Here is a 51172-nt window from a genome sequence, read left to right on the forward strand (position 1 = left end):
TCGATGATCCATGTTCCTCAGAATGGCCTCCACCTTCTTCATTGTGCGTCTCTCCACCTCATCCTCCAATGAGTTAAGCTTGATTCCGACCACAGAGACAGGTTTTTTCACCAGTTTGTCCAGACGCCTTGCATCCTTGTGTTTTACACTGCCTCCCCAGCAGACTGTAGCATAAAACAGAACACTTGCCATCACAGACTGATAAAATATCTGCAGCATCTTACTGCAGACGTCTATTGATCGGAGTCTTCTCAGGCAAAAGAGGCGGCTCTGCCCCTTTTCGTAGATAAGGTCTACGTTTTTAGACCAGTCCAACTTATTCCAGGAAAATTATCGTGTCCCTAGGGTCAAACCAGCCCTGAACCAGACGCCATATGAATCTCACCCGGACTGAGGAGAAAAGAACAAGACTGTTGCTCAGTGGTCCAAAGTCCCGTTTACAGATGAAACTAAATTTTGAATTTCATTTGGAAATCAAGCTCCCAGAGTCTGAAGGAAGATCAGGGAGGCTCAGAATCCTAGCTGCTTGAAGTCCAGTGTTTCCAGTCTCCACAGTCAGTGATGGTTTTGGGCCCATGTCATCTGCTGCTGTTGGTCCACTGAGCTTTCAGGAGATTTTAGAGCACTGGTTCACTGATGTTCCCTTAGACTCAAGGATAAAATGATCAGACTTTGGAGTCAGAGGTCAAAGGTCAGGGTCATTGGATTGGACGTCATATTTCTCTTTTGCTTGTGAAAGCACTATCTTTAAAAACACTTTCTTAAACCATGCACACATTTCTGCTCCAATACCAAGAAAACTGAGGAGATTTGAAAACTAAAGGTTAAAAAGCACCTCAGCCTTTTTTCAACACTGTCAGTGTCGACTAACTGTTAACCTTATGGAGTCATCAAACTACCAGACCCGGGTCTACCGCTGAAAATACTTCTGGAAAGTTAGTAGAACATGGCAGCAAGGAAAGAAAAGAAAATTAGTCCAGTCTCTTTCTGTAAATTTATTTTTGGGTTTCTACAGGCAGGAACTTTCACCACTTTATCTCTATGAAACAGTTAAAGAGTAACAAATGTAAACAAGTTAAACACCTTCATAATAGTTTTATAATAGTCAAGATTATTGCTTCAACTGATTTGTTTCTTAAAAATGTCTGTAAACATCAGCAGTGATTTTACTCCCATTTGCTGCAGGCGTCAATGATCAGTCTATATTTTCAAACAAAGAGAAGAAAGTTTGAAAAATGTTTCTCCATCCTCCAGATTTTATTCACTGTCCAGCTGCACCAATATTTCTGTGTTCTCATTGGCCTTCAGCCTCGCAAGCTCCTCCTCCAGCATGCTGATTCGCTGCAGTAGCTCCTTTCTGTCCTCCTCAGACCGGAGCGCCGTCTGCTGCTCCACCTCCACGATCTTCCTCTCATACCAACGTTCCAGCTGGATGGACACCGTCTCAAAGAAACGCTGAGTCACCTAAAAAGATGAAAACAACATGTTAAAGTGGTAAGTGTCAAAATAAACCTGTGTACAATTCTTATTTTATGGAATCCACACAACTTTTTTTTTGAACCTTGCAAATATGCATTCTGCAAGCTGTTTATTCCCAGGTGGTGTTTGCTTACAAACATAGACTGTAAAGAAACATGGATATAGTCTAAGTGATGTCTTCTCCTTCTGTCTGGAGAGAAGATTTCAAGCCAAACAAGGTTATTTACCTGGTTTACTATCAATCTGGTAAAACACAAAGATGTGGAGCCAAGGGCCTCTGACAAACCACTACAACACCTGTCGCAGATTTATGCAGATTTATGCAGAACACTGCATCAATATTATCAAAATTAACAAGTTATACATCAAAAACCCTCAGCCCTGTACAGTTTTTTTACAGATGAATAAATGAGCCATAGAGACTGAATGCACCAGGCTAGGAACATGTTTAAGGTATTCCAGTACGTGACCTAATGGGATTCGTTTGCTGGTGCTTAAAAATAGTTCCACCAATAATAATGATAAAAAAGTGTATTTTCAACATGAAATGATATAATGTGGTGCAATATAATATAATACGATAAGTTACAATACAACATAACACGACAAATCATGACCTGATAGTATAGGATACAATATGATATAACAAGATACGATACCTTATGGTACATAACTTTGTCAAAATAACAGCAACCATTGTTCTAAATAAAATTTTAAATACTTGACTCTCTGAAGATGAACAGTTTCATACAAATAAGAACTCAATGAACATCTTTCAAGATTTATACTCTCAGGTCTGAAGTAATTTCAGTGACTACCATGGACTTACAGTGTCGTGAAAAAGTTTTTCCCCCCTTTCTCATTCCTGAGTTTTTTTTACATATTTATCACACTTAAATGTTTCGGATCATCAAACCAATTTTTATATTTCACAAAGACAACCGAATTAATTACAAAATGCAGTGTCTGAATGATTGTTTAATTTTTTAAGGGGGGGAAAAATCAAAACCTATCTGGCCCTGTGTGAAAAAGTAATTTTCCCCTGAACCTAATACCTGGTTGTTCCATCCTTGGCAGCAATAACTGAAATCAAGCATTTGTGATAACTGGTGATGAGTCTTTCTCACCACTGTGGAGGACTGTTGACCCACTCTTCTTCACAGAATTGTTTTAACTCAGCCATACTGGAGGGTTTTCCAGCATGAACTGCCCATTTAAGGTCACACCACAGCATCTCAGTTGGATTTAAGTCTAGACTTTGACTTGGCCACTCCAAAACCTTAATTTAGTTTATTTTGAGCCATTCAGAGGTGGATTTGCTGGTATGTTTCTGGTCATTGTCCTGCTGCATAACCCAAGAGCTCTTGAGCTTGAGGTCATTAACTGATGGCTGGATGTTGGCCTTCAGGATTTTCCGGTCGACAGCAAATTCATTGTTCTATCAATCATAGTAAGTGGTCCAGATCCTGAAGCAGCAAAGCAGCCCCAGACCCATCACACTGCCACTACCATGTTTGACTGTTGGCATGATGTTCTTTTTATCAAATGCTCTGTTATTTTTACTCCAGACGTAACAGGACGCACACCTTCCAAAAAGTTCTACTTTTGTCTCATCAGTCCACAGAATATTTCTCCAGAAGTCTTGGGGATCATCAAGATGTTTCTTTGCAAATGTGAGACGAGCCTTTGTGTTCTTTTATGTCAGCAGTGGTTTTGGCCTTGGAACTCTCCCATGATGCCGTTGTTGCTCAGTGTCCTTCTTATGGTTCAGTCATGAACTCTGACCTTAACTGAGGCCAGTGAGGCCTGCTGATCTCTGGATGTGGTTCTGGGTTCTTCTGGGACCTCCTGGATGAGTCGTTGTTGCGCTCTTGGAGTAATTTTGGTTGGCCAACCACTCCTGGGAAGGTTCACCACTGTTCCTAGTTTTCTCCATTTGTGGATAATGGCTCTGACCGTAGTTGGCTAGAGTCCCAAAGCCTTAAAAAGGTCTTTGTAACCTTTTCCAGACTGATAGATTTCAATCACTTTGTTTCTCATTTGTTCTTGAATTCCTTTGGATGGTGGCATGATGCATTTCTTTCTGAGATCTTGTAGCCTACTTCACTTTGTCTGACAGCTTCTATTTAAGGGATTTCATCATTCAACAAATCTGGTCACAATCAGGCCTGGGTGTGGCCAGTGAAATTGAACTCAGCGTTCCAAAAACTGTGGTTAATCACAGTTAACTCATGATTTAACAAGGGGGGCAATTACTTTTTCACACAGGGCCAGACAGGTTTCGATTTTTTTCTCCCTTTATTAAATTAAATAATCATTCAGACACTGCATTTTGTATTTAATTGGGTTGTCTTTGTGAAATATAAAAAATGGTTTGATGATCTGAAACATTTAAGTGTGATAAATATGCAAAAAAAAGTCAGGAATGAGAAAGGGGGCAAATACTTTTTCACTGCACTGTATTTGTTGCTCTAGATCTCCTTAAGTCTTGGGTACATCTAAATTATAATTCTGCCATTCTCAGTAAATTTTCAGTGTTCAGCTTTGATTATTTTTTGTCTTGATTGAGGCAACAGCTCATCTAACAGCCGACTGAGACTTGGCTCAAGGCCCACCGGCGTGCCTTGCCACACCATTTGAGAACCATGCTATCATCCTAGAGGACACAATAGGATTTGATAGGACACAAAATAGTACAAAAGCATCATGTAATATGCTACCATATAATACACACTGCCTTATTTAAACTGTAAAATTCTGTTTATACTTTTAAAAATAACGTTACAAACTTGTTTATTTATCTTTAAATTTAGTGTAGGACTATCTCCTTTGCCCTCTGATTTTTAGACATATCATCAGTGATTAAATATTTTAAAATTTAACTATAACTGATAGAAAACATCAGCTTAGATCAGGATATAAGTCTCCAAAGTCAGTGATTGATTTGAGCTGAAGGCAATATGAACATCTTTGAAACCTGTTTCCTTGCTTGGTGGGCCATCATTTGGAATTTCCCCTTGTAGGACTAATAATGTTACAATGTTACAATGTCATTTAGCAGACGCTTTTCTCCAAAGCGACGTACATTTGAGAGCAAGAACAACACAAGCAATGATCTAGACAAGAAGAAACAACATCAGTAAGTGCCATCAAGTGCTTCAGGTTCAATTGGACGCAAGTGCTGCCGTGTAGAGTTTAAGGCAGAGTACCAAAATATACGTTGTTTATGTAGTTTTTTTTTTTGTTTTGTTTTGTTTTTTGTTTTTTTTGGTTTTTTTTTTGGGGTTTTTTTTTTTGTTTTTTTGTTTTGGTTTTTTTTTTTTTTTTTGTTTGTTGTTTTTTTTTTTGTTTGTTTGTTTTTAGACAGCAACAATGAATCAAGGAAAATGTGGGATCACTAATTGCCATTCATTAGGCTTCACAACAACTATTTACCAAGTACCAAGTGCTGGATCATTCCCAAAGAGCTGGGCAAAGAAATCCCAGAAGTAGAGCAGGACAGTGCGAGCTAACTATAGTTGGGAAACTCATTCAACCACTGGGGACAGCAGTGGAGAATAGTCTGGCTGAGACTCAATCTACTACTGGGGACAACAGTAGAGAATTGCCTAGCTAAGTGCAAAGTGTTCTCTGAAGAGATGGGTCTTTAGCCTTCTCTTGAAAGTAGACAGGAGTCTGTAGATCGAATGTAGTTGGGTAATTCATTCCACCAATTAGGGACAACAGAGGAGAAGAGTCGAGCTAGTGACTTAGGAGCATGATGTGCTGGAAGTACCAGGCGCCTTTCGCTGGCTGAGCGTAGTGGGCGAGAAGGGGTGTAGACCTGGATGAGGACTCCAGGTAAACAGGAGCAGTTTTAGTTACTGCTTTGTAAGCAATGATTAGAGTTTTGAATTTAATGCGAGCTGCAACTGGAAGCCAGTGTAGAGAGATTAAAAGAGGCGTGACATGAGCTCTCTTGGGTTGGTTGAAGACCAGGCGTGCTGCTGCGTTCTGGATCAACTGCAGAGGTATAACTGTGCATGCAGGTAGGCCTGCCAGTAATGAGTTACAGTAGTCAATACGTGATATTATAAGAGCCTGTACTAGGAGTTGTGTAGCATGCTCTGTCAAGTAGGGTCTGATCCTCTTGATGTTGTAGAGGCGGCGGCAGGACCGAGCAATCGAGGCCACATGGAGCTTGAAGGTTAGCTGGTCATCAATCATGACACCCAGATTCGGGCTGACTTAGTGGGCAAGAGATTATTTGATCCAAGCTGGATACTGATCTGCGGTTCAATAGTGGGACTGGCTGGGATGATAATGAGCTCAGTTTTGGGCAGGTTGAGCTGAAGGTGACGTTCCCTCATCCATTTAGAAATATCAGCAAGGCAGGATGAGATCCGAGCTGAGACAGTTGTGTCATCTGGTGGAAAGGACAGGAATAGCTGTGTGTCGTCTGCATAGCAGTGATAAGAAAAGCCATGGGAGCGGATGATTGCACCAAGTGAGGTGGTGTATATTGAGAAAAGTAGGGGACCAAGCACAGACCCTTGAGGCACCCCTGTTGATAAGCCATGCAGTTTAGACACTCCTCCCTTCCATGATACTCTAAAAGATCTCCCTGTGAGGTAGGACTTAAACCACTGTAGGGCAGATCCTGAGATACCAAGTGAAGAGAGTGTGGAGAGGAGGATTTGGTGGTTTACTGTGTCAAAGGCAGCGGACAGATCCAGCAGTAAGAGAACTGAGGACTGACCAGCTGCTCTGGCCAAGCGAAGTGATTCCGTTACCGACTAAAGTGCAGTTTCAGTAGAGTGGCCCCGCCTAAAGCCAGACTGATTCTGATTAAGTAGATCATTGTTCTGCAAGTGTTCTGAGAGCTGTTTGAAGACTGTGCGCTCCAGTATTTTTGATAGGAATGGGAGAAGTGAGACCGGCCTGTAATTTTCAACCAGGGCTGGGTTGAGAGTGGGTTTTTTGAGCAGTGGTGTAACCCGCGCTTGCTTGAAAGCAGCTGGGAAAACACCTGTGGACAGAGAGGAGTTAATGATACAACTCACAGCAGGGCTGATTGTTGGCTCAATCGCCTGCAAGAGATGTGATGGTATCTGATGGAGAGGACAGGTTGTGGGCTTAGAGTCAAGCAGAAGCCTGGTGACTTCGCTCTCAGTCGAGAGAATGAGCTAAGTGAGGCATCACTAGCTGGTGGAAGAAAACTGAGTTGGACAGGCTCAGAGAATTGGTTGCTGATGGTAGAAACCTTGTCAGTGAAGTAGGAGGCGAACATGTCTGGAGTCAACATACTGGAGGGTTGTGGGTTTGAAGGAGAGAGGAGCGAGTTAAAAGCAGAGAAGAGTTTGCGTGCATCAGTGGCAGCACAGATCTTTGATTGATAGAACGCCTTCTTAGCAGATTTTAGAGCAGAGGTAAAACAGGACAGTTTTTGCTGATAAGCACTCAAGTCAGTGGTTTGTTTGGATTTACGCCATTTTCTCTCTGCCGCTCTGAGCCCTGCCCTTTGGGTTCTGATGACCTCAGTGAGCCAGGGACAAGGTGGAGTATTACGAATAGGCTTAGACACCAGAGGGCAGAGTTTGTCCAGAGAGGAGGTCAGTGAGGAGCAGAATGTGTCTGTGGCCTCGTTAACAGTGAGTGTGAAGGACTCGTTACATGAGGCTAGTGCAGCTGAGACCTCGTCAGACAGCTGTGTTGGGTCAAGTGACTGAAGGTTTCTGCGGTATGATCTTAACTGAGTAGTAGATTGTTGAAGTTCAGGTAAGCCAAGTGAGAACTGAATGAAGTAGTGGTCAGAGAGGTGAAGTGGTGTTACACTCAAATTAGCCGTGGAGCAATTGCGAGTTAGAATCAAGAATCAAAAATCAATCACCTTTATTATCAATAATAAAGGATTAAAGCTGCAAGCAGCGATGACGGGCCCTCGCAACCCGTTGCATGTTGCGTTGTTTCGCGACTGCGGATGTATGGCAACAGTTGGGTGCCAGCAACAACGTGTGCTGCACCCATACAGTACGTTGACTTTGCAACACTCACACTTTCACAGAAAAGGAGGGTGATCCTCCTCATTAATATCCAGAGCTTGCCAGTACTTTGGCAGTAAAAAAATGGGCAGGAGGAATGCGCCATGAAAATGTTGAATGCAGCTCCAAATTATAAACAAGCTACTATATTGTCAACTTCACAGCTCCCCTTTCTGCCCCGCGTGGCTCAGCCGCTCTGTCTCTCTCTCTTTCATTCTTGCAGCCTCACTCCCTCTCCCTTGTGTGGGCACTAAGTCCACAGGAGAAAAATGACCAAGTGGCTAAAAGCATTAACTGATTGTCTTCTGAATGTTCCAGTCATTGGATATGAAGATAGATCAGAGGAGCATACAGAGATACAGATGTGTACATGTTTGTTTCATTATTTTTTTTTCGATGTTTTTATATCTCCTCTCAGGTTGTCATTTTCTTTTTATATAGATAAATAGACACTAAACATAAAACACAGGGAATAACCTAAACATGAAGCACAGAGAATTAACTAAACATGGAACACAAGGAGTAAACTAAATACTAACATGATCTAACATAAAGCACAAAATACACAGAAACAAAGGACTACAAGAAACACCTAAGAACTAAACACCAGAAATATACAAACTAGGAAACCTAAATACAAAGTAAAACTAAAAACATGGAAATCACAGAACAAGGAAAACACGAGGGATCAAAAACTAAACTGAACTAAACACTAGAAATATGAAATACACTGAATAAACACAGGAAACACACTAGAAAACGAATAAACATAACAACTCAGAACCTGGATCATGACAGAGCCCCTCCCTCAAGGGATGGATTCCAGACGTCCTAAAAAAAAACCCTCCAAAAACAGGTCAAGACCAGCAGGGTGGGTGGAAAGGGGGGCCTGGAGGAGGGCCTAAGAATTCAGGTGGGCTGTCAGGGGGCAGCCCAGGCGGGCACAAGAGTTCAGGTGGGCGGACCAGAGGCAGCCCAGAGGGGCACGAGAGATCTGGTGGGGAGCCCGGAGGCAGCCCAGAGGGACACGAGAGTTCAGGTGGGCGGCCCGGAGGCAGCCCAGAGGGACACAAGAGTCCAGATGGGCGGCCCGGAGTTGGCCCAGAGGGGCACGAGAGTTCAGGTGGGCGGCCCGGAGGCAGCCCAGATGGACACGAGAGTTCAGATGGGCGGCCCAGAGGCAGCCCAGAGGGACACGAGAGTTCAGGTGGGCGGCCCGGAGGCAGCCCAGAGGGACACGAGGATTCAGGAGGGCAGCCTGGGGGCAGCCTAGATGGGCATGAGGATTAAGGGGGGCGGCCTGGAGGCAGCCCAGAGGGACACAAGAGTCCAGATGGGCGGCCCGGAGTTGGCCCAGAGGGGCACGAGAGTTCAGATGGGCGGCCCGGAGGCAGCCCAGAGGGACACGAGAGTTCAGGTGGGCGGCCCAGAGGCAGCCCAGAGGGGCACGAGAGTTCAGGTGGGCGGCCCGGAGGCAGCCCAGAGGGACACGAGAGTTCAGATGGGCGGCCCGGAGGCAGCCCAGAGGGACACGAGAGTCCAGATGGGCGGCCCGGAGTTGGCCCAGAGGGGCACGAGAGTTCAGATGGGCGGCCCGGAGGCAGCCCAGAGGGACACAAGAGTCCAGATGGGCGGCCCGGAGTTGGCCCAGAGGGGCACGAGAGTTCAGGTGGGCGGCCCGGAGGCAGCCCAGAGGGACACGAGAGTTCAGGTGGGCGGCCCAGAGGCAGCCCAGAGGGACACGAGGATTCAGGAGGGCAGCCTGGGGGCAGCCTAGATGGGCATGAGGATTAAGGGGGGCGGCCTGGAGGCAGCCCAGAGGGACACGAGAGTTCAGGTGGGCGGCCCGGAGGCAGCCCAGAGGGACAAGAGGATTCAGGAGGGCAGCCTGGGGGCAGCCTAGATGGGCACGGGGATTGGGGGCCTGGAGGCAGCCCAGAGGGACACGAGATTTCAGGTGGGCGGCCCGGAGTTGGCCCAGAGGGACATGAGGATTCAGGAGGGCAGCCTGGGGGCAGCCTAGATTGGCACGAGGATCAAGGGGGGCGGCCAGGGGGCAGCCCAGGAGGACACGTAGTTCAGGTGGGCGGCCCTGAGGCAGCCCAGGAGGATATGAATGTTCAGGAGGGTGGCCCAGGGGTAGCCCAGAGGGACACGAGGATTCAGGAGGGCAGCCCAGGGGCAGCCCAGGAGGATATGAGTGTTCAGGAGGGTGGCCCAGGGGTAGCCTTGAGGGACACAAGGGTTCAGGAGGGTGGCCTCCTCAGAACCTGGATCATGACACATAGACAATAAAAGCAAAGACTCTGCTCCACTAGAAACAGTTCCAAAAGGTCTTGGTGAGTTTCCAGAGCTAACACGCACTACAGGGACTTTGCCAGGCAAATACACCATCAAGATAGAGCCAAATGCAAAAGGTGTTGTCCATCCAGTACGCAGACAACCTGCTGCCCAAAGAGAGCAGATTGTGCAGAAACTCCAGGAGATGGTTAAAGATGGCTACCTAGCTAAGGTGGAACAGCCCACTGAATGGGTCAGCTCCATGGTAGCAGTCTTGCGTGGAGGTAAAATCCGGATCTGCATTGATCCCAGTGATCTTAACAAAGTCATAAAAAGGGAACACTACCCCATGCACACTGCTGAAGAAGTTGTGTCCTCTATGCTCAGTGCCAGGATATTCTCTGTCCTTGATGCAAAGTCTGGGTTTCTCCAGATTGAACTGGACGAGGAGTCATCATTTCTCAGCACATTTAACACACCCATTGGTAGATTCAGGTGGCTAAGGCTACCATTTGGACTGAAATGTGCACCAGAGATTTCCCAGCGCATCATGGATGGCATGTTGGAAGGCATAACAGGTGCGGTGGCTATCATGGATGACATCTTGATTGCAGCTCCAGACATAGAGACACGCGACAAAATCCTGCGTGAAGTGATTGAGAGAGCTACGAGCTACAACCTGAAACTCAACTTCAGGAAGTGTCACATTAGGCAAAGCCAAGTGCCATATGTGGGGCACTTACTGACTGCAGACGGTCTAAAGCCAGACCCAACGAAGGTGGAAGCGGTACAGTGCATGGCGCCACCTACAGATAAAGAAGATGCACGTCGCTTTCTGGGGTTTGTCACATACCTCTCTAAGTTCATTCCAAACCTCAGTGAGGAAGATGCACCTCTATGTCAGCTCCTTAAAGGTAATGTGGAGTTTTCATGGCAGTCAGCCCAAGAAGAGGCTTCTAACAGGCTCAAGGACTTGTGCTCACACCCACCAATACTCAAGTAATATGATCCAGCTGAACCTGTGGAGATATTCTGTGATACAAGCAGCAGTGGACTAGGAGCTGTACTCTTACAAGACAGTCATCCTGTTGCCCTTTCCTCCAGGTCTCTAACAGATGCTGAGATGCGCTACGCACAGATAGAGAAGGAGATGCTCTCTATTGTTCATGCATGTGTAAAGTTTCATCATTACATTTTTGGCAAGCAGGTAACAGTCTTTAACGATCACAAACTGCTTGAGGACATCTACAAGAAGCCGCTGCTTTCAACCCCTATGCACATACAAAGAATGCACCTCCGCTTGCAGTGGTATGACTTAACTGTCGGATACAGAAGAGGGAAAGACATGGAGCTACCTGACACACTGTCAAGAGCACAGCTGACCGTCAACACACCTGAGCTGGATGGACTAGAATGTGTGTCAATGCTGAACCACATTGCAGTGAGTGAGGAAAGGTACACAGAGCTACAAGAATGCACTGAGAAAGAGTTGAGCTTGCTTCAGCACATGATACAGTCAGGATGGCCAGAGCACAGATGAGATGTGCCCACTGCTATTCAGCTATACTGGGATTCCAGGAGCCAGCTGACTGTAAGTGATGGAATAGTATACAAAGGACTGCGCATAGTGGTGCCTCCCACCATGAGGCACCACATGCTGGGGCTCATACACCAGTTCCAATTGGGTATTGTAAAAAGTAAGCAGAGGGCACGTGAAGTGCTTTACTGGCCAGGCATGAGTGCTGAGATTGAGAACGTAGTGAGGAACTGCAGTAGCTGTGCAGAGTTCCAAAACAGATTACCCAGGCTGCCACTTCAACCAACAGCTACTCCAGAGCTTCCCTTTGAGCAGGTTGCCTTGGACATCTTTGGGGGGGACGGGAAACACTATGTCGTGTTAGTGGACTACTATTCAAAGTACATAGAAGTAGATCAGCTTAGAGACCAGCATAGTCGAACTGTCATTGATGCACTGAAAAATCAGTTCAGCAGACACGACATTCCCACTGTTTTGCGAACAGATAATGGCCCACAGTATGCTGCAGAAGAGTTCAAAGACTTCTGTGAGAGTTATGGCATCTCACATTACACGTCATCACCACACACCCCTCACTCCAACGGAGAAGCAGAGAGAGCAGTGCAAACAATCAAAAGACTGTGGCACAAAGCTTCAGACAAATATCTTGCATTGCTTGACTACAGAACTACTCCACTCGAGTCTGTAGGTTTATCCCCAGCACAACTACTAATGAGCAGAAGACCCAGAAACAAACTGCCTGCAGCTCAACAACTGCTTATGCCAGGAGCCTACAATCCCCACCAAGTCAAACACCTGTTGGACAAGTGCAAAGCTTCCCAGAAGTCCTACTATGACAAAAGAAGCCCTGCCTTCCACTGACACAAGGAGAAGAGGTCAGGGTGCAGCTACATCCTGGCAACCCTAAATGGTCCCCAGCAGTAGTTGTTCAAAAACATACTGCTCCCAGATCCTACATTGTAGACTGTGGCGGCAAAGAGCTTCGTCGTAACAGCCAGCACCTTCGCCGAAGTACAGCTGTCACAAACAGGTCACGCCACTTCTTAAGTGAGGAGCCTTGGTCAGAGTCAGAAGAGACCGCACAAAGCAAGGAGATGCCTCATCCCACTACAGAGGATGCTTCTGTTTCATCTCCTGTGAAACCCCTGGACTCAGGCCAAGCCCAGACTTATACTACCAAAAGAGGCAGAGTAGTGAAACCCCCCTCAGAGACTTGATTTGTGACTTGATTCTATCTTTAAAGAGGCTTTATCTGACATAGTTATGCTGTAGTTCATGTCTGCATTGTTATGTTTAAATGTCAGTATATAAGTTACAGCTTTATTCAGAAGGTAGAAAATTTTCAGTTAGTAAAGCCAAGCAAGCTGGTAGAATGTTATGACATTTGAAGATGCATTTCAGATTGCATTTATGTTTGATGTATTTTTCTTATTTCAAGATGGGGAGATGTAATGTACTGCTTGAGCAGCAGTGGGCGCTGCTGTGCTATGTTTTAGTTATCTTCCTCCGTTGCCATGCTGACGAGAGAGCACTGTGTTGTGTACAGTATCACAATGGTGGAATAAAGCTACTCAGCAAAACCAAACAAGCCTCATCTTTCAGCCACAGGACATCACACCTCCCATCAGCTGACCCACCTCCTTGGCATGTAGGTTGTTCCTCTCCTGGATGAACGTGGGCTCTGCAGGGTGGTCGATGAAGAATTCCAGCGTCCTGGTTCCCTCGCTGTGGATCCCTGCACGTCTGCGGGCACTCATCAGCTCTGTAAGCTGGTTCCTGTCAAAGCTTTGATCATGGTGCTGGCTCGGTCGGAGCGCCTGGTCGCTGATGCTGGACCAGCTGCTGCTGCTGCTGGATAAACCCTCCCCCCTGCACAGAGCCGCAGGACCGTCCTGCATTCCCGGAGGCTGCCAGAGGGGGTCTGCAGAGCCCAGCAGGAGGCCGGATGCGCTCTGGGCGGGGAGAGGAAACAGCGCTGTGTTCTGATAATCATCTGACAGGAGAGGGTGGGGGGTCAAGAACAAAGAATCAATACGTCATGAACACAGGGCACACTCACAAATCCCAACAGTAAGCATTTTCTATATATGCAAACAAAAATTAATCTTGAAAACTGACTGAAAAACATTAGTGGACTTAAAAAAACTCTAAATATTTAAAGCCCAAAATATGAGGACATATTAGTAATACTGAACAAAGGCAGGGTTTTTTTAAGTTTGTATAAGATTTCAACTTTATTCTCCTGAAAGCCTCTCACCATGGTTGGCAAAGCCTCTGAAACAGCTTTGTAAACCTTTCCAGGCCGATAGGTGTAAATCAATTTGTTTCTCATCTGTGCTTGAATTTCTTTAGATTACAGCATGAAGTGTTGCTCTATGAGATATTTAAACCTACTTACCTTTGTCAGTAAGATATTTCTTAAATACAAAAACAAATACAAAACTAAAACCATACCAACAAATTCCAAGAATGAAGTTATCACAGGGAGAGTAATTATTTTTCACAGACAGGTTTGGATGTCTTTTCCTCAATAAAAATCATCATTTAGAAACTGCATTTTGTATCTACTCAGGTTATCGTTGTCTGATATCTAAATGTGTTTGATGATCTCAAACATTAATAATCATTATTATTGTTATTATCATAGTGATAACAGCCCGAATCATTGCTGAATGATCTAATGAGATGATTTCTGATGACTGTGTTTTCCTTCAACATGCAGTGCTTAACAAATTTATTAGACCACCTGTCATGTTTGTCTCAAAGACCATCCAGCATCATGAAGTGCTTTAATGCAGACTCTTTCATTTTCAGTCAGCTCTCCACGTTTTACCATTTTGAACAGGAATGAGGGATTTCAAACTGAATTCAGCCAAATTTGAGCTGGCTCACTGGACTTCTCTGAGAAGTCAGAAATTATTCAAGCATAACATTAAACCACTAAAACTCAGTTTTCTCTTCAGGAATGCAAGTACATAACTATAATTTTACATATTAATCAAGAAATATTAATGTGCTTTACTAATTTTTCAGTTTTTTTGTAAATCAGTAAATTTGAAAATTCATAGATAACAATAATAATTATATTTTAGCAGTAAAAATATCATTTGGGTTAAAGAGCTTCTATATATTGGTGTATTAAACATTGCAGAAACATAAAAAATTAATTTGGTAATTACCAATGCTGTTAATTTAGGGCAGCTGTGGCATAAACCTTACTTTGGTTAGGGTTAGGGTGGTCTAGTAAATTTGCTAAGCACTGTACCTGGCGACCTTTCCACCTTCATCTCAAAGTACGTCCCGCTGCTGTTCGGCTCATGTTCCAGGACTTCCAGGCTGTGGGAGGATCTGGATGGAAGGATGTTCACATAGGTAGCGAGCGAGGTGCTGCTGTCTCCAGGTATGACAGACAGAAGAGGGAGGGACTCCAGCTCAGCGTCGCCCACACAATGCTCCACAGATGGTGAGGGGAGGAGCTTGTAGTACTTGGTTTTGGCAGGAACATGGACCTCCATGTCCTTTAGCTGGGACAGACACCATCTCTTCAGTTCATGAGACACTGCAGCCTGCTTAGAGGAAAACAGAGCTGTAACATCAGAGGCCTGTACGACGAAGCTAGATTAACAAGTCCAGGATATCTCTCTGTTAGCTAGATTGACTTATCAAGACATTTGCAATCCAGATCAGCTGTACGATGAAGCTGGCTATCAACTCGCTAATTGCAGCCAGGGTTTTCCAAGCTGGATCAGTGCACGCTCACATAAAAGGGGTGGTGTTTGCAGCGTCTGACCAATCACAAACATGAAACCCTGCATTTCTCAATGGAGGAACAGACAATCAATTCTTAAAAAAAAAATGAGGAATTTAAATCAATCATCCAGGCCTGAAGCAACACTGTCGCCGCAGCAAACGCCAGGAAGGAATGTTGGCAGAAAACTGCCATATCTGTTAATGCGTAAATTCATCAGATTATACAATATTAATTCATCGGACAATATAAACGGACAGCACTCTGATCACTGAGTTTCACTTTATTACGGCACAGATGTTTGGGGCAGAGCTTCCTCAGTGAATTTTGTGTTGTAATATTAATTCCTCACCGTGACGGCACAAGTAGTTGTGTGTTCCATTAATCCATGTTTCTGCAGTAAAGGTCTTTACACACTGGGTCCATGATTTTTGGATGCGTTTTTTCGGATTAATCCGAAAAAACATAACGCACTCAGACCTAGCACAATAGGTCTAATATGTTTTTATTTGCCTTCACTGCGAAAATTCGTAAAAAGTGGTAAATAGTTTCGTACTGTGAGCCTACATCTCTTTCACTCCTTTAAAATCCTGCTGGATCCATCCTGACACAAAGCTTCATTCAGCACCCATTCATGCATCATAGCGCTGAGACAAGTCGGAGAGATGGAGAGCAACTTTTTAATTCAGTCTCTGAATAGGCTACAAATGTAGCCTATGCCTTTATCTGTTATATTTCCATAGCTGATATCCACATGACACACCTGTAAACTACGGTGTTTTAAGTGAGGTTTTGGGAGTGGGAGAGAGGGAGGAGCTGGACGAGGGTGAGTGAGCGAGAGAAAGCAACAGGCGCTGACCTGAATCACCTATCACCCAGCTATCAGTTATATTTCCATGGTTTATATCCATATAATAATTGAGCAAACTTTGGTGTTTAAAGTGAGGTTTTGGGGCGAGAGAGGGGGAGGAGGGGTCCGGTACGGTGGCCCTGAAGGCCAATAGGAATAAATATTTCAAAAGTGCAAAATATATTTCACAAAACACAAAAACATTTCACAAAACATAAAAACATTTCACAAACAAAAATAAATTTCACAGAACAAAAATACATTTCACAAAACATAAAAACATTTCACAAAACACAAAAACATTTCACAAAACACAAATACATTTCACCGATCGCAAAATACATATCACGAAACCGGAAAGGGTAGGACCATGGTACTTGTTTGTGATCGGCTTAACCCAAGTCTGTCTGGCATCAGTCATTTATCATTTCCTGTTTACACTTCTTGCCGCAATAGCCGAGCGATAGCGGAATACTTCAACAAGGGAAATACATATAGTGTGATTCTTGATATGCTCTCCTTGTATAATGACATACACATTTCAGTTGGAACCCTAAAATCGCGCTCAAAGTGTCGTGCCGAAAGAAGTACCACCGGTAGGATTTGTATCCCCCTGCTGCCTTTGCAGAAGGTGGAGCTGACTATCGACTATCAGGTGTAGATTTCGCCTCAGTGAATGAAAATGACAATAAAAGAATGTATAAAGCAGAAGATGAGTTTTGATCATCTGTTTTATTCATCATTATCGTGTTTTTGTCAGTGATATTTTTTAAAATAAGATCTTTTAAGTAAACGTTTTGATACTGCAGCTTGGTGCACACTCATTACGCTGAACTGAGAACGCATCTTTTTTCCTCCTGCATCCTGTCATTGTATTTTGGCGGTGTGTTGGTCATCAAATCTGGGTCCACGCTGCTGTACATGAGTAACAGACACATTTTCTTCATAACTTTTATTGTCTTCTCTTAGCGCTGTTTAGCGTCAAGCCGCTGACATGCACTCACTACTTCCCACTTCCGCCTCAAGGTATTTCAAAATAAAGGTCCTGCATAGCCATGTCACTGAATCAAGAATCACACTTTATGTATTTCCCTTGTTGTGTTATTCCCCTATCAACTCAAGTTCCTCTTCCATCCTGGTAGACACTTTAAATTTCATGCTGGCTCAGCTATTGTGGCCACAAGTGTAAACAGGAAATGATAAATGACTGATGCCTGACAGATTAGGGTTTAGCCAATCACAAACAAGTACCATGGTCCTACCCTTTCCGGTTTCATGAAATGTATTTTGTGTTTGGTAAAATATTTTTGTGTTTTATGAAATGTTTTTCTGTTTTGTGAAATGTATTTGTGTTTTGTGAAATGCTTTTGTGTTTTGTGAAATTTATTTTTGTTCTATGAAATTTATTTTTGTTTTGTGAAATGTTTTTATGTTTTGTGAAATGTTTTTGTGTTTTGTGAAATGTATTTGTGTTTTGTGAAATGTATTTTTGTTTTGTGAAATGTTTTTGTGTTTTGTAAAATGTTTTTATATTTTGTGAAATTTATTTTTGTTCTATAAAATTTATTTTTGTTTTGTGAAATGTTTTTATGTTATGTGAAATGTATTTGTGTTTTGTGAAATGTTTTTGTGTTTTGTGAAATGTTTTTCTGTTTTGTGAAATGTATTTGTGTTTTGTGAAATGTTTTTCTGTTTTGTGAAATGTATTTGTGTTTTGTGAAATGTTTTTCTGTTTTGTGAAATGTTTTTGTGTTTTGTGAAATGTATTTGTGTTTTGTGGAATGTTTTTCTGTTTTGTGAAATGTTTTTGTGTTTTGTGAAATGTATTTGTGTTTTGTGGAATGTTTTTGTGTTTTGTTAAATGTATTTGTGTTTTGTGGAATGTTTTTGTGTTTTGTTAAATGTATTTGTGTTTTGTGAAATGTATTTGTGTTTTGTGAAATGTTTTTCTGTTTTGTTAAATGTTTTTGTGTTTTGTGAAATGTATTTGTGTTTTGTGGAATGTTTTTGTGTTTTGTGAAATGTATTTGTGTTTTGTGAAATGTTTTTGTGTTTTGTGAAATGTATTTGTGTTTTGTGGAATGTTTTTGTGTTTTGCGAAATGTATTTGTGTTTTGTGGAATGTTTTTGTGTTTTGTTAAATGTATTTGTGTTTTGTGAAATGTATTTGTGTTTTGTGAAATGTTTTTATGTTTTGCGAAATGCTTTTATGTTTTGTGAAATGTCTTTGTGTTTTGTGAAATATATTTTAATATATAATATAATATTTTTATATACTCTTAAAATATTTTGCACTTTTGAAATATTTATTCCTATTGGCCTTCAGGGCCACCGTAGTCCGGTGAGGGTGAGCACTCGAGGAGGAAGCAGTGGACACTGTTTTGAATCATCACTCACCCATTTAAATAACTTGGACTGATGCAAAATTTCGCATAAAATCGAGCCTGTTCCGCAAAAAAAAAAAAAGACAGATGAAAATTTCAGCGTCATTGTGCAACTTTGATGAGAACTAAATGAGCTTGATTTTCTTTTTTAACATGCGAAAATTCAGATGAAATAATTGGACCCAATGTGCAAAGGCCATTATGTGTGACCACTATTATTAACCCCATTTTTTCAGATGCTACCCTAGTGGAGAAAAAGGACTTGGGAACAAGTGAAGATCAAATATAGAAACATACATCAAAGCAGTGAGTGACAAGGCTTTATTTCTCCACTCTGGCTCTGTTGTATGTATGAAATCACCGGAATTTATCTATCATCTTTCCCTAAATATTCTTTCTCTCTTAAGTGCTCTTCTCTTCTTCCGTGCACCAACCAGGATCTTTTAAGAATGGGCAGGCCATTTTCCAAGGGAACTGATTGGTCAGGAGGAGGTGCTTTTATTCTCGCTGATCTCTTATCCAGAACATAACCTGCTCCGGAGCAGGTTAGCTGTTCAGCACAAGTTACCGCAGTGATTTATCCCGGTAAGAAGTGAGCCAGCTTCGTCGTACAGAAAATCCAGGGTTAATCGTGAAGTTATCTGGATAAGAGAAAATCCAGCTTTGTCGTACAGGCCTCAGATCTGCTCTAAACAACAGCACATTTTTATAAATAGAGCTTAAAACGCTTGTATTTTAAACCTTGATGCTGTTTTCATACATTCAGCATCTCTGAGTGTTCAAAAATGCATTGCCCCCTCTCTTCTCCACCTTTCAGAAAATGTGTGCTGAAACAAGCTGTTTAATAATCATAGCTAGACATTCCAAGAGTGTTTTTTCAGCAACAAACTTCACAGGCATGTTTTGGGGCCCTCTGAGACCGATATAAACTTGTCTTAAAGGGGTAAAATATGTCCCCTTTAAATGATTTCAGTGATGTTAGAAGCTGCACTGATGAAAAATCACATTTGTACCATTACACCGCATTTGAAATTAATATGCAAATGATATTTTGCAAATTAGTCAATGCAAATGACAGTCAGTATAATTTTAAAGTCATCAGCTGTTAGAGCCTAATTCAAATCATATTAAACAAACCACCCAATGATAACTATTTTTTTCTAAATAAAATATCAAAATGCACTGTTCCACATTATTATGCACAACAGAGATTTCTAACATTTTATAGGTTGTAAAGAACTGAAAATGGTCATTTGTTGAATTGCAGCATTAGGAGGTCATATTTACTGAAATCAAAGCTGTTTCAGTCAAAAGCGTCTTAACAAGCCAAGTTCCATGTTAACATAGGAGCCCTTCTCTGATATCACCTTCACAATTCTTGCATCCATTGAACATGTGAGTTTTTTCAGAGAGTTTCTGCTGGAATTTCTTTGCGAAATGTCAGAATATCCTCCCAGAGCTGCTGTTTTGATGTGAGCTGCCCCCCACCCTCATAGATCTTTAGCTGGAGGATGCTCCAAAGGTTCTCAATAGGGTTGAGGTCAGGAGAGGATGGGGGCCACACCATGAGTTTCTCTCCTTTTATGCCCATAGCGTCCTAGCTGTCATTGGGTGAGAGGTGGGGTACACCCTGAACTGGTCGCCAGTCAATCACAGAGCTGACACAGAAAAACAGACAACCAGGCACTCTCACACTCACACCTATGGCCAGTTTAGAGTCATCAATTAACCTAACGAGCATGCACATAGAGAACATGCAAACTCTGCACAGAAAGGCTCTGATCGAAGAGAACCAGGAACCTTCTTACTGTGATCCAACAGCGCTAACCCCTGCACCCCTCTTCATACATGTGGGTTTGAAATTAAATTAAAGTGTCCCTTTGTGGAGGACTGAAAATATGGTCACCTTACTCTGGAACTAAAACCAGGGCATGTACCCCACTAGATTTTTCAAATTTGACAGATATTTAGCTATTAACGTTATATTTTAGCAAACATTTTGAATCACACGTTGTCCAAACTCAGTCTGTTACATTAAAAATGTTAAGAATTTTCTGCCGTATGAATTTCTGGCTTCTCCTGTAAAAGAATGACATCTAGCAATTTTATGCTGAAAGCAAGGAAATGGATGTTGAGCTTTGTATTGACGGTGAGCATTTGAGCTTTGAGCTGAAACGTTGTTTTCTGCTGACACAAGTCAGAAAACAAAACATTTTAAACACAGATGGATCTTCTGGATGCACAACTATCTCCACTTTGTAAAACAAACAAATAAAATTGTGATTATTCCATACCGCATCTCTACCTGAGATTAAGACATGTACCTGTGTCATCAGCGTTTCCTCTCTGCCCTGGGCGACTCTCTGCTCGATCCTGTACATCATGTTCCTCCTGTCTGCTGCGGCCCTCTCCTGATTCAGCATGTCCAACACTTTAATCTGAATACAACACAAAAATATGAGTATGAAATTCAAAATCAAGCAATTGTGTTGTAATTTTATAACTAAACATGTAGCAAATACATATACACTCATTCTAGTGTTTCGTTTGTGCCTATAAATACATTTAGATGACACAGAATCTTTTATCTGCAGCACAGCAGCATTCTTTAGCAGCTTGTGGGTATGTTGGAAATTAAGCTGCATCTTTTTTCACCTTTGAAAGGGTTCACACCAGGAGTGTCAAACTCATATTGGGTTGGGGCCCAGATTTGCTTCAATGAGGGCCTGGGGGCCGGACGATTTTCTAGCAACATCAGTGCGACCAAAGACAGTTAAATCTAAAGTTAGAACAAAAAGTAAGGCAATTTGTGTTTGGTCGATTATTTCTTTGTTGTAACAATGCTTCTTGGTAATAAATCTTATACCGTTGGAAAGCCTGTTTATTACCCTTTTAAATGATGCCACATTTGTAAGGATCAAGCATTTGTGGGATGAACAGCAGAGCTGAGTATATGGGTTTTGCCATGAAAAATGTGCCAAATCTTCTCTGCCAATGCCAAACAGCTGATTCTGCCATTGACTCTTGTTTGGTGTTTGGTGGATTGGATTGTTGAAGTTTGAAGAAACAAGACATATTGACAATTTAACAATTTATTCATTTAACAAACAGGAGCCTGTGTGGAAGAACCATACACAGCCACAATAGCCTGGCTCCCCCTCCTCATGCTGGTCACCAGCCTGGTCACACACTGCTGTTGGATGGCATCCCATTCTTCAACCAGCATTTGTCGCAAGTCAGCCAATATGGTTGTGTTGGTCACTCTGGCACCAACAGCACACCCAAGCTGATCCCACAAGTGTTCAATGGGGTTAAGGTCAGGACTGCTGGCAGGCCATTCCATCCTCTCCACTCCCAAATTCCGGAGGTAGTCTCTGATAAACCCCGCTCTGTGGGGGTGAGGGTTGTCATCTTGGAGGATAGAGTTCTTGCTGACAGGGTGAAAAAGCAGTATTCTTGGGGTGTTGTCTTCTTGGGACGCCCACTTCGCGGCCTTTCTCTGACATTCCCCGTTATAATTGGAACTTGGCCTTCAGTTTGGAGATGGTTCTAGGGTTCACTCCATACAATGCCGCAACTTGGTTTTGCGGAACACCAGCTTGAAGTTGCCCAACCAATGGGCCCTATCCAGATCAGTCAAATGTGGCATGCCAATTCTTGAAGCAGACATCTACTGACCACTGTAGCAGGGCCCATGCTCACAGGTGCACCTGGGGGTACCAGAAGCTCAAAACAAGAGTCAATAGCAAAGCAAAATCAGCTGTTTAGCATTGGCAGAGAAGATTTAGCAAATTTTTCATGGGTGCAACCCACATACTCAGCTCTGTTGCTCATCCCACAAATGCATGATCCTTACAAATGTGGCATAATTTAAAAGGGTAATAAACAGGCTTTCCAACGTTATAAGATTTATTACCACGAAGCACTGTTACAACAAAGAAATAATCTACCAAACACAAATTGCCTTACTTTTTTTCCAAGTTTATATATTCATGATTATAAATGTTTCATTTTAGATGTACGTACCATTTATTGAATGCTGCATGTTCACAAATAAAAATGTTAATGAGCTACTTTAGAGGATTTACCTGCAAGAAACCAAAACAAGTCAGATACAAATATCATGCTGTTCTAGTATTATATTATATTATATTATATTATATTATATTATATTAAATTATATTGTATTATATTATATTTTACTTTATAATATTATATTATATTATATTATTATTTTATTACCACTAATGCCGAATTTACAATATTGGGATATTCATCAAAATATACATGCAGTATGACTGTTAAAGGCTGTAAATTAGCAACCTGTTGTCTACGATATCTGATCGGACACCTAGATTAGTTCACCTGACCTGGGATCAGTTCACAGAGTTCAGAGAGGAGACAAAGAGAGAGAGAGAGAGAGAGAGAGAGAGAGAGAGAGAGTGAGAGGAGGATCCTATGGAGGTTTATCTCTCCCTGTTGTCCTACCTTGCTGCTCATAGAGCTCCGACCTTCTCCTGCTGAGTGAAAACTTGACTTTTAAGCTCGAACAGTCGTTCTTCTACATGTCCGTTCATATGAATCCCCCTGACATCCCTGTATGCACCAATCTTTTTTTGCCTTCTAGCACTGCACCAAGACCAAACATGCCAACCTCTCATGTTATCGGACAACCTGTGTCCAGATTAGGATTAATTGATCAGTAATAGAGTAATTTTTACCTTTATGATAGGACTTTTTTTTACCATTTGATGAGACCTGGAGTTAAATATGCCACAGGATTTATCAACGATTTCTCATTTAAGCAATCAAGACCACAATTTTACTTCCTGATGAAAAAACATAAATAAATTCAGTTGATAGTAGTCTAGCATTATAATTTTATCTTAACGGGAGGTTAAATCAGTGCACCGATTCACTCACCACAGCAAGATTTGATGATTTTTCCTCTAACACTCGTTAAGGCCTGACATGCAGGAAACTGGTCAGAGGCACGGACAGAACTGGACCCCATTAGGATGAGAGAGTAGAGTCCAGCTGTGCACAGTGGTTCTTTATCTTTGATCAAATCTCAAAGCCTGGTCAAAACAAAATTAGACGGAAGAAATTCTCTTTTTTTTTAAGATTTATTTTTGGGCCTTTTCATGCCTTTATTTGCTAGAGTTAGGACAGTGGATAGACTGGAAAGAGGGAAGAGAGTGGGGGAGAGACATGCGGTAAAGGGCCACAGGCCGGATTCGAACACATGCCCGCGTACATGGGTAGCGCCTTAAACCACTCGACCATCTGCGCTCCCGAAATTCTCTTTTTCAGTCTTGAAAAGCATACAGTGTGTATCAAACTCTCTTTTGAACAGTTGCTGAGCTGAGGTGAAACTCCACTGTGCACTTTATTTCAATGTGCCTCCTTGCTATAAAGAGCGTTTAACATGCCACATTTATCGGATCATATTAAGCTCTTCATTTTCTAGGTAGTCCATAATCACAAAGTTAAAATAAGTATTTCAAATACTTAAGTTAGTAACTATTGAAGATTAATATTTTGCAGAAATGTCCCTCTTTTTTCCCCAAAATCTCGCTGGTCGGCTGACACCTGCTAGTGGGCTGGAAGTGGCCCGTGGGCCAGAAGTTTGATATAAATCATTTAATTTTTCCTACAGGTGAAAAGTCAGGAGAAGGGGGAGACCTGGTGCTTATTCTTGCGGTCCATCTGTCCCAGCCTGCAGTTCACTTCCTCCTGGACATTTAAGATGTGCAGCCTCATTTCCTCCTGCGTTGCTTTCAGCTGAACCTCCAGCTTCTGCAGCAGCGGCTGACACTGACATCCATCAGCTGGAGCCTGAAATCAATCACACAGAGCCAGTTTAAAGGAAGGAGGAGACCCAATATCCTGATAAAGGTTCCACTTTTACAACACAAACGGCTTATGGTATGTATCAACACCAAGATTTACTTAATGCAAACTTATTTTAAGGAAAATGTGAACAAACTTTTCTTCTCTTGACTTCTTATCTAAAAATGATCAGTAGTTTAATGGAGAGCGAAGAGAAACCTGTTGGATGTTCCCATCCTTGTCCCGATAAAGAGTGTAGAGCTGGTATGATTTTCTGTTCAGTGCAGGAATCACGTCATCATCATCTTCCCAGAGCAGATCCTTCCCCGCGTGGGAGTCCTTCTTTCTTCTTCTCACATCTTCATCCTTTTTCACTGCCTGCAACAATATTTAGAGTAAACATGAAGTCAGAAGCTCCTTTCAAGAACGCAGTAAGAACCGTGTAGTATGAGAGCTACTGAAGATAAGAGAATGTAAAATGTATCTCTAATGGATAACTAGAGTATTGTTCACACATGCACTCCTAGAATTTCTTGAGTTTTTTCAGGCAGCCTGTAGAATGTTCCTGAGATGTTTGCTCACACATACAACTCACTATTATTGTCAGACAGTGTCATGGGGTCTGACACTACGAAGACAGGATTTTGCCCTTATGTCAAGGCTATCTGTACTCAACCAAAAATGTCAACAGATAAATCATCAATGGTTCAACAGAAAAGAACAACCAGTCGCTCCATACTCGGGGTCTCATTTATTAACGTTTCTTACACACAAAGTCTGTGATGTATAAAAACAGCGTCCACAAGTCAAAACTTGTCCGTTATGCCTTGCCTAAATAAAACTGCTTAAACGTAAGTTAAAGTAAGTGTAAGTAAGTAAGTAAGTAAGTGTGGGCAGTGAGCCTCCAGCTGTGTGACACATAGTTCTGATCTGATGATATCTAATGCATGCATGCATTACAGACATGGTGAAGTAATGAATGCATGCATTACAGACATGGTGAATTAATGAATGTCTGCTCAGAGTTTCTGTAAATAAGAGCGTGTAACAGGAGTGGAAAGGTGTAGGACTTCAGCTTTTACTGAACTTTTCTCATCTGTGAGCTGTTCAAATCAATAAGATTGAACTTTTTATTGTGAATTGTCCATCGGGCTGCTCTCTTTGTAAGGAAACTCAAAACTATTATTGTGAAATGTTTACAGAATCCTCTGTGATAACAGCAACGCAGAAGCATAAATCAGGCTTAAAGGGGACATATAATGCAAAAATCACTTTTTCAGGCTTTTCTAACACAAATATGTGTCCCTGGCCTGTCCACAATCCCCTCAAGTACCAGAAAAATCCATTCCCTCTCCCCATCTCTTTCTCCACCTTTCAGAAAATGTGTGCTGAAACAAGCCGTTCTCAGATTTTACACCGAGTGACCTCACATGGGGCGTAAGCACCCGCCCCCAGGTTTTGTTGGCCCTCCCCTACTTGGAGGGAAGTTCCACCCTCCTTTACTGATCCTCTCAGCCACCAGCTGAGATGCTCGATAGCTCAGTGGGTTACACTGCTGACTACGGTCTGGGAGATTGATGGTTCCACTCCCAATTAGGTCCTAAACTTTGGATAAAAGTGTCTGTAACATCAGAAGTGTTGCATCCATTTCCTGAGAGGGATGTGGTCAGGGGCAGAGTCAGACAGCTCATTAACATTTAAAGCCACAGATACAGAAACGGCTTGTTCTGGGTAGGGTTTAAACAGAGTGGGGTCTGGACATGCAATATCCAATACTAGAGTGTTTTTCAGTAACAAAGTTCTCAGGCATGTTTGGGGATCTCTGAGAACAATATAAACTTGTCTTAAAAGGGTAAAATATATCCCCTTTAAGGTGTGTTTGGGACTCACCTGGACTCTGACTCTCCTCTTCTGTTGCGGGCTGCAGGGGTTGCTGAAGGCGGTCGGCATTTTGTGGTTCAGTTGTTCTCGTTTCTTCTGTGGGTGAGGACTCACCTGGATTGTCATTTGCTCACTGCTGTGAGTTTCCTCCAAAGCAGAGCTGCTGTCCTGCTGAGGATCAAGTAAAGAGGGGTGGGATCAGTGGATCAAACATCACAGCCAATAACCAGGTTTCAGGATTTCATAATAATCTGTTTGGTTCTTACTTTGTTGGGATGAATCTCCCTGGGCTCAGACTGAGTCCTCCTTTCAGTTTTCTGTCTCTCTCTTCTTTTCTTTATCGTTTTTCTCATGAAGCGATGAACCTGAATACAATTATGTGCTTAATAAATATGGATGTAAAACTGCAGCCATTCCTCACACATTGGATTTGCAGCAACAATTTAGACCATTCTTAACCCTTAGGAGTCCACGTGATTTGTCACATGACAGCATAAAAACAAAGCCAAAAAATTGAAATTGATATAAAAATAAATTTTACACCCAGGAGAAAGTGGAGCAGACTGTACAGGACTGGTACAGGTAGATTCTCATCATTTCAGCATTTTTTCATTTCTTTTAAAATGATGATATAAAGTTTAAAAACATTTTAAATCAATTTTGGGGAATTTTTGTTTTTGAAATTTTGAATTTTTAATGTTAAAAATATTTTTTATTTCATAAAGTTGAGTTAGTTTAGAAACAATGACACCAGTCATGAGCATAGTTTACATTCTGAGTGGTTTTGTTCGTCAAAAGAAAAGTATTAAGAAAATGTAAAAAAAAAAAAAAAAAAAAAAAAAAATGCATGGTTTTCTAAGGGTTAACCTGAAAGTAGAGGAATCTTTTGGTTTTAAAACTAAAGCAGAATTTAAACACCATCTTTTTTGCTGTTACCTGAGGAGCTCTGGCCAGGAGATGAGCCACATCTTTGTGGTTGTTATCTCTGGCTTTGTCCAGGGCAGTTTTACCTGCCTGAGAGTGAACACACACTTATCACCACTAGAACATGGGTTTGGAATTCTCATTTTTCTGGACAACTGGCCTGATATTTGCAACTTAAAAATAAAAGAGTAAACTCCATCAGACAGAGAATCCTGCTCATACATGGTACTCACATTGTTCCTGATTTTCCCGTCAATCCCTGCTTCCAGTAAGAGCTCCACTGTCCTCTTGTGGTTTAGAGCTGAAGCCACATGCAGAGCTGTGTCACCCGACTGCAGAGAAACAAACACATTTACAGCCCTCTGTGGATTTACCTGTGCAGTTTATGTTTGAATTCACATTCAACTCACTGATGCACCATAATGAATAGTAAAACACAGCTTATTCTGCCAGTGACTTTTGTTTGGTTTTAGGTTGACTGGATTATTGAAGTCTGAAGAAACAAGATATAGCAGCAGTTTAACAATTAATTCATGAAACAGGAGCCTCAGTAGTTTCTAGAAGAACCATACACTGACACAACAGCCTGGCTCCTCCCCCTCATGCTGCTCACCAGCCTGGCTCCTCCCCCTCATGCTGCTCACCATCCCGGCTCCTCCCCTTCATGCTGGTCACCAGCCTGGCTCCTCCCCCTCATGCTGCTCACCAGCCTGGGTCCTCCCCCTCATGCTGGTCACCAGCCTGGTCACACACTGCTGTTGGATGGCATCCCATTCTTCAACCAACATTTGTCACCAGTGTGGTTGTGTTGGTCACTCTGGCACCAACAGCACGCCCAAGCTGATCCCACAAGAGTTCAATGTGGTTAAGGCTAGGACTGCTGGCAGGCCATTCCATCCTCTCCACTCCCAAATTCTGGAGGTAGTCTCTGATAAACCCCGCTCTGTGGGGGTGAGGGTTGTCATCTTGGAGGATAGAGTTCAGTCCCAGACTGTGGAGATATGGGATTGCCACTGGTTGCAGAATCTCATCTCGATATGTCTCTACATTGAGATTTCCCTTCAGTAAGACAAGCCTTGTTTTACCAGTGTGGGAAATGCCACCAAACACCATCACACTGCCTCCACCTAAAGATGTTACTCTGTCAGTGCAGCAATCAGCGCTGCGCTCTAAGCAGTTTCTCCATACTTTGAACTGATGATCAAACTGTCTAAGGCAGGATCTGGACTCATCACTGAACATAACGTAAACAGGCCTGACGGTGAAGGGCAGTCATGGCAGCTCCTGGCAGCCCTATGCGACCACACATTGGCTGCCTGCAGGCTGTTCCAGATTGTCTGCACAGATAGCTGTCTTTGTCCTTCAGTTTGGACATGGTACTAGGGCTCACACTTAATAATGCCACGACTTGGTTTTGTGGAACACCAGCTTGAAGTTGCCCAGTCCAGCTCAGTCAAACGTGGTATGCTGATTCTTAGAGCGGACACCTACTGACCACTGCAGCAGGGCTCATGCTCACAGGTACCTGGGGGTACCAGAAGCTCTAAACAAGAGTCAATAGCAACAGCAGAATAAGCTGTTTGGCATTGGCAGAGAAGATTTGGCATGTTTCAAACCATATACTCAGCTCTGCTGCTCATCCCACAAAGGCATGTTCCCTATAATTGTGGCTCCATTCAAATACAATACAATAATAATAATACAAAACAATACAATAGCTTTATTTATCCCCGAAGGGAAATTAATTTGTCTGGAGTCTCATCTGTTCATGGTAGAATTATATAGTCTTAATGCTGATGGTATATAAGATCTTCTATATCTTTCTGTTCTGCAAAGAAGAGAGAGGAGCCGTCCACCACCGTTGTTTCTTTGGTCATTTAAGGTGATATGAAGTGGATGATCCATGTTCCTCAGAATGGCCTCCACCTTCTTCATTGTGCATCTCTCACCTCATCCTCCAATGAGTTCCGACCACAGAGCCAGCTTTTTCACCAGTTTGCCCAGACATCTTGCATCCTTGTGTTTTACACTGCCCCCAGGCAGACTGCAGCATAAAACAGAACACTTGCCATCACAGACTGATAACACATCTGCAGGGAAAAAATTAAAGGGAAATAAACAGGCTCTCCAAGGGTATAAGATCTATTGCCAAGAAGCATTGTTATAACAAAGAAATAATCTACCAAACACAAATTCCCAGGCTTTTTGTTTAAGGCTAAGTTAAGAAATATATACAGTGCTTAACAGATTTATTAGACCACCTGTCTCAAAGACCATCCAGCATCATGAAGTGCTTTAATATAGACTCTTCCATTTTCAGTCAGCCCTCCATGTTTTATCATTTTGAACAGGAATGAGGGATTTCAGACTGAATTCACCCAAATTTGAGCCAGCTCACTGGGCTTCTCTGAGAGGTCAGAAATGAATCAAGCATAACATTCAACCACTAAAACTCATTTTTCTGTTCAGGAATGCAAGTAAATAACTATAATTTGACATATTAATCAAGAAATAATAATGTGCTTTACTAATTTTTCAGGTTTTTTTTGTAAATCAGTAAATTTGAAAACTCATGGATTACAATAATAATTATATTTTAGCATCAAAAATATCATTGGGGTTAAAGAGCTTCTACATATTGGTGTATTAACCATTGCAGAAACATCAAAAATGATGTTTGTAATTACCAATGCTGTTAATTTAGGGCAGCTGTGGCATAAACCTTACTTTGGTTAGGGTTAAGGTGGTCTAATAAATTTGTTAAGCACTGTATATATTTATATATTAATATCAAATAAGCAAACATCTGTCAGAACTGGATGACAATCATAAAAACCAAATTAATCAGGTAGAACATCTACAAACCGATGTGTCTGCCTCCAACACATCAAGCATTCTCCTAAAAGCTTCTAATGAGACTAGTCATTAAGATTGAGGTCCTTTTGTAATTGGTTCCAGCCAAAAGGAAGCAGCAGATTTAAAGCCTTTGGGACAGACAAGAAGAAAACATCCTGAGAACAAAGACAGTAGATTCCCAGGCTCTTCTGGCTGATGTAGGACAGAAGGTGGGAATGAAGTAGACCAAGAATTTCCTTGTAGACAAGAATATTCCAGTGTTTTAGTCAATGTGAAAACAGAGAAGACCATCCAACATGTTCATACAACAAACAGTGACAGGTGAGAGCCTTCAAGTTAGTGATAAGCCTCAAAGTTCCATGATACAGCATCATGAGTGTGCAAGCTCTGAAACAAGGCATGCACGTACAAATAATCTCCAAAGTCCTAAACTGACATGAATGTCTCAGCAACCAGCCTCTTTTCAGATTAAAAAAAGCAGGATTAATCCTGAAATAGAAACCAAGTTTCAGTTTAAATCAGCTGCTGAATTTGATGAGTAAAAGACAGAGTTCCATCAGTCAGAATAGCAGCTGACACTCAGAGAAGGACCAGACCAAACAGAATCATCTTAGGCTACAGGCAGCTACAGGAGGCTACAGGTGGCCACTGCCTCCTCCGAAGATGACGTAAACGGTGGTGGCCATTGAAGGGACTGGTGTGAATGCAGATATCGCTGGAGTTCAATCAGAACTGGAAAACATTCCTGTATTAAAAGAAAAGAACCACACTGAAAGCTTTTCTTGGTGGATTAAATGTTTCTGCTTTTTTCCTGATCAGCTTCAACATGAGATTGATTTACCAACTGGCTCCACTGATAGTCAACATCAATAATGAGCTTGCATTATTTCAGTGCACGCCTATGACGTCCCGTTTTGTTGCTCTGAATTGCCGTTAATGAACGTGACAGACAGCACGTTTGTCCAATAATCCTGACAGCTTACTTTGAAATGTTCTGCCCTTCACACGCACCATCTGCAGCAGAGCTTCCCAACCATTTTTCCTTGGAGCGCCCCCTACATGTACCTATGAAAAGCGGAGCAAGACTAGCAACGAAACAAAGCCCTACACTCATACCAGAAGTGATATTCTGTGTATAAGACACTGGGTCTTTTACTACTGCAAAGGAGGTGTGTTTGCATCTTTCCAAACAGAGATTATCCAGAGAACGGGATGCTCTGAGACTGAAAGGAGGAGGACATGGAGGCAACACAGCACCTACAGCCGGGAGGCAGAGACGACGTTGTGCAAGAAGGCTGCACACAAACCTGCTGTATCAAACGTCTTTCTCGTAAATGCCCTCTCCCTCGCCAACAAGATGGATGACATAAGGCTGCTTGGACGACTGTGTCTTGATAATAACAGAGATCTGGCTGCACAAAAACATTCCGGACCTGGCCGAGGAGATGGTAGGCAGCACCACATACAGAGTGGACTGGGCACACGACTCTTGTAAGACTAGAGGGGGTTGTTGGCTCTCCCCTTCCTCCCCTTAAAGACATCTACCAGAGTTGTCTCTACAAGCGGGCCTCCAGGATCCTGATGGACCCCTCCAACCCTGGACACTGTCTGTTCAGCATCATCCACACAAACCTGCCGTACCAAGTGTTGTATCTTCATTCAATACATGAATGAGATGTGTTTCCAAAAAGGCACACTTTATTACGTGCTGCTGCATATCAGGACATTTCCGTCAACCTAGTGTAACTATGTATCCCTGCGCATGCATAGCTCTACTGAGCATTCTGGGAACTGGAGTTCTAGCGTTACTAACACATAACATCACACCGAGCATCTTTCTTATGGGTGTCTGTTCCCTCGCCAATGGGATGGACAACGTGGGGCTGCGTATTTCTAACCACCGCTTGAGGAGACAGAGGAGACTGGCAAACAAGATTTTGTTGTTTTTACTATGCAATGACAATAAACTATCTATCTATCTATCTATCTATCTATCTATCTATCTATCTATCTATCTATCTATCTATCACAATTCTTGTGCATCTTGCCTCTAGTTTTCCATATAACTTTGCCATGCAGACTGTGGAAACAGACTCATCTATAGGATTAAGTTGTAAGTTCTCTTCTTGCCTATTTCCATGTAGACTTTAGGATGTCTCTCGCTGATCTACAGTACCTGGTTCCTCTCGTTCACGGAGCACAGACAACTGAGCAGGATCTTCACCAGAGTCAGGTTGTTGTAGCGAGCAGCAACATGTAAACACGTATCTCCGGCCTGCGACAAAAACACATTTAATCACATAAGGAAAAAGAAAAATCATCATCTGTGTTAGTGAAACTACTCGGAATACCACAACTGTAATGTCAGAAAGTCTACTTTACTGATGCATTGTGGGAAATTTCAGGACTCACCTTGTTCTTGGTGTCTGGTTTGGCTCCTTCCAGCAGCAGGAGACGAGCAGTCTGAGCGTGTGCGTTCTGACACGCCAGGTGGAGAGCCGTGTTTCCTGCCTGAAACAAAATCAGAATGTTACTGCAGGGTTTATGTGGAATGGCTGTTAAATGTTAGTTAAGTAGCATGAGTAGCTGCATACTTTATTCATAGAGTTCTACTCTTCATAAACTAAAGCTGGGCCTTTCTGTCAAACTCAGGTTACTAATGGAGCTGTGCATCATTTTGTCTTGTCCCTCTGATTGGCCGATAATGCATATGACAGACAGAACCTTTATCCAATAATGTTCTGAGAATGTTTTGAAAAGTCCTGCCCTTTCCAAAAGTTTTGATAGGAGGCTTCCCAGATGAGTGTGAAATATATCCCAGGCTCTGGATCAACAGTCTATCTGCTGCACATTAAAGATCACATATTTTATCATTTAGGACAAGTTTATATTGGTCTCAGAGGTCCCCAAAACATGCCTGTGAAGTTTGTTGGTGAAAAAAACCCTCCAGTATTTGATTTTTGCAACCCCTCTGTTTCAGCCCTGCTCAGAACAAGCTGTTTCTGTGGCTTTAAATGTTACTGAGCTGTCTGACACCGCCCCTGACTCCGCCCTTCTCAGGAAATGGATGTGGCTCTCCTGATCCTCCTCTAAACTGCCAGGATCATGTGACCAGTGACGCCTGAACACGCCTTCTGCTTTGGCTGCACACTAAGGAAAGAGCTGTACCTGAGTCTGAGTGACACCTACAGTAGCACTGTCCAAGATGACAAAGTATAAACCAGATAAAACCCACTGAGACCGAGATCTCTTTCACAAGGGTGACCTGGCCAAGAGGTCAGCAGCATACGTCATAATAAATGATACATATTCAAGAGATGGATAATACACAATAAGTTAAAACAACAATTTGAATGAAACACAAGATACTTGAGCCTATGAAGAGGATCAGCGCTCAGTGAAGAAATCCCTAATCCATTACTATCTGCCTCCACAAGTCAACCATGCAGACAGATGGGTAGTAAGAAACTCACACTTCACAGGGGTTGTCAAGTGGGAACCCTCCTTTGTCAGTGTTTCGTCCAGTTAGTCCCACAACACCTCCAGAGGGCTGAACAGTGATTTCCAGCGTCCCAGAGCCACCCCCCTCCATGCCGGCTCCCACCACCCACCATACCAACACGGAGACATCATCTTACCTATCTTACCACTTGGCCCACACAGCCTCAACAGCATGCCACCTTCAACAGACTAAGGCTCCGTACATGCAAGCTCCAGGTAGTGACAATGCCGATGCTACTGTCCTTAACACCATTCATGATTACAGTGCAACAATTATGGTACAAACATTACACATAACTTAGAGTAAAAATGAGGGGAAAATGAGACAGATTAGGGAGAAAGAGAGAGCAAGCTTCGCAATAGGGTGGGGGAGGCAGAGCTAAGGGTGTGGTACCCTGTCGTGGGTAAACACACACAACCCGGCCTGGTGTGGCGTTGTGCGCACCCCCCTGTTAGGGGTGGAGTCAGGGGCAGGGTCAGACAGCTCATTAACATTTAAAGCCACAGACACAGAAACAGCTCGTTCTGAGCAGGGCTGAAACAGAAGAGTTTTTAGACATGCAACAACCCAATGTTGGAATGTTTATTCAGCAACAAACTTCCCAGGCATGTTTTGGGGACCTCTGAGAACAATATAAACTTGTCTTAAAAGGGCAAAATATGTGACCATTGATAATATACATTAAAAAACATTAGGGTTAGGTTCCACATTACTACAAAATTAAAATCCTGCTGTTAAAAGATTAAAATGAGTCATAGAGGTCCAAAAGAAAACAGAATAGCATAAAAGTCATAGTAAAGTTATTTATCTATTCATTTCACTTTTAAGATGTTGACATTATGACTATACATGATGTATTTTTGGAATTTGGGTCCAGCGAGAGAACAAACTTCTCCAGCTGAAAATTGAGGAAGACCTGCTTTAGCCTTTATAACAAAGTGGATCATATAACAGACACGTTTCATAATGTTCACATAAACCACTAGGTGAAAACCTGAAACTATCTGTTTCAGCTCTAGGTTTCTGCCTGTTAAAGGAAGCTTTTCATCACTGTTGTTACTCTGCTAAATGCTGCTTGGTGTTGTGTTCATGGAGCATTCATATTTGCAATGCAGAATATAGGTTTTTTTTTCTGCTGACCTCTGACATACTGTTTCCAACGTCAATCTTAAGGACACAGATACTGACGGTTTAATGCACTATTCTTCTGGAAACTCAACAATGGTGCAGTCATACATCCTGCAGATATGTACAGCTGATCTATATCAGCTGTAGAAGTGTTCATATCTGCTGATACCAATAACTGAATTTAAAGCTAAAAGCTTTAAAGTGTGTGGATGTGCTTTATGAATGAAATTTAAAGCATTTTTGCCCAGGAACCCTATAGATGTCTTAATTCTGCATTTTTAAATGTAATATTGTTGTAGTTGTGTTAGTATATTAAGGATTTATTCCTCCTTCCTTGTTCCTGATGTGGACGTCAGCTCCTGCCTTGGTCAGCAGTTTGACACAGTGGGTGAAGCCATGCCACGAGACCTCATGTAGCGCCGTGTTTCCGTCCTAAGACACAAAATGACCCCAGGATTCTCATCACAAACCAGTAGCATCATTTCTGAAGTGCAGGTGTGCTGCACTTCTAGCTAAACACTGTGTAAATACTCACTCTGTCCTGTAGGTCCACAGCACAGCCTCCATGAATCAGGGCAGCCATTGTGTCGCTGTTTCCCACTGTGGCTGTTCGGTGCAGGGCGGTGAGGTGACCCCGACTAGGGCAGGACGCCGAGGGGACGTGGACCAGAGCCTGCTCACACATCACTATAAACACACACACATGTAGTAGCCTATATCTGCACTATTCATCTGTTTATGCTGCTTATTCTGTTCTAGGAAGGATGGGGCCAAGCCAAGTGGGCATATTTGGTTGCATTTTGTTGTAAAACTCTTAAGCTGCAAGTTCAGAACAAAATGAATCAGAATTATCTGAAAATAAATCTCAATATATTTTAAGCCATCTAACATAATGTTTGTATATAATCAACCATTTGTGGCCTAATATTGACCCTGAGGGACTCACATTCAATATGCATGTATGTTGGCTTATGTGTATTCATACCTTTAAATTGTTTTCTGTTTGGATTTTTGCAAAAGGAAAAAGAAATCTGAGGAATTGTCTGTCACATGTACAGATTGTGAAACCACTGACCTGAATCCTCTGTGTGTTCGTCCTGCTCTTTAATGTTCAGCTGCAAACCTGAGAGACAAAGGATGTCATACAAATGCTGCAGTCTCCAAAGAGAAATATTTCATGTATTCCACATAGAGATTGCAGACCTAAAAGGCCAGATTTCATATAAATGCTGCAGACCTAAAAGAGGAAGATTTCATGAAAACACAGACCTCATAGGGATTTCATGAAAATGCTGTAGACTGAGATGACAGGCAGATTATTGTCCATGCTGAGGGTCAGCCGTTAATCCATGTCAGTGATTATCAGAGGTCATGACCCCGCAGTGTGTGGGCAAACTCTGATCTCCGCAGGGATCACACACAACTCTTTCTATGTTTTTCTACAAGTACATGTACTTCAGACGTTCATCCATGAGTAATTAAACAATTAAGCTGATCTTTTCTTATTACTACTGCCTCTTAGGACATAGATGGGGCATCGGTGTTATTTATTCCATGTTTTATAAGTATGCCTATTCTGTATGTAAAGGACACCCTGTAATGTGAAAAAGTGACCCAAACCAAAGGAGCCTCACACAGAGCTGCTGCTTATCAAGGCAAGGCAGGTAACTGCTTTGGCCAGCAGGGGTCCAAGCTTTGACTCCCACCCTGTTTGCATTAAGCAAACTCCTATTGGTGAGCTGGTGAAGACATAAAAAGGGCAAAATGGAACCGAACCAACCCAGAGGAAAAATCTACTGCTCAAAGCTTGCTCTTCTATTGCTTGTGAGACAAAACTGTGATTCTCATCTCAGCCTCATTTTGGTTTCTATTGTGTCTGAAATGTTTCTCAGCTATTTCTCCTAAAATTCACTAGGAGAAATAGGTGAGACACAATAATTAGAGGGAGTCATTCTTGAGACTTAAGAGAGATCCCTTGCTAATCTCAGTTCAGTGTTTTTATTGGCTCTTTTGTTTCTCATTTGGAAAAGAAATGAGCATTACTGGAGCTACTATGGAGCAATTAGTGAGTCTCACCTATTTCTCCTAAAATTCACTAGGAGAAATAGGTGAGACAGAATAATTAGAGGTTAGAGTGAGTCATACTTGAGTCACCCCCCAACACACACACACACATATAGAAGAATAGATATATGAACGCTCACACACAGCAATGTTGGTACTAGTAAGTCTTTATTAAAGTGCACTAACAACAGTAGTAAATCGACTTTGACAAACAGTTCAATCCCAACTGAGTAACATTAAATGTAGCTACATGATATATGGGGTCCCAATACTTTAGAAAGTACGGACAAATTTAGCTATATGTGGTGATTAATGTGAGGAGAAAGGGCAGAAGACAAAGGGAAAAAACAAACTAGAAATAAAAACTAGAATTACAACAACTTCATTTTTGAAAATAATGCTGCATTTCTTTAGATTGAAAAAGTTGATGGTTAAATGCATGTTAATCAGTGCATGAAGTAGATGAAGCTTTATTGAAAAACAAAAACACTTGGTTAACACAGGTTGATGTTAAAACTGATTCTTTTTAGATTTGCAACTATTAGTTTATTGGTTATCAATTACAATTGATTAAGGGCATTTGAGGGGAATACATGTCTGATACAAGCTTCTTAAAGGCCCAGTATAGAACTCTAGCACAGTCTTGTGTCACAACCCCAAACGTTTGTGTTAGACAACCTGGTGATAAGAAAGTTGCAGTCAACCATTCTCAGAGTTCCATATAGAAAGCCAAAGTCAACCCCTTCTAATGGACCCTATGGGACCTTATTTCTGGAAATAAAATATGTATTTTTCTATCTCAATTTAAATCGGATATAAATAGGAATGACATCATGATCTCGACCTTCAAAATTAAAAGAAGAATCGAGGATTTAGCCTTGCCCCCAGTGTCATGTAAAGCAGGCAGGCCAAGAGGGACAAAAAACACAGTGGTTGTGGCCACTGTACTGCAAGTGAACATTACCTCCTCTAACCTGAAAGTGCCAATTAAGACACCATGGCAACTGCTGATATAGGAACACATGAACCAAACTTCCTCCTGCTTTTCTGAAATCAACATATTGCAGTGTTAATTGTGTCGACTAAAACTATGACTAAAAATGAACGTGGACAGCTTTTATTACACGAGAAAGACTAGACGAAGACTAACAAAAATAGATCTTTGATGACAAAAACTGACTCAAAGTAAGTTTAGTTTTCATTAAGATGACTAAAACTAGAGTAAAATGTAATTAAGTTTTTTTCAGTCAATCAAAATCCACAATATTTCTCCACTGTGGGTAAATCTGTCAAAAAACAATGCATCTGTATTTCTTCTGCCTCTCAGCTGTAGAAAGCAGGTTTGGCAGAGTGCAGAGAACACACTACCATGGTTTGGTTCCAGATTCAGGCAAGAAAATAAATTGCTTGGATTAAAGGTCAAGACTAAAATCTTTATGGACTAAAACTAGACTTAAAGTATAAAATGTTATAAATGTTTAAAAAGTGACTTAAACTAAACAGCATTTAATCTAAAGACTAAGACTGAGACTTAATTAAAAAAAACTGTCAAAATGAACCCTGATTTATTGCCTTCCAAATGAATTGTGCCAACAAAATTAACGTTGCCAACAAGAAAATAGTTTATTTTTCAAATTGTGTTGTTAATAAGTTATCTCAATTTGACAATAAGGCTATAGTGTGGCACATTGTTAACAAATAATGGAGATTATATCAATCATGACACCATGTAAACCATCTTTTAAATGAAGAATCCAAAATTAAATGAGTTATCATTGCATAAAAGCAATTAATCTAGATTAGACAGTCTAAAAGTGGTATTGCCATCTGTGCTAAAGAGAATAAAGATCAAGAATCTAATTAATTGTGACCCTAAAATTGAAAATCCAATCAAATCAAGGATTTGGAAAATCATGACACCCCTAATATGTACAACAGTAAATAACAAAAGACAACTTAATTTCTAATCCCATGAACTGTGAATGAATTAAACATTTTTAATGTATATCACTACAAAATGTTACCTTGCTGTTATTAAAAAAACAAGCATGAAAATAGTTAAGAATTTAGTAGTTTTGTATCAACCCGGACAATAAACTAATACTCTCATCTTGTACAACATACTATACATCATTAGCATGAGGTTAGCTGTTAGACGCACAAATGTATCTTGCCTGATGTGCTTTATCCAGTGACTCATGTTCCTTTTCAGCCAGATAGCCAAAGAACAAGCAAGAGCCAATGTAGCCAATATATGTGTACCTACGTCCCAGCACAAAACACACAGGCATCATGTTAACACTGGATTCAACAGCTCTAGTTAGCATGACGTCACCTGTGCAACTCTTGGGTGTGTTGTCTTTCTAATTACATATTTTCACAGTCTCATACAGTTTTTCAACATCTGTGACTTTATGAGTTGTAATGTTGTATTTTAAATTGGCCAGCATCATATGTGTAAATCATGACACAATTCAAACATGATCAAATGATTAGTTATCTCTTGCTGTTCACTGCCACATATATTTTTCCAAAATAAGGTCCCAAGGGATACACCTTTGGCTCTCTATATTGGGTTCCCACATGTTTTTACCAATTAATTTCCAACAATTTTCCATAACATTTCTTTTTTTAACTACTAAATGATCAGTGTACTTACTTAGAATTCCATTGACTTTGGACTGATCCAGGACTGTCTTTCCATCTGGCACCTTTCCGTGTTTCCCAAATACTACAGCATTTGGCACTCCTCTGCGTTAAAAAAAATCATCGAAAAGAAGATGGAATAAGTGATGCAAGAAACATGCTACTATATCCTATTGGTCTCAATTCTAATCCTCTTAGACCTTAGCACAAACTTTCTCTTTACTTATGCCTATAAATAGCATTAAATTTAGTAGCCTAATTGTGCATTTTCCTGACACTTCTGCACTCACGTGACTCTTTTAAATAGTATTCATTATTTGATTTATGCACTCCGTATTCTATCTTTTCACTTTGTTTTTTATTTTATTTCATGATTATGCATTTTAATTTTTTACACATTTTCTATGACACACCTGATGCTGTAATTCTTTGTTGTACAGCACTTTGAGTTGCAATAATTGTATGATCTGTGTCCAGATGTGCTGTTGGGAGTTTTTTTTAACGTGAGATAATTCATTTTATATCAATTTTTAGCTTTTTACAATGCTGTTGAATGAAAAGATTGTATTTAGCAAACTTTTGTTCTTGATATTCTTCTGTTTTTGTCACCTGGCCTGTCCTCTCTCAAATTACCTTTAGTTAAGGTCAAGCTGCTGAAAATGTTCAGTAAATTGTCAATACATTTTAAACAGTTAAATCCTAAAATCAGCAAACAAGTGGCAACACAATTTCTGCAGTATCAACTTCATACCTATTTGCAATTTCATGCCCTTCCCGGCAAAACAGTATCTATTTTTTCAAATGAGAGATTTAAAAAAGTAACAATAATAACATTTCCAAATCAATCTCCCAGCCCCAAATGTAGTGATAATTTGACCAACCGTGCTGCAAAATTCTTCCACTAAAATACACACAGTTTCAATTGGACTGGAGGATTACTCTTACTTCTCTGTCAGTGTTTGTGCCTGAAGCTGCAGATTAATTGATAATAGTTAATTGATAACAGTTATAGATACTAGAGATTGTCAAACAGATGTAAATTCAAAATAACAGTCACTTTAAAGACAGCTAAGCCATGTAGTAAAACAATAGCTCAGTTACCATCTTGGTCATCTCTAGGTGAGTCAGGGGCTGGTTCATAAAAACGTATCTTCTTCGTTGGGTTTTCTTGCTCTTTTGGGCAGCTCCTTTTTAGTATTTGGTGCTGGGCCATCCATTCTGTTAAATACATACAAGTGCATCACACTTTAATTAGCCAACTTAAAAAGGTGTACTTACTTACTTAATAAAAGGTAAACAAAGGTAACAAAGGTTACTTAATTCATCCTGTCATTATGTCTTGTATTTGGGAACAGAGTACAACACATGTTGATATATTTGGATAAGTAGATCATGTTAATTTTACCATATCGGACCACTCAGGACCTGAAAAACATAATCTAAAATCCACCAGACAAACAACAGTAACACAGAGGGATCTTAAAGGAACATCAGATAAAAATCCAGACTGTGACTGAGTATTTAAATATATATATATATATATATATATATATATATATATATATATATATATATACTGTATATATGTGTACACACATATAAAAAAACATAGTCTTACTAAATAAAAAAGAAAATGATTTTTTCCCCTCAAACTGTATGTTATTTACATAAATTGGGCATACGGGTGATTCTCCCATTATTAAATGTTACTGCAGTAAGTTAACCGTTAGCTAACCTACACAAGTTCCAAACTACATGAGGTTCTGGCTAACAGTCTCAAAAGCTAGCTTTACTTTTTACCACATATGCCGACCAGTTTCTTTAGGAAGTATCAGGACCGACACACTCGAACAAGATACTCTAAAATGTACTTACTTTTATCAAAATTTCGATTGACAAAGATGTGGCTTACCTTCTTTTTCGTCCTGAGACGGTTTCGCGCTCCATTCCGTTACTCCACTACACTACGAACGTTAAACCAGCCCCGTTTTGGATTAACCAATCACGATGCAGTGTAAGTGAGTGATGGCGCTCTCTTCCAATGAATTGACGACGTTGCGGCTGGGTTCACAGTTCAAGATTTGGGCCAAATGCAACTTCTGTGAGTGGTAAGTGGATAAAGCAACACTTCTTCTACTATTACTTTGTTAATAGCTCAATCTAAAGTTATTTATGTTGCATTTTAAGAAAAAGTATCTGCCACTGGGACGTTTTCATCAGTTGAATGATTTTACGTATGCATAGGTGAAAAGCAAATGTAGGGGGTGTTTTGGACCCCCTCAATCCTAGACAATCACTGAATTGCCCCCACCCCCCAAAAAAATCCTCATTTCATTGAAAACATGTAATCATGTATTACCTGGTATGCCTTGAATGCCCTTCTTTGAGTTGCATACGCAAATTAATGTGGTTAAAGATTTTAAAGACCGTCCCTGTCCCCCCTCCAGTGCTAGAAAGTGGTTCGGTCCAACCTCCCTCTCCGCTCCCTGCAGCAGGGTTGCCAGGTCCGCGGTTTTACCGCGGAATTGGGCTACTTTTTACGTACTGCCGCGGGTAGATTTTGTTGTCCGCGGGTTGAGCAGACCTATTTTTTATGTTTTGTCAGTGGCGCAGAAAGTGGGTATGCAGAAAGTGCATACCCACTTTCTGCGCCACTTACTCGAAAATTATTTCGAGTCAGCATTTTCTGTATTTAACAGCTGTTTGTGCATGTGTAAACGATATGATCAATAACAGAGGTAAGTCTCTGATTAGGCGCCCCTCCGCTCCCTCACCTCCCCTCCTCTCGTCCCCCACACGCACACTATAGGCTCCCCAGTGCGCCTTCCCTCGAGCACTCGGGTGCTTTCATTTGAATCGTGGCTCTTATAAGGCTTACTTTACAAAAACAAAATTCTCCCGAAATCCTCTATAAAGGTGAAAACTGTCAGCAGTAGCCTAAAGACTGCAACAAGACATAACAATAAATGTAAGTCTACACAAAGAAGACAGACTTTAACTGCCAAATTCAAATGAAAACTTGGTTATTATTACCGTCGGCTGCGCCCAGGACGGAGGAATGTGCGTAAAAGAGCGCAGAGGACGTCCGCTGACGGCGCGTCTCTTCAGTAAGTCCATAATACCTTCATAAAGGTGTGCTGTCTTGTGTTGAAGCTTCTAATGTCCTCGTTTTAACACATTTCTACAGTCAATTCCTGCCGATGCACTCCCATACTGGTGTTTGATGATGACTTTTGTGACGCGCATCATCATCACCGAGCCAAACACACAAGGATCACATCTTAGAATAATGTAAAATTGAGTAAAACTTGTCCAAACGTGGGTGTTTTATTTGATCTTAAAAGTACCAATGATAAACACTGTCAAAAGGGCAGAAACAGACAAATAAAAGCAACAAACTGGCAGGACAGAACGATTTGTGAGGGGGAGCTGCAAGTGTGAGGCAGGGCCGGTTTACGCCATTTGGAGGTCCAGGGCAAAGACAAAACATGGGGACCCTCCCCCTTTAGCTAAAAGTATCAAAAATTAGAGAAAAAAATAAAAAGCATTCCTTTAAGTTAACAGAGTCACAGAACTACAGTAAATGTCCAAATCTGAAATATAAATACCCAGACATCCATAAATCATCAGCTCTTTGAAAAGCTTCTCATAGCTCTAAGCCAGTGGGGAGCTGTGATGTATTGCATACCCCTCAGAAAGTAGGTAGTTGCACCCCTGTGTCTAGTGTATGAGTATTTAATATCTGTAGCAGAGAAACTACTCTATTTACACTCAAGTACAATTAAAACAACCTTCAAAGAGGCAGGAAAACATGAAACATGGCACAGACATACACACCACCCGCAGAAAAGCAGAATGTCTGCAGGCACTCAAGCAATATATGCAGTATGGCAGAGGTTTAGCTGTATTATTTTGAATTTCAGCATTGGGCTTGTTTTTGGGCTAATTTTATCGGTCACTGGGCTGGTTTTGGGCTAGTTTTTATTGGCCATTGGACTTGTTTTGTCACACAGACCTGGCAACCCTGCCCTGCAGTTGAATTCATCCAGAAGTTGTCGACACTCAAGTACACAGAGACGCTGATGATAGGAGGTAAGGAGTAACTGAAGCGACTTCAGGGCATCAACTCTTTAAAAAACATATAAACATGTAATGTAACATCATTATATACATGGAAAAGACTCTACTTATCCCTAATTTGAGTCAGGTTGCCCTCTGCCTCGCTAGCTATAGTTAATGGTAACTTGCTAAACAACGTCCCCTGTTTACTATGATAAACTTTGATCAGAGCTGAGTAAGGCACCAAATCATTAACTACTGCGTGATAGTTTCATATCGTAATGCTGAGGGAAATATCTTTATCTGAAAACGATAAAATGCAAAAGATCCAGCTATAGAAGTTGACAAACACTGCATACAGTATTTATTTTAAAAGGCAAAAATCAGGCACTCAAAACGTGAAAAAATTGTAAATAAAATTAAATATTAATTAAAGGAGGAAGGAAATACTTCAAATTCTTTATTGTAATGGCCATATCATTTCAAAAGTCTGGCTTTTTAAATCATTACAACTGATTCATACATGTAGCCCAGTTTTATTTATATACCTGGTAAATTTTAAACAGCTGTGTAGCTGGTTGATTGCCCACATGTCTTCAGGTCTTCCTTAATTAAATGTGTGTTGCTTTATTTTGATACAATTGAAAATAAAATTGCTACCATAACATACCTTTTTCGTAATTTCAAAGATAAGAAAGAAATAATTTGTGCAAGTAAAGTTTCTGTCAGGTTTAATTTCATTCTATTTTTTATGCAGAATTACATTGTATGTACAGAAAAAAAATATCTTATTAAACAGATTTTAGTCTTGTTCCAGCTAGTCAGCATTGCTTCTCTCATATTTGTGTAAATAACCTGTAAACTGTGTATGCATGCATTTTTGTGATCATTTGTGTTTTAAAAATAGATAGACATACGGTATTATGAATTTATGTTTAGTTTATGAAATGCTTATTTCCACTTTTGCTTTTTTACAGGCATATTTTAAATATGTTTGAAAATGGTACGATAGTGCGACTCACACTGGAGAAGAAAAGTGAAGAGCCAACAAAGTACTTGCGAAAGACACAGAAGAAAGGTGAGGAAATTTGCATTTTATAATTTTTATATATTGTCACTTTACTAATACTTAATGATATTTCCACTCCACTACATTTTGGAGACACATTTTATTGATTAGTCCACTGCAGTACAATATACTAAACTACACTACACTACAATACACTACACATACTTTAAGACTTCTACTCAAGTACTATTCATATGGGTAACTTTAACTGTTACCAAATTCTTATTTTAACACCTTTACTTTTACTTAAATTGGACTTTTGGTATTTTATTTAAAACTGGCCATCTGTTTTTTTTCTTCTCTCAGCTACATTTCATCAGCTCCATTGCTTTTGACAACATTCTTTAATGGTTTTATACATATAAAAAAATCAATTAAATTTGAAAGGACAGTGTGCTAAGATCACATTTATATGTAGGATTCACAAAATATTAAGAACATGTCTGAGTATAACCTTGTACAGTTTAATAACATCACAAATTACAGCATCCAAAATTTCTGTTTAAGTAAATCAGCACCTCTCTTTAACAGATCCAATAAAACATTCACAGTATAACCTCATGAAAGGGGGATTTATAACAGGATTTGACCTGGTATGACTTATAAATTGGAAAGTTAGTGTCAAATATAGTAACTTTTTACTGTTATACCCTGATTTCATCGGGACACACAAAGAGAGGAGAACGGAGGCAACATAATGAATGTGCAAAAATATAAAGCAACCACCTCGATTTACTCCAGCATGACTCATTGCCAAGCGATAATAAATTGGTACAATATATTCCACCTCTTTTGTTTTTCTCTAGAATCATTAGACTTGAGGCCAAATGACTTCAAGTGACCAGTTCTGGAAGCGTATCTGAAGGCTGATGACTGTACTGATCTGGAATACTGTCTGATCACAAATTTGTGAGACCTACATAACGCCAACCATACATCCCAGTGCTATGGACAAACAAGTGAGATGCATCACTTTGGACTTCATGTTGAATCGGAACCTAACCAGCCATTTCACATTGATACATTTGTTGATCACCTATCAGAATTTTTAGGGAACGTACTTTGGATGATATTTAATGATGTCCTATTGTTTGATGATGACCTGTCATTTGAGGACAGTTCAAAGCTAAAAACCAAGAGGAGGGAACAGAACCCAAAAGCTCTACAAACTCTGGAGATCATCCACGTAAAATGTAATGCTTTTTACAGCATTATATAAACCAAATTTTCTCAATGCAAGGGTCGTAGTGTAGAATTCTGTTTTTTGTTCTGATGAATAATTTCATTCACAAATGTGTCTGTTATTGGAGGCAATGATAGTGGTATTTTTAAATGACATCTGGGGAAATAATAAACAGGACTTTGTGTAAATACTTTGTTGAAATAGACACTTTATAGCCTTCAAGTTACTAATAAATTTAGTTTTTTATTTTACAACATGTGTTACGTCTTTTATGTAGTCTGTGACAAAACTGAATTACATACAGTGCAATACTTAAAAGGATTTATAGAACATATAATTAATATAAAAGCAGAAGATCTTTGCAGCCTACAATCATACATTTTCAACAATTCATTGTGCACAATAATAAATAAAAAATATTGTGTGGATTACAATAAAATCAACAAGATATTAGGTGAATAAAACCCACCAAAATATGTATCTAAGTCTGAGAATTCTGTGAGTGCTTTTGGAGAGCTCTTCATTAGCTCTGTGTGAGCTAAGTGTGAGGTGCATGAACTGAAGCTGGGATGAGAGTAGATTGAGTTCATAAAGAGAGCTCTTTTATTTCTCTGCCATCTTATTGCTCAGGAGAAAAAAATGAGAGACAGGAGAAATACACCTTAGTCTCAGTTTGGTGTCACACAGATCTCACAGTTGTCTAGGAGAAGTAAATGAAAAATTTTTGAGATCTCTTTTTGGATTTTCTTTTCCTCTGGGAAGGTCCATTTGAGATCCTAAAGATCAGCTCTTTTTACTAGGGATGGGTTTCATTTCTGATACTAGGGCTAAATCGATACTTTTAATACGGTGCTGGTGCCTAAATAGTGCCTGAATTGATGGTTTGAGAGGAAAAAAGTGTGCTGAAATTCAGCAGGAGACTAGGAATGCCAGGGGGATTCAGACAGTATTCGGACACACAGAAGAACGACTGTAGGGGCTCATACCAGCTCAAAAGTCAGGGTTTCATTCAGCAGGAGAAGTGCTTGGAATCCTGATCAGGCCCCAGATTACAGTATATGCTGTAGTGAGGGATAGCTCTCTGCTATGAATCTCTCTCCCCCTCTCTCTCTCCTCACTGGGCTCTGTATAGTTAACGTAGCCTACTGATCCCAGGTCAGCTGACATAACCCCTAGTGTCTGATCAGACCCAGTGTCATCAACACGTATAAATTCATCACCAGTGGATTCTTCGTGTGATGACGATGTTGAGCTTCGGTCAACATGTAGCCGTTCGGTACACATCTGTACCAAGAGGCCCGCACCGAACGATTACAGTATGAATACATGTACCTTTACACCCTTATTATATATCAATACTCAGACTTTTAGGTTAGAAATGACTACAATGAGAATAAAATAAAGGGGGCCCTCGCCACTCAGCCTGGGTGTGCTACGAAGCCTTTATTCCTGCAGTTTAAGGCTGGCTGCAACTATTACCAAATTAATACTGATTTCAAACACAGAACACCATAAAAATAAGGATATTTTTAACTGTTTTTATACACATTACAATACTCTGAAAGCAAGCACTTAAATTATGTAGCTAGACTGAAACCACACCTACAGTAAACTGTAAGCAACATCCTGCTGGCACTCACTGGTCATTATTGGTAATCTTTCAGAGGCAGCCCCATCTGAAATCAACTTAGACCAATGATTCTGAGCTGGTCTGGCATCAGAACCAAGATTTTTCAATCATAACGAAATGTGTTTAATGAAAAATGGGGAAGAGATAGAACAAAATTTGTGAGAGGAATACAAATTCTTCAAAATTAAAATGCACATCACAGACGTTTGCTGCATATTTTTTTCCGGACACAAATTGATGATCCACTAAAAATGGCTTTGTGACCCACTTTTGGGTCTTGATCCATCAGTTGAGAAACAATGATATAGATGATTTTTGCAAGCCTGACCAAGAAGGTCAGGATTAATTCTGCTGACACCACACACACTTGAGGATTATGCTCAATATTATTCAGTTATGACGAGCCTTGAATCTAGTTATGCACCCTTTTAAAGTTGTAAATCACCTCCAAGGCTTAGAGTCTGTGAGAGTAAGTTCACCCAAAACGTGCAAAGTTTGCATTGACAGTAGAAAACCTCCCTAAGTGAGCCCTATCTGAAAGCGCCCACTTGTGACTACTAAACTTTGCATGCAGTATTCCTGTGATAATGAAGTTTGTCTGTGACTAATGGAAAAATGTAGAGTTTAGAGAGCAGACATTATTTTTTCACCAATATTTCTGTCACTGTGCAAGAATTTGCCCATCTGCCCATGGACTTTTGTTGCCATGGTATGAAACAAATAACAGCACAGTCTGGTTTTTTCTAGGATTGTATCAAAGTTTAAATTCTGGTAAAATGACAGCTGTATATTTGGTACCTTTTCTTCATGGAGTCTGCAGATTCGTGTCCTGCCCCATCGTAGGAAAAAGGAGCATCCAGTTAAAATCCAAACGAGGCTTTCAAAGAGCTGCTCTCTGTGTTTGTGTGGGTAAGAGGATGATGCTGCTGAAATAACAACAGGATAAATGTTCACAGTGTGTGAAGAGCAGAGAGGATGCCAGCTGTTATAATGCATTACAGCTGAGAGTGAGCGAGCGAGAGGAAGAGAGAGAGAGAGCGAGAGAGAGAGATGACATACATCTACTACAAACCTTTAACCCCCCATCTGCACACTCATGCTCATATGAAAAGGTTTAATCATGCCTACGACCCTGTTTTACAGACATCTAAAGGTGCAGACCGTCTGGAGAATAGAGTGTTTCAAGTCTCCATTAAACACACACACACATAGACATGAATGCACACACACTGTATTAGTCTTTGCCTGCATGTCTTTAGTGAATCTTTCTGCTTGGATTAGGATCAGGACCTTCACATGAAATCTCTGGCTTAACCAGCTCTAATGGCAGAGTTCTCATTTTAATCTCATCTTTTGTTGCACATGATACCAAATGGCATGATGGCAATGACAATGAAGTACTACGGTCATTAAAGAGAGGCGAGGATCACAAACTCGGACCAAAGGAGTTCCAGAGAAGAGTGAGAACATCTATCTTAGATTTAGCCTTTAGATTAAAATTTATTTTAGTGCCATTGTAGTCATTTCTAACCTAAAAGTCTGAGTATTGATATATAATAGGGGTGTAAATGTAAGCGTATTCTACTGTAATTGTTCGGTATGGGCCTCTCGGTACAGATGTGTACCGAGTGGATACATGTTGACCGAAGCTCATACACAGACGGAAAACCAGAGAGCAACTCACTGTCACACTGTCCTGGCAACCGCACAACCACAGCAAACGACAGCAACAGCCTGAATATTCCCAGATAAAAGTGTCCTGTTTAGGAACTCTTTGTTTCCCAGTAAAATAAAACAGTGGACAAAGACAACAACAGTAGCGCTGACATTATTCAGCTGCTGTGTCGCTGACAGCACATTGTCTCGTGGACAAATCAAAGCATTTGAAAAGCTCCACTCAAACAAGAACGTCACTGTAATGAGGAGGAACAACAAAAAGTTTCACCAGCCGGTTATGAAGTTCCTGTGATTTAAGATCTTTTTATTCTAACAATGGTGCTCTGGTTTTGTGATTCTAATCAGCTAATTCTAAACACATACCTTCAACTGTCAGCCTCAGAGGAGGGGGAGAGGAGACTCTATCACTTCTGCAGCTGCGTCATAGGTAAAGTTATCCTCAGATTTCACATGGCTCTAACCTCTTTATCCACCAAGATGGGCTGTGAAAAGTTCTCCCAAACTTTGTAGTAGGTCCCATTGGTTAAAAAAGTAATCCAGGGGTGAAGTCTGTGTTGAAATTAGCAGGATAGACGCTAATTAGCATACTTAACAAGCTTACTTATGATTGTATGATGATGCGTTCAAGTTAGCTGGGAAATTTTAGTGTTTAAAGAATGGGTATAAATATGTTAATTTATCAATTAAGATAACATAGTAATTTAAAAATATGTGTATATATATATATATATATATATATATATATATATATATTAAACTTAAAACAAAAAGTAAGGCAATTTGTGTTTGGTAGATTATTTCTTTGTTGTAACAATGCTTCTTGGTAATAAATCTCGTATCGTTGGAAAGCCTGTTTATTACCCTTTTAAATGATGCCACATTTGTAAGGATCATGCATTTGTGGGATGAGCAGCAGAACTGAGTATGTGGGTTGTGCCCATGAAAAATGTGCCAAATCTTCTCTGCCAATGCCAAACAGCTTATTTTGCTGTTGCTACTGACTATTGTTTTGAGCTTCTGGTACCCAAAGGTTCTGCCAACCAGGTGCCTGATTGGCAGCACCTGTGAGCATGGGCCCTGCTACAGTGGTCAGTAGATGTCTGCTTCAAGAATCGGCATGTCACGTTTGACTGATCTTGATAGGGCCTGTCGGTTGGGCAACTTCAAGCTTCAAACAGGTCAGGCTGTTTCAGTTTCATTCATAATTATTGTGCTCTTTAATGTGATTGTTTTAATGACTTTGACAAACACAGGTAAGTTGACATTTCATGACAGCACTGCTAACAATATCATTCAAATTCTACTTATTCAGAAATGAAGATGTTGTTCCTACTAACCTTTTTATACCATTTATCTTCATAAAGTGTTACTGAAGATGGTCAGAGGAGGTAAGGCTATGACTACTAAACTTTTAGAAGAATCAAATGAAATTTTAATTAGCTTTAAGAAATTTCAATTTTAACTAATTTGAAATATTAAAATTTTCAATTCAAATTTGGTTTATTTTTAAAGGAGTAGATGGCTGTAACTAGTTGTATTGGCCAAAGAAGAGTTATGATTTAAAACAACTTAAATGACATTCTCTTGTCTTAAATGTGATATAATAATTCAGCTCACTATGTTGTATCTTTCCCTTTTTTTTAGCTGCTGACAAGAAGAGAAAGGCTCGACATGGAGAGAAGTGTTTACCCTGGACCAGATCAGGAGGACTGATGCCTACAGGACCAGCTAGAGAAGCGTGGCTGCCTTTTTTTCCACATGTCAAAGTAACTAATGCCTTCAGTCAGTGTTCAGTGGTAGCAAAAGTTACATCAAATAATCTGTAATAAATAAAAATAAATAATCTAAGCTGTTGTAAATATTTGGATTTTGTTGTTGATGCTGTAAAACTCCTGGAAAGCAGATTTAACATCAGATCTGTCAACACAAAGGTTTTTCGGTCAACACAAAGGTTTTGTTCTAATGTATTCAAATTTGTCTTTCTGTCTCACAGCACAGGAACCTTCTGTGTTTTTGGTGTTTGTGGAGCAGTTCAACATGAGCCAATGGATCAACCCTCCTGCCCCTCCATCTTCGCCCCCAGCACCACCCACTTCAGCCAGCAGCCCAGTGACAAGGAGGGCTGTTCAGTTTGGGACGTTCTTCACACACCATCCAGAAATCTTTGATGTGAACCCTTCACAGAAGAGACAGAGAGCTCAGAAACTATCGACTCTAAAGATCCAGAAGTCTCTAGTTTGCAGTCAGGGACTGCTCATCTGGAATCTGGGTAAATGCTGGAAAGGCTGCCCAGCTATGGGCTGTTTTGACCATCACAGGACTGTCTCTGGACCATTTGGATCTTCATTCTTGTCCTATACCTGTAAAATATGGGGCCTTTTTATTAAAATATTACTTTTTACATAAATGATTATCACATAGTC

General features: G+C 40.8%; 1 protein-coding gene and 3 long non-coding RNA genes across 4 annotated transcripts; 1 reads left to right on the plus strand and 3 right to left on the minus strand.

Annotated features, from left to right (window-relative positions):
• Positions 1-1049: 1049 nt before the first annotated feature.
• Positions 1050-33549, minus strand: ankrd6a (ankyrin repeat domain 6a). The gene is made up of 13 exons (XM_041812240.1): positions 33496-33549; positions 32204-32302; positions 31968-32066; positions 27169-27267; positions 26948-27025; positions 26278-26376; positions 26021-26182; positions 24350-24508; positions 23984-24136; positions 20623-20736; positions 14582-14882; positions 12954-13309; positions 1050-1464 (listed from the first exon to the last, which is right to left on the minus strand). The coding sequence occupies exons 1-13, from the start codon at positions 33547-33549 to the stop codon at positions 1258-1260; spliced, it is 1980 nt and encodes a 659-aa protein (XP_041668174.1). The 3' UTR covers positions 1050-1257.
• A 1199-nt stretch (positions 33550-34748) lies between these two features.
• Positions 34749-35535, minus strand: LOC121526540. The gene is made up of 3 exons (XR_005993322.1): positions 35497-35535; positions 34957-35108; positions 34749-34853 (listed from the first exon to the last, which is right to left on the minus strand). It is a non-coding gene; the product is annotated as an uncharacterized LOC121526540 (long non-coding RNA).
• Positions 35536-39073: 3538 nt separating this feature from the next.
• On the minus strand, positions 39074-41110 carry LOC121526539. Its single transcript, XR_005993321.1, has 3 exons — positions 41044-41110; positions 40233-40349; positions 39074-39236 (listed from the first exon to the last, which is right to left on the minus strand). It is a non-coding gene; the product is annotated as an uncharacterized LOC121526539 (long non-coding RNA).
• A 2077-nt stretch (positions 41111-43187) lies between these two features.
• LOC121526743 lies at positions 43188-45687 on the plus strand. Its single transcript, XR_005993337.1, has 3 exons — positions 43188-43223; positions 44168-44268; positions 45066-45687. It is a non-coding gene; the product is annotated as an uncharacterized LOC121526743 (long non-coding RNA).
• Positions 45688-51172: the final 5485 nt, after the last annotated feature.

Source organism: Cheilinus undulatus, linkage group 18, assembly GCF_018320785.1.
Source record: "Cheilinus undulatus linkage group 18, ASM1832078v1, whole genome shotgun sequence".
NCBI lineage: Eukaryota > Metazoa > Chordata > Actinopteri > Labriformes > Labridae > Cheilinus > Cheilinus undulatus.

Excerpts from the sequence above, each read along its gene's own strand:
- ankrd6a (XM_041812240.1), bottom strand. The coding sequence starts at position 33,549 with ATGAATGGTGTTAAGGACAGTAGCATCGGCATTGTCACTACCTGGAGC. Across the intron at positions 26,377-26,947 it reads TCCTGGCCAGAGCTCCTCAG|GTTCATCGCTTCATGAGAAA; the intron begins GTAACAGCAAAA and ends AATTGTATTCAG. Across the intron at positions 24,137-24,349 it reads AGGATGGGAACATCCAACAG|GCTCCAGCTGATGGATGTCA; the intron begins GTTTCTCTTCGC and ends GATTGATTTCAG.